Source organism: Microtus oregoni, unplaced genomic scaffold (assembly GCF_018167655.1).
Source record: "Microtus oregoni isolate MIOR12 unplaced genomic scaffold, Mior012 000003F_ref0000135, whole genome shotgun sequence".
Classification (NCBI taxonomy): domain Eukaryota; kingdom Metazoa; phylum Chordata; class Mammalia; order Rodentia; family Cricetidae; genus Microtus; species Microtus oregoni.
In genome coordinates, this window is record NW_024543062.1 from 6,956,799 (window position 1) to 7,025,238 (window position 68,440).

Consider the following 68,440-nt stretch of genomic DNA (forward strand, 5'->3'; position numbering starts at 1 on the left):
AGTTCTTGACTAAACTGTTGGCCTCATTTACAGAAAGAGCAAAATTCTCAGCAAGGATTACAGCCTCTCAGTAACACTCAACTCCAATTCCAACACTTGGGGCGTGGAGACAAAAGGAGCAGGGATTCAAGGCCCACCTCTGCTATAGGATACATTCAAAGCCAGCTTGAGCCACAGGAGACTCGGTCTCAAAAAAGGGGTGGTGGTAGTCACGGCTTTAATCTCAGCACTTGAGAGACCTGCTTGTCTTCACAGTGAGTTCCAGGTCAGCCAGGGACTCTGGCTCCAAATTGGGAGGTGGGGTGGAGCTTGATGCTTGCTAGGGTGGGGGTGAGACATTCTCTGCCACAGCAGAGCCACTGGAGAGGTGCTCACACGCCTGTAAACAACACCAATGAAACTCACTGGGTCCCCAAACCCTGCAAACAAACAAAAAAAGACATGGAAGCAGAAGACAGACCAGTTGGAAAGAGGAAAGTAGGGGAACAAGAGAGGGTCTTGGGTATAAGTAAGGTCAAATCAATTATATACATGTATGAAAATGTCATACTCAAACCTGATAGATGCTGGATGTGGTGGCACATGCCTTTAATCCCAGCACCCAGGAAGCAGAGGCAGGCGGATCTCTTATATCAGCTTGGTCTATGGAGAGCAAGTTCCAGGACAGTCATGGCTACACAGAGAAACCCTGTCTCAAAAAATAAAAATGAAACAGAACAAACAAACAAAAACCGCAATAGTTAAGAGTTTTAGATTTACTTATTTTATTTCATGTGAATGACTATTTGCCTACATGAACGTGTGTGTACCATGCGCTTGCCTGGTGCCTGTGGCATTCAGAAGGCTCCCTTGGAACTAGAGTTGTGGGTGGTTGTGAGCCTCCAACCTGGATCCTCTGCAAGAGCAACAAGTGCTCTTAGCTATTGCGCCATCGCTCCAGGCCCACGAGATCCCTATTATGTTAATAAAAACTTAAGCAGCTAGAGTAATGACGTATCCAAGATCAAAAAACAGCCAGAACTCACTGGGAAAAGATTCGGGTTCGGGAGGGACCCAGAACGGGGGCAGGACACACTCTGTAGCCTCTCGGGATGGGGGTGACCATGTCTGGACATGCTCACCTGCAGAATTAGCAGTTATGAAGGAGCTTCGGAGTCGGGCACGGTGGACCTCTCCAGGAACAGGGTTCAGAGTGTCAGGTCTAAAGGAAGGTGAGGTGCGTGGAAGCAAGGACACCACAGGCCTCCTTGTGGTCTGCAAACAATCGCTTCAGAGCCTTCATGTAGAGCCGGTGATAAGGATCCACTTGGTCTTCGGTGGGCTTGAGGGACTGGGGCACAGGGATGGGGCGGCCCACTGCAGGGAGGGGAGATGTGGGTGGCAGGGCTCTCTTGCTGCAAATGAAACTGACAGCATCTCCCCTCCCCAGGGATTCCCCACTCACCCACAGTAGTGATGGGCTGGGCAAATGGTACCAGACCCCAGAGGTTGGCCGAGAAGAGACTACGGCCCCAGAAGATGCAGGGGGAAAATCCCATGAGTCTCTTGAAGGCAATTTGGCATCGATGCTGCCAGGAGTTTTGGTCAAAAGACTTGATTCTGTAGATATCATTCTCCCCAAAGGAATACACAGGCACGAGGGAGGCCCTGGGAGGGTGGCGAAAGGGAAGAAGGGCTTCCTGCGGTTAGTATGTGTGTCTCCTCGTGCCTAAGTCTCCCAGGGTGCTGGGATTTGAGGCCTATCTCACCACACCTGGCTCCAAGGCATCACCTTGAGATGGGCTGAAGGCCTGGTGATACTGCCCAGACAGTGAAGTGCTGGCCGCAGAATGGTGAAGACCTGAGCTTGACTCCCAGAATCTGGGTTTTAAAATCCAGATGCACAGGATGGGGCTGGAGAGACCTGCATTTGAGTCTCGGCACCCACATGGTATCTTACAACTGTCTCTAACTCCAACTGCAGGGGATCCAATACCCTTTTCTGGCCTCCTTGGGCACTGCACACACATAGCATATAAACATGCATGCAGGCAAACACGCATGCACATAAAAATTAAAGACAAGAATACTTGCTGCTATGACAGAAGACCAGGGTTGGGTTTCCAGTCCCTTTGCTGAGCAGCTCACAGATAGCTGCCTGTAACTCTAGACAGGGGACCTGGTGCGTTCTTATGGCCTTGTGTGCGTGCCTCTGTGTGTGTGTGTGTGTGTGTGTGTGGTGTGTATGCAATATAGATATATCTATATCTTTCAGGTAGAACACTCACCTAGCATGCATGAAGCCCTGGGCTCTAACCCCAGCATTGCATAAACCTGACGTGATGGTGCACACTTATTGTAATCCCAGTACTCAAGAGGTGGAGGCAGGAGGATCCGAAGTTCCAAGTCATTCTTGGCGACACAGGGAGTTCAAGGACAGCCTGGGTTACTTGAGACCTTGGTGTGGGAGATCCTTCTGTATATGTGTTGCTTTTATCAATTAATGAATAAAAAAGCTGCTTTTGGCCAATGGCTTAACGTAATATAGCCAGGCTAGAAGAGATATATATATAGAGAGAGAGTAGGCAGAGTCAAGGAGATGCCATGGAGCCACCAGAGGAGAAAGACGCAAGCTATAGGTTGGAACCTTGCCGGTAGGCCACAAGCCTCGTGGTAAAATATAAAATAATAGAAATGGGTTAATTTAAGAGGTAAGAGTGAACTAGAAATATACATAAGCTAATAGGCCAAGCAGTGTTGCAATTAATACAGTTTCTGTGTGGTTATTTCGGGAGTCTGGGCAGCCGGGAACAAACAAGCAGCTTCCACTCAGCAAGACCCTGTTACAAAGCACACCTAACCTGAGAAGAACCTGTAGCCCTGCTCACCCTTGCCTTAGCCCCAGGTGCACAAAGCCTTTCCGTGTCCTCAGTGTGATGCAGTGCTCCCCTGGAACAGCGTACAGGGCTTCCTGGGCACTCCCAATCAGGATGGTCACTGCCTGGCCAAGCTGGGGCTGTGACAGAATGAAGTCCAGACTCTGTCGACTCACAGGACACAGCCCTGCGGACAGAAGTGGGCCACTGTCACCACCCTCTCCCCAGTTCCCTAGCCCTCCCACCTCCACTCAGCAGTACCTGAGAGTTCTGAGTCCTGCGTCCCCTGCATCCTGTACACCACACTTGGGATTCCCCTCTGAGTAGGACCAAGCCAGTCCTCTTAACCAAGCAAGGATCTTGTTAGAGGAGATACCCTATAATCCATGGGCACTTCCGCCTTTCATCTCTGTTACTGTGTTTTTCTATAATCCAATGCAACTGAGGGGAGGAAAGGGTTTGTTTCAGCTTCTAGGTTACAGCCCATCATTGTGGGAAGTCCGTGCAGGAACCCAAGGAGGAACTTGAAGCAAAACCCGCGGAGGAACGCTCCTCACAGGCTCCCTTGCAGACTCATGGCTTAGCTAACTTTCTTATGCAGGCCCAGGGAATGGTGCTGCCCACTGTGGACTGGGTCTTCCCATCAACTAATAATCAAGACAGTGCCTCACAGACATAGCCACAGACCAAGCTGATCCGGGAAATCCCTCAACTGAAAGTCCTTCTCAAATGGCTGCAGGCTGTGTCAAGCCGACACAAGGCTAGGAAGGCTCACCATTGAACATGAGGTAGTCTACATGAGATAGAAGAGTCCAGCAGTGTGGCCACCCAAGGCCTAAGCCCGAAAAGGAGCTAGGAGAAGGCGTTGCTGTCCGTGGAGAAATTACAGAAGATTCCTGTGCTCATGATCCCATGGGGGTGGGCACCCAGCACGTAATTCCGGTCAGCCGGCAGCTCTGAGTTTTCAGTAGCTTTGAGGTATTTGGGGAGATACACAGAGGAAGAGGCACAGAATGCAAGGTGAGGGCCCGACAACCTGAGCTCAATCCCTGGGACCCACGTGATGGGAAACCTGATTGACTGCTACCGGCACGCGGTGGCCTGCACAAGCCCCTTCCCCACCCTCCAAATAAGCACAATGTAAGCTTTTTTTTTTTTAATTTAAAAAGTAAGTAAAAATAAAAAATAAAAAAGAATACAAAGTAACTGCTGGGAAAAACTGCCCTTTACCCCACTGGAGTTCAAAGTTCAAGGTCCTAAGATGGGACTAAGGGCAGAGGGGTCACTCTCACGTATCACCCCATCCCCCAGCTCAGACGTCCAGCACAGGCTCCAGCAGGCAGGAAGGTGAGTAGGCCTTAGAGAGGAAGGAGACCAACTGTCTTTCGAGGGAAATGATCTCTCTGGTGTTTCCAGATTGTCCACTTTCTCATCCACCTGCTGTTCCTTCCACCTGCACACAGAGAGATGGGGCTGGGATGAAAGAATTTCCCGGGGTGGGGGTGGGGGAACAGTCTCTTCTGGACTGGGGCAGGTGGCATAAGGGTTGCGCACGTGCCAAGCAAGCAACGCGACCAGAGTTCAGATCTCTGGAACTCATGGAACTGCCAGGTGGGCACGGAAGTCACTGCAATTCCAGTCTCAGAAGCAAAAGACAGCCACATATCAGTGTGCTCTGGGTTTGATTGAGAGACCCTGCTTCAGTGAACAAGGCAGAAGGGTGATGGAATCAACCTCTGGTTCCCACCAGCAGAACCTATGCACACTTAAAAAACAAAAACAACATGCACACACACGAACAGTGGAAACACACATCTCATGACCGGAGACCTCTGCCCCAGACTTACCTTGGATGGGTGTGTTCCAGTCCAGGTACAGCCACTCGAAATAGAGAACAGAGAAGGACCAGAGCCGGGTAAAATGGAGAAAGAAGACCAGAAGGGTGCAGGAAAGGCCTGGGTGAAAAGGAAAGAAGACTGGGCTTCTGTCTGTCATGCAGTCAGTCAAAACAACCTGCCCCCCCCCCCCCTCCCGCTGAGCAGCCCTGTGGTCTCCTCTGGCCCTTTCCTGGTGCCTGGAGCCCACAATGGTAACAGCCCAGACATATGGCCACCAATGTCCTTTACCTAGTTCCCTTGTCTCTGGGCCCCCATGTCCCCCCTCCCCCGCCAGTCACACTTACCCATGAAGAGAAAAGTGACCACATATTGGTAGGTGCCTATCACTTCAAGCCTTTGCTTTTGAGGTGTTTTCATGGTGAGAGGAGAAGGGATATGGGGATAGCAGTCCTAGTGACTCTGTGTCACCAGGACTCCAGGACCCAGGAAACAGAGGGTGAAGGTTTGGGGGTGTGATCTCACAGGGAGCAGATCACCTCTGAAGTGATCAGATGTTGGACCTGGAGCCCCAGAACTTTCTAGGCTCCTTCTTGGACTGACTTTTGAACTTCCTTGGTCAATGAGTCTGGGCAGGTTACTTGGAGGAGCTCGGAGTGGGGAAAGAGAGGTAGAAAAGGGACAGCCTTCGCCTCCCTGGTGACTGAGGCATTGAGGTAGGGAGTAGGCAAGAAGCAGGTACCCACTGGCCCGCAGGACCCGGACAATGGGGGGATCGGAGACTCTGATCTCCGACATACAGGCAAGGCAGGGCAGGAGAACCCAGACACACAGGCAGGCAGGCACTGACGATGTAATCTGTTTGCAGGTCTCTGGGAGTGGTCAAGGCTACACCAGTATCAGAGGGGACAATGGTTCCCCCTGCCCCGAGGCTTCTCTTCCCTCCCCTGAACTTGTACAAACACACACATGCTTCTTGTCTATTCTCACATTTAATTTCGTTTCCCACGCATCCTCATCCCCTCTCCCATCCCCTGCAGTCACTCAGGAAGGCCAGGACACTGGGACATGGAGGAGCCTAGGTAAGAACAAGGTGTTGATCAGCAGGGACCCCAAATCGTGTCTTGTGTTCCTCAAACAGCTGTGTGAGACGCTCTACATACTACGTGTGCAGCTGGTCCATCTGTTCCCGGCTGGGCCTCCCGCTTCGCTAGACTGGAATCGGGGCGCCCACTGAGGACGGAACGGGAGAGGAGAAGATTGACTGTTGAGGTGTCTCTAAATCTCCCACTAACTGGGGATCAGGCTAGAAAGCTTGGGGAATACATGCCAGACTCGTGGACCAGAGAGCTAGCACATCAGGCTTTAAGGGAGATGATGGGAAAGATACATGGCTCACCCACAGTGTGGATGGGCTCGCGGAAGGGTAGCAGGAGACCCAGGCGACCATGAAAGAGAGGACACGCTCAGCATCGCCTGAAGAGCTTCCTGTACCCTCCTCACCCAGGAGCCTGGAGGGTTAGGATATTGCTGGAAGAGCTCCTTCTCTCCAAAGGAGAAGACAGGCACAAGCGAAGCCCTGGAGGTGCAGGAAGAGACCCGCCCGCGGGCGGACAGGGGCCTGAAGGTACCGGGCGCCTCATTCCTCCTCTCTAACAGAGCAGCTCCCGTAGATATACCTTGCCGCCGCCCGCCCACTCCTCACCCGTGTTCCAGTGATAATTTAATGAATCTTTTCTGATTCCGGCGCTGCAAACTCACTGTTCCTGGCTTTGCCTCCAGGGGACCTCCCACAGCCAGGAAGGCCATCTGGCCACCCTCGGGGTGGGTCAAGAGATAGGGAGCGCTAGCCTTGTCAGAAGAGACTAAACCTGGGTGGGGAGGACAAAGGCTGGGTCTCGTGGATACCACCAAGATAGAGGTGAACACAGGCGCCCGCACCCCCTCCCCCAGCCCAGGATAAGAAAGGTTAGGTAACATCCAGCGCCCGGGGATCTCGAGAAGGGGCTTCCTTACCGCTGGTCATGATGTAATCTCGGAAGAGAGGCACTTGGAACCAACATGGCAGTATGAGAAGGTGTGGCTTGAGACCCGAAAAGAGGCGAGAGAAGCCTGTGGCCTCTGTACAGAAGTTGCCGAAGGCCCCAACAACCAGGACCCCGTGAGGATGGAAACCAAAAAGGTAGTTTCGGGATGGACCCAACTCGGCCGTTTTGACCAGCTGGAGAACAAAGGGTATGGATGTTTCCCATTTCCCAGTGAGGAACAGCATCGGAAGTGGGGAAAGAGGGGTGGCCACATTTGTCTCTTTTGAAACCCCACCCATCCATCAAGCCAGCACACTTTCTGGGACCCTCACCGTGATGGGGAAGCAGTCTGGGAAATACCTCCAGATTGCCCAGTTCCAGACCCAGGCAGAGCGGCGGACCCCCATCCTGGGTGTGTATCTGTCTCTGTAGAGCCAGGTCAGGTAGAGGACCGCGAGGGTCCAGGCCCGGCCTAGGGAGGCTAGGACCAAAGCCACCGGGCACAGCAGGGCTGCAGGACCAGATAGCAAAGCATGCTAAGAACCCGAGTGTTAGAGCCAGCAAGATGGCTGAGATGGTAAAATTGCTTGCTGTCAAGTCTGGTGACCTAAGTTCGATCCCCGGGTCCCATATAATGAAATCACAGACCCGATTACTTCAAGCTGCCCTCTGCTCTGCACAGATTTGCTATGGCATGAACATGCCTCCCCACAAATAAATACACATAATAACAAAATTTTTTTTATAAAAAAAAGACCCCAGATGTTTAAGCCCTTCTCTCCCCACTGGCCCACCCTCCCAGTCCTACAGTATTCAAGCCCCATACTCCTGCTAGGACCCCAGAAATTCCTACTCTGTCTCCTTGGGATCATAGGGGAAGAAAAGCACCAATAACCAGGTTTGTCTGATTCCGGGGGTTTTGGAGACTCACCAAGTCCCAGGAACGAAAAGACCTACTGAAGCCCAGCAAACACTTGAAGACTCCGATGCAGGGGACTGGACGAGACCTCCATACTTTAGAAGGGAATGGCACAGGGGCAACCCACAGATTAAGTACACCCCCCCTCTTGACTCAATCCTCTGACTTTGACTCCCGAGCCTGGGCCCACTCCCATTCCTACCCCCTTGCTCTGACCCACACATTGAGCCACGTGGCCAGTGAACTGTGAACAGGGGCAAAGCAAAGCTATCTCTCCCCGAGCTTTCAGGAATGACCAATAGTATGAAATGGAAATTACGCAGGAGCCTAGAGCAAGGTGTTTGAACTCCAGAGCGGTTAGGGCCTCTGGTCTCCACTAATAGGCTGAAGTAGAGATCTGACATGTACTGTGTAAGGCCCCATGGGCCGTTACAAGAACAGGTTTGAAAATCCCATAGTCAGTGCCCGGATCTAATTAAGGTCAAATTCCCTAGGCTGTAAGCATCAAGAGGCAGCTGTGGGGCCTGCTGACGGTTCTAGTGCCCCGCTGTTGGGGTACGCTGTCTTCAGGCACAGGAGCTCGACCTTCCTGAAATCATCTGGGACAGCACACACAGGCCCTACACATAATTTGGCTGAATAACTGTCATTCACAGAAAGGGGAGGGTACAGAGAATCTGGAGCAATGGCTGGGCAGTTAAGAGCACTGACTGCACCCGGTCAGGGTGGCACACCTTTAATCCCAGCACTCGGGAGGTAGAAGCAGATGGATTCCCATGCGCTTGAGGCCAGCCTGGTTGACAGAGCGAGTTCCAGGACAGCCAGGGCTACACAGAGAAACCCTGTAGAAAACTTACTGCTCTTGCCAAGGACCTAAGTTCGGTTCCCACACCCTTGTTAGCTGTCTCACAACCACCTGTAACCGAAGCTCCAGGGGACCTGATGCCCTTTCCTGGCCTCCACAGGCACCTGCATGCCCCTGGACACACGTGTACACACACATGAACACAAATCCAAATAAAAAAAATAAATATTTTACAGGAAGATTTTTTTTAATTTGTTTATTTTAAATCATGTGTATGTGTGTTCGGGGTGGGAGGGTGAAAGCAGGAGCCTTGGAGGCCAGAGGCATCAGGTTCTCTGGAGTGGAAGTTACAGGTGGTTGTTGATAAGATTTTCGGATCCCCAGTAGTAGGTTTCTCCATCAATACAGTAAACCAGATCAATCCAAATTCATAAGACCAGGTTTAATCTGAGCAAAGCATTCCCAGGTGACTCTCAGGAAAGGGAGGAGAGAAATCACAGGGCAGGTCTATGGGCGGAGCTTAAATATCCTGTAGGCGTGGTCTTGAGGAAATCCAGGGGAGGAGCCACCGCTTGCCAGGCTTTCTGATGGGTTTGGAGAGGGAAGGGGGCACTGAGGTGGATCTTCCAGCGGAACAGTTGAGCTGTCTGACCTGGGTGCTAGGAACCAAACTCAGGTTCTCTGGGAGAGCAATATGTTATCTTGATGGCTGAGCCATCCCTCCAGTCCCCAAATAAATCTTTTTAAAAGGCGTTGTGGGAGGGCTAGGGAGATAACTCAGTCAGCAAAGAACTTGTCTTCTTGAGTTTGCCCCCCAAGAACTCAACCACGTCAAGAAGCTAGGCATGAGCCCAGCGGTGGTGGAGCACGCCTTTAATCACAGCACCCTGGAGGCAGGCAGATCTCTGTGTGTTCGAGACCAGCCTGGTCTACAGAGCTAGGACAGACAAGGCTACACAAAGAAACCCTGTTTCAAGGGGCTGGAGAGATGGCTCAGAGGTTAAGAGCATTGCCTGCTCTTCCAAAGGTCCTGAGTTCAATTCCCAGCAACCACATGGTGGCTCACAACCATCTGTAATGGGGTCTGGTGCCCTCTTCTGGCCTGCAGGCATACACACAGACAGAATATTGTATACATAAGAAATAAATTTTTTTTTAAAAAAGAAAGAAACCCTGTCTCAAAACACGAAACTGGGCATGGACGCTTACTGTAATCCCAGCACTGGAGAGGTGGGGACAGGTGACTCAGGTAATTACTGAGTTCCAGGCCAATGAGAGACTCTGTCTAAAATCAAGGTGGATGGCAAAACGGATTGACACCTGACGTTGACCTCTGACCTCCACCCCATGCCCACCTCGACACGTGGGGTCGTTATCAGACTTTCACCAGTCTTTCTGGCCTCTCCCCCCTCTGACTCAGTTCCTGTCCCAGCTCACGCAGTCTCGCAGTCTCGAGAGAGGTGCAACAGTAGACTTGGGAGGTGGGAGATTAGCTCAGCAGGCAGTTCACGGAAAGCTTTCGTGGGTCACTGGCTCACCAAACCAGACTTGGATGGGGTAATCTCTTTGGTCTTTTGTTGCCCACTTCCTCCAGCACTGTCCCCTCCCTTTTTAGGATACTATTTCATAAAGCCCAGGCTGGCATGAAACTCATTTATGTAGCCAAGAATGACCTTGATCTCCTGCCGGGATTACAGTGTGCCCCGCCACTTGGGGCTCAGTGCAGCACCGGGCACAGACGCCTGGACTTCAAGCATGCTCTGTGTGGTGGTTTGAAAGAAAATGACCCCCAACGAGAGTGGCATTGGGCTGGAGAGATGGCTCAGAGGTTAAAAGCACTGACTGTTCTTCCAGAGGTCCTGAGTTCAATTCCCAGCAACCACATGGTGGCTCACAACCATCCATAATGAGATCTGGTGCCCTCTTCTGGGGTGCAGGTATGCATACAGGCAGAACACTGTATATAATAAATAAATACATCTTTAAAAAAAAAGAGAGAGAGAGAGCCGGGCGGCGGTGGCGCACGCCTTTAATCCCAGCACTCGGGAGGCAGAGGCAGGCGGATCTCTGTGAGTTCGAGGCCAGCCTGGTCTACAAGAGCTAGTTCCAGGACAGGAACCAAAAAAAAAAGAGAGAGAGAGTGGCATCAGGTGTAGCCTTGTTGGAGTAGGTGTGGTCTTGTTGGAGGAAGCACGTCACTGTGGAGGTGGGCTTTGAGGTCTTATATATTACTTAAGCCACACCCAGTGAGAGGTCACTTCCTGTTGCCTGCAAGCTGTAGGACCCTCATCTCCTTCCCCAGCACCATGTCTGCCTGCATGCTAGCATGTCCCACTGTGATGATAACGAACTGAACCTCTGAAAATGTAAGCTACCCTATTAAATGTTTTCCTTGGCCATATGTGGTGGTGCACACCTTTAATCCCCACACTCAGGAGACATAGGCCAAGGAATCTCTGTGAGTTTGAGGCCAGCATGGTCTAAAAGTGGGTTCCAGGACAGCCAGGGCTGTTACATAGAGAAACCCTGTCTTGAAAAACCAAAACAAAACAAAAGTTTTCCTTTATAAGAGTTGCCGAGGTCATGGTGACCCTTCACAGCAATGGAAACCCTAAATAAGACACCAGGCAAAGTCTACCAATGTAGCTGCGTTCCCAGCTCCTTTTGCCCTCTCTCTCTAATGAACAGAAATCTACCCTCCAGGAAAAGTTACCAAATGCCAGCATGCCGGAGGTGATTGTACAAAATTCTGGGCCCCAGGCAGACAGGCAAAGCCAGTCCTCTTCCCTCTGGCTCATGTAGACTGCTCCTTCCAGGGACCTTGCCAAAGTCCCCCCCCCCCCCCGCCCCTGCCATCTCCCTTGCTCAGATTACTACCATCCATGGGACAGAGCTCTGCCCAAGGCAAGGCATGGAGTTCAGCTGTGGGGCTCCTGCTGAGCCCCCAGTAAGAGGCTGGGGGTGCGGGGTGTGGATCAGTGGGAGAGCATCCGCCTAGCTTGCATAGGCACCACATACACACCCAGCACACACAAACATACACACTCTGGCAAAAGTGTTCAAACCATGTGTGGGTTATCTGCCACCGCCAGGAAGGTTTTCCTAGGAGCCTGGGTGTCAGGTGCAAAGCAAACTCCATTTTCCCAAATTCCAGCAGTTAGGCACCAGCATTCCTTAAGAACATGTGCCGCTGGTTCCCCTCTACCAAAGGAGCCGGTTCCTTTATCACTGGCAGAAAGAACAAATGGTTGTCTGCAGTGCCCATCGGCACAGCAAAGCGTATGCTGGGGGGGGGGGGGGGGGGCGCTCCAGGCTCCCTCAGTATCACAAGGACCTGTCTCAGAGTCCATGCTGGCATCCTGACTTCCTCCTCGGGAGCTTCCCTCCCTCCCCAGAGTGGCTCATTTTCCTCATAACCCTGTTATTTCAGCCATGCTCTCCTCTTCCTTTCTCTCTTTTTGTTTGTTTTTTTTCAAGACAGGGTTTCTCTGTGTGTGTAGCCCTAACTGTCCTGGAACTCGATTTGTAGACCAGGCTGGCCTTGAACTCAGAGATCCGCCTGCCTCTGCCTCCGGAGAGCTGGAGTCTATGGCGTGCGGCACCAGTTTGCCGTCTTCTCTATTGCCGGCACTCCGTTCTCCTCTCCCCCTCTGCTCTGCTTCTCTCCCAGTCAGGTCCAGTCTGTTTTCCCTCTCTGCTCCAGGACTCCTCCACATGCCTCTGACTGTCGTCTCTCGTATCTACAATAAAGGCCTTCCCTCAACCTTGTGTGGATCGGTTATGTCATCAGTTTATACGCTGGGCAGAGAAGGGACTTGCTGTGAGCATGGAAGCATGATGAGGCAGGTATGTACGACTGGTGGTGATCAAGTCTAATTGAGTCTAAACTTTTTTTTAATTTTAGAGAATATTTGTGTGGGTGGGTGGAAAACCTACTCCCATAAGACACACACACACACACACACACACACGCACGCGCGCACACACACGCACGTTGAATAAATGTAATAAAAGGGGGTGAGGGCTGGAGAGATGGCTCAGAGGTTAAGAGTGCTGTTGTTCTTGCAGAGGACCAGCGTTTGGTTCCCACCTGACTCAAGACAGGTGGCTCTCGACCCAACTACCCGTGACTCCAGTTCCAAGGGGGTACGATACTATCTTCTGGCCTCCATGGACACCTTCACTCTCATGTACACACCTACACTTACACACATAATTTATTTAAACAACAAGAATAAAGGAGAGGGATGTAGCTCAGTTGTAGAGTACTTGCCACCACGCAGGACTTCGGGTTTGATCCCAGCACCACGTGAACTGGACATGTGGTGCACAACCGTAATCCCTATAGTGAGTTGGAGGCCTGCCTGGGCTACATGAGACACCGACTTTACATATATGACTCGTGGGCTCGAGAGCTACAAAGACCCTTTTATTCAATGTGAGGCTGAGAAAGCTCAATAATTTATCAGGGAACCCTCAGAAGTCCACTCCCAGGGGCAGCAGTGGTATGTGCCTTTAATCCCAGCACTTGGGAGGGGGAGGCAGGCGGATCTCTGAGTTCAAGGCCAGCCTGGTCCACAGAGTTAGTTCCAGGACAGTCAGGGATACACAGAGAAACCCTGTCTCGAAAAAACCAAAAAATAAAACAACAATGAAAGTCCACTCTCCCTGAGTCCATTGGGTCGGTGGGAAGGTGGCAGACTCCAGGGACCTCCTGAGAGGGACGCTGAGGGCAGAACACTCAGTGCCAGGCACACAGACACACTCAGGAAATGAGAAGAGCTGGGCTCCCTCTCTCCGAGAACGGCACCCCCGGAGCCCAACAAGGCACAATGGCAGAGAAGGTTTGGCAGACTGGTTGAGTGTCAGGGGTCAACAAAGGACACCATGATGTATCGAGTGCCCCGGGTGGTGGGCAGCCCCTCGTGGTAGTGTGTGAGGCGGCCAGGGTGCAGGAGAGCCCAGCCCTTCCTCGGGGATGAGATTCTGCAGTCATAGCGCAGGAAGCGGCAGCCACCTCCCTGGGGAGATGAGAGAGAACATAAAAAGTAAGGTTAGCAGACATGGGGATGTGGGGGGCAGGGGGCAACAGGCACGTGAGAGGTGCCAATCAAATGGGCTGCTGAGACAGGCAAGAGAGGCTATGTGCCGGTTAATCTGCAAGCCAACTTGATGGAATTTAGAGCCATCACAGAAACCCACCTCTGGGAATATCTGAGAGGGAATTCTAGAACAAGTTAGAGAGGGGAGGAGGAAACCCCCCCAAAGAAGGATGGTGCCATCTCATCATCTAGGACTGATCAAAAGGAACAAGTAAGGACTGACTGGAGAGATGGCTCAGCAGTTAAGAGCACTGCTTGCTCTTCCAGAGGACCCAGGTTCAATTCCCAGCATCCACAACAGCTCACAACTGTAACTACAGTTCCAGGGGACCCGACACCCTCACACAGACACACATGCAGGCAAACACACCAATGAATATTAAATTAAATTTAAAAAAAAGAAGAAGAAAAAGTGAGCTGGGCTTCAGGCTTCACCTTTTTGACTGTGGATACAGCGTAGCTAGCAGCTTCCCTCCTGCCAGCATGCCTTCCCCACCATGAGGGACCGTACTCCCAGAATGTGAACCAAAACAGACCTTCTTTCCTTCCTTCCTTCCGTTCCTTCCTCCCTCCCTCTCTCCTTCCTTCCTTCCTCCCTCCCTCCCTCCTTCCCTTCCTTCTTTCCATCTTTCCTCCCTCCCTCCTTCCCTTCCATCTTTCCTCCCTCCCTCCCCTTCATTGCTTTTGTCAGGAAATTTGTGGCCACAACAGAAAAGTAACCAATTCAGACATGGCCAGCCAGAGGACATAGAGAGGCAGCTGCAATGGTTGTGTCAACTTGACACAAGCTGGCATCAGGGAGGAGGGCATCTCAACAGAGGTAAAACCTCCATTGGGCCAGCCTGTGGGGCATTTTCTTGACTGATGATTGATGGGGGAAGACCCAGCCCACCGTGGATGAAGCCATGAAGAACGAGCCAGAAAGCAGCACCCCTCCAAGGTCTGTCTCTGCATCAGCTCCTGCCTCCAGGTTCTCGCCCTGCTGGAGTTCCTGTCCTGTCCCTCCATGACTGTGAGCAGTCCAGCCATGACCTGATACAGCCAGAGACTGGGAAAGGAGCTGAGACATGGCTGCCGGGAGAAGTGTGTGCAGTGTCCTGAGACAGGAAGGACCCAGACTCACCTCATAATCCACGCCCTTGTGGTTGAGGGCGACGTTGAGAGTGAAGGTGGACGAGTCATGGTGCGGCCGAAGTGAGGGCTGTTCATCTGGCCGGTAGCGGACCACAAAGTTCATCACTGCCCGTGTCTGTGGGGACATGCAGTGGAAGCCACAGACGGGCAAGGGAAGCCACGCCTCTTCCTTGTCTCATATTCTTTTGCTTGTTTTTCAAGACAAGGTCTCACTGTGTAGCCCTGGCTGTCCTGAAACTCACTATGTAGAGCAGGCTGGCCTCGAACTCATAGCTCTTCCTGCCTCTGCCTCGTTAGTGCTAGGATAATAGGTGTGTGCTACCACACCTGGGTCTACTTGTCCTCCTCCACCTTAGGTTCCTCCCCAGAACTGGGAGTACAGATGTGTAACGCGATGTCCAGCTTTTCACACGGGAGCTGATGACGTGAACTCTTCCCCATCTTCCCCAGCCCCATTTCTCCTGGTTTTTGAGACAAGGTCATGTAGCCCAGGCTGGCCTTGAACTCACTGTGTGACTACAGATGACCCTGAACTTCTGATCCTCCTGCTTCTCCCTCCTGAGTTCTGGGATAACAGTCCTGTATTACTGTCCTACCCCATTTTACACAGTGCTGGAGACAAAGCACGCTGGGCAAGCATCAAACTGACCCACATCCCCAGCCCTTCCTTTCTGCTTTGAGACAGGGTTTCACTGAGCAGCCCATGGTCTCCTCAAACCCTTGTTCTTCAAGCCTCAGTCTCTCTCTCTCTTTTTTAAGTGTATTTTATTGATGAAACTTTATTATTATTATTATTATTATTATTATTATTATTGAGCCTCAGTTTCTCAAGCGCTGAGGTTACAGGTGGCAGCATGCCCGGCCAGGGACTTCTAATGACAGAGCAGCCCAAGTAGGAGACCTGGCTTCTTCCCAAGCCACCTCAATCCCAAGCCCCAAGTCTATGGAGCCTGAGTTGCTATAGGGACTGAGAGGGGGTACAAGAAGACAGCAGTGGTTGGATATCCTACCTTGGTATGATAGCCAGGGAACAGGTACTCGGTCATGGGCCCCACATATGTCCTCAGCAGCTGAAGCCACTGGTCTTCGTACCCCACCTGCTTCATGTGGATATCCACGGTGGGCACATTCTCGTATCCTCCAGCCAACCTGGAATCCTGCGGACAACAGACACTGAGCCCCTCACATCTGGGCTGGCCCATTCTTCCTCGGAGACAGTATCAGCTTCTTCTTGCTGGTTCCTAGTCTTTTTGTTTGTTTTTCGAGATAGAGTTCTCTGTGTATTCCTGGCTGTCCTGGAACTCGCTCTGTAGACCAGGCTGGCTTCTAACTACTCAGAGATCCGCTTGCCTCTGTCTCCAAGGGCTAGGACTAAAGGCTACAGCACCACTGCCAGCCAGAGTCACGGTGCTGAACCTTTCGGTCTCTGGTGTTGTCCGCTCTCCTATGGATCGCTCTGGCCTTCCCATGTTATCTGGCCATGCTATCTAACACTCATAGCCCATGAAATAAGCACCCTCTGTGTAAGACCTAACCTGGATTGTCAACTTGATAGGCCTCATCCAGACTACGTTAACAGAGACGGGAAGACCTGACCACTGTGGGCAGCCCCATCCCACGGGCCAAGGTCCTGAGAACAGGATCTGAGCACCAGCACCCATCTCTGTGTCTGACTCAGATATCATGTGACCAGCTGTGTCAGGCTCCTGCCGCCTTGCCTCCCGCCGTGATGAGCTGTACTCACAGATTGTGAGCCCTTCCTTCGAGTTGCTTTGGTCAGATACTTTGTCACAGAAAACGAGACAAGTGACTGCCACGCCCTGAATGAGCCCCACCCTTGGGAATCCCTCCTCACCCCAAGCCCACTGTCCCCTTGGGAACCTCCGCCCTCACCTCGTGCCGGCCTCCAGACCACTGGCCGTAGTGCTCCATCTCCTCCACCAGCTCGTCACACATCTGCTCCGTCAGCAGTGGGAACCAGTACACATCTGGGCAGGGCTGGGGACACGGCACGGTGAAACTCAAGGGAGAGGGACAAGGGGCGGGACAGGCGACAGGACAGGGGAGGGGAGACATACAGGAGAGGATCTATGGAAGGGCAACCTGAGCTCTTTAGGCAGCTGCTGGGGTGTAGTCAGCGAAGAGGCCTCCATCCTCCTGCATCAGCTTCCAGTGGTCAGAGAAGGGCAGAAATAGGGTGCCTAGAGCCCCAGTATCTAGGACAATGATCCTGTTCTGTCCCCTCCCCTACCCATTTTTTTGGAGACAGGGTCTTATATCGCCCAGGCTAGCTTCAAATTCACTGTGTAGCCAAGGCTGGCCTTGAACTTCTGGTCCTCCTAAGTGCTGAGCTCATAGGCTGCAACACCGTGCTCGGTTTATACGGTACTGAGGACAGAACCTAGGGCTCTGTGAATGCCAGGCAAGTCCTCTACCGAGTGAGCTACATCCCCAGCCCCTTTATTTCTCTTAGTTTTAGACAAGGTCTTACTACGTAATCCAGATGGTCTTGAACTTGCTATGTGTCTGAGGCTGGCCTTCAACTCCTAACCCTCCTAGCTTCTTCCTTCCACTGCCTGAATTTCTGGGATTACAGGCAAGCGCCACACCTCTGTCTTCATGTGAGCATGGGCACACCTGTGTAGGGGCGTGCATGCTCAAATGTGTGTATGTGAGGATCTGAGTTCGCCACGAGGAACTGCTCAACTTTTCCTGTGCCTTCTCCACCGAGGCAGGATCTCTTAATCAAGCCCAGAGCTTACTGATGCAGCCAGTCTGGCCAGTCAGCTAGGATCCCGAGTCTTTGCCTTTTAATGCTGGAATTAGACAGACTACCACACATGCAGCATTTACTTGGGTTCTGGAGAGCTGAACTAGGTCCTTATGCTCATGTGTTAAGTGCTTAACTACAGAGTGTTCTCCTCTGCCCCATCTGTTTTATTGAGACTTGGTCTAGCCACCTGACGGTATGACACTCACTACACAGTCCAGGCTAGCCTGGAACTCTCCATCCTTCTGCATCAGCTTCCAGACCGCTAGGATTACAGTGTTATACTCAGTGTGGCTATCCGCCTCCCTCCTGTCCAAACAGCAAACCCTCAGTCTTTGGGAGCTCAGCTTGGAACCCACCAGTCTCAGCGGTGGGCGGGTCACATAGGCCGCGGTCCTGGGGCAGCTTACCTGCTCCACCAGCCCCTCCCCATCCAGGGCTCGGCTGTAGTTCTCATGAATGTACTGTTCTTTCCAGTCCTGCAAGAGGGATTGTGGCATTTGAGTGGCACCTTCTATACTCTCCCCATGGGCTACCCACTCCCCGTGGTGGGCAATGGAGGGGGCCCATCTCACCACAGGGTTGTCAAAGATCTGCCAGAGGTCTGGGTGTAAGTGGTCAGTGTCATAGCGAGAAGTGGCCAGCAGCCGGCCAAACTCATGCTGGTTGCTGAGGTGGAGGAAGATGCCCTGGAGTGGGGTAAAGGGTGGGCATGCGTGAGGAGGACCACAGGAAGCTGTCGGCACAGCATCAAGTCCCCAGACTTGGCAACCCATGCCAACCACCCCACTCACCTTATCCCGTAGGCTCTTGCAGAAAGCCATATCTGGGTCAGTGTCACTGCCTGAGAACACCTCCTTCTGGGGCAGCTCTGTCCTCAGGGTCTCCCCGCGGATCACATATGCCTGGGATATGTAGGGCACATTCCACACGCCCCTGCAGACACCGAGTATCGTTAGCCAGGCGGACAACCCCTCAGATTATACTTTATTAACTGTAAAAGCTCTGTCCCTCAGGGTACCCCAGAACCCTGAGCCTGTGGCCATCACATCACTGATGGGAAGTCACCACCCAATCCATTGCCGGTCCCTACCCACAGCTGTGGCCTGTCTAATGACCACATAGGATGCTACAAAGTGGGGATCCAGGGAAGGCTCTGGTCCCTGCATGGTACACATGGGTAGGACTCACACTCGCTTCCGCTGCACCAGTTCCACGTAGTCTTCGGAGCGGGCATAGTACTCATCGGGGCTCAGGGCACCCCAGAAGTTGGACCAGAGCTTGCCATGGCGGGAAAGCATGGGGGCTATTACCTTCCTGGATAAAACAGAGGTGAAGGCTGGGCAAAAGGGAGTGAACAAGAGGGGACAGAACTATGTCCCATCCAAGGGAGGGGTGGAGTTCCTAGGCCCTCCTGGGGCTTTATGGATGCATAGGGTTGGCTGGTCACCTGTTTTGTTCAATCAAGATGCGCAGGGTCTCCGGGTTGGTAAGGACAGCATCAGCATCCAGGCTGAAGTAGAACTCACACTCGGGGTCCTGCCGACAGTTATCCCTGGAGGGGAAGACCCACAAATGGAGAGAGTTCAAATGGGGCATGCGGGCAAGGCAACGGGAACGGTGGGACAAGTGGGGATCTCCCAGCTCTGAGAGGAAGACAAGAGTCAGTGTGTGTCTCCTTCCCCAGGGGCTCCACCGTCTATGGCAGATGAGGGAGATTCACTCACATGGCCATGTCCCTGGCCTCGCCCGGGCTCAGGGCTTCCTCTGGCCCTACTAGCTTTGTAGCTGAGAAGTGGTCCTGGAGCTGCGGCCAGGCGTCTGCAATGTGAGGCTCATGGTACACCTCCTAAAGATGGGACAGGGAGGAGCATGGACTGACAGCTTGGGCAGAGGTGGTACCCAGAGATGCAATCAGGGCAGGACGGATGGGAAAAGGTGTAGGATGTGGGGGTGGGGAGGTTCCATATCTCACGTTGTTATGAAGGAAGAGAGAGATCCTGTCTGGGGGGTAATCCAGGAGCAGTAGGCGCTGCAGGAATCGAGGCAGGAAGGGGGTAGGCTGCTGCACAAACACGGCCAGAAGCACCCGGGGGGGAGGCTGAGAACACCACAGGACAAGGCTCACAGAAGCCCGGGCCTCTCTCTGCCCCGCTGCCAGGTCAGGACGCCCAGGAGCTCGGCAACTGGGGCTGCCCAGCTTGTCCTCCCCTACATCACATCTCTCTCCTCACCTGCCCCCCCGGGAGTGTCCTCTGGTTCTGGTTGCAGAAGCCACAGCCTCCCTGGGGAGTCCAGCCATTGGGGACATAGTTCCCCAGGTAGTTGAGCTGGAGCTGTTGGAACAGAGGGAGGGTAGCTGAGGTGGACATGTCTGGGGACACATGAAAGGCAAGCTGGGCTCAGCACAGGGTGAAGAGAGGTGGCTATCCCAGCACCTCTTCTACTGGGACTGGGGAGGACCAGATGGACCAGGAGGGATGGGGTACCCAGGGCTCGAGACAAGCAGGGGCTGAGGACCCCAGAGGCACCTTGGTGGGACCGTTTCCATGGACCACAACAGGGAGAGTGTCGTACGCCACATTTCGGATGCGCACACGATTCTGGTCGAACTTTAAGACCACTTCATCTGCGGGAGGAAAGGAGGTTTTCAGGAGTTCCTTTATCTGGGAACCACAGAGCAATGGGGTCCCAGCTCCTCTAGTGGACAGGGCAGTGTGGGGGACCAACGGTCTGGACTACAGCTCAGTCAGGGCAGTGCTTTCTTTTGTTGCTCTTGTCGGGCTGGGATTTCCTTATAAAAGCATTATTATTATATTTATTTACTTTGGTTTTTAGAGAGAGGGTTTCTCTGTAGCTTTGGAGCCTGTCCTGGAACTCACTCTATAGACCAGGCTGGCCTCGAACTCACAGAGATCTGCCTCCCGAGTGCTGGGATTAAAGGTGTATACCACCATTACCCAGCTTATTTTATTTTTCTAAATCATCATATAGTGTGTCCAACTGGGACTGGTGGGGTGGCCCAACGGATAAAGGAACTGGGCACCAAGCCTGGCACCCGGAAACCACACGGAAGTAAAGAGCTCTTCTCTGACTCCGCTCTGGGGCACGAGTGCTCCACCCCAAGACAAACACATGAGAAAAACAATATTTTTTGGAGTTTTTCTGTGAGTCCTTTCTTTCCTTTGATCGGGTCTCACTATGTAGCCCAGGATGGACTGCAACTCGAGGTCCTCCTGCCTCTGAGGCCAGGAAACTCACACCATCCTTGCCTTGCCAGTCTGTCCAGGCTGCTGCCGCCTTCGAGAGGTCACTCGACCTGACCTGGGGTGACTCACTAGTCCCTAAGGGAGTCAGTTTCTCACCTGCCAAAGGGTCTTCCAAGGTGGGAAGTCAGGGACTACTCCCTTTGCAGAAGCTCTGTGTTAATGAAATCACAGCGGTAGTAGAGTCCCTGACTGGGGACCTTAGCGTATGTCTGCTAGACAGATATGTGGATGGTGCTGGGGGCTGAACCTAGGGTTTCTGTATGCTAGGCACACCTTCTGTCCCTGAGTTCCTCGCTCCCCAGCCCCTCACTGAGGGATTCTAGGCAGGGGCTCTACCACTGAGCCACACCCCAGCCCCTCACTGGGGGATTCTAGGCAGGGGCTCTACCACTGAGCCACACCCCAGCCCCTCACTGGGGGATTCTAGGCAGGGGCTCTACCACTGAGCCACACCCCAGCCCCTCACTGGGGGATTCTAGGCAGGGGCTCTACCACTGAGCCACACCCCAGCCCCTCCCTGGCAAACCTGCAGCAGCATTCTGCTGCAGGGCCACACTCGCAGTCTCACTATTGCTAACACGCTTAGGTGTTGGATAGGTTAGCACACTGGTCATCCGTAGACCAGCCCAGTTCTGGCAGGAACCCGTCCCTCATCACCTACTTCGAACCATCTTCTTCCTCACCTAAGGCTCCATTGAGGTTCTGGAAGATCCGGGACTTATGGTCCAGATTAAGTTTGAGCTTCTCCTAGATGGCACGAGATGGAGCAGTGAACGAAGAGGGGACAGGTGACACCGCGTCTTTCTGCAACTCCCCTCATGTCAGTCAGGGGATGCCCCCGTCCCGAGTCTCCCTACCCGCAGCCCTGGGTCCAGGTACAGGCGCGTGTAGAACAACTGATCGTCATCGTCATCTTTGTATTTCCACTGACGGACAATTTGATGGATGGTCGGGGCGAAGCCAATGAATCCTGGGGGACAGAAAAGAAGTAGACCCCCAAGGATCCCAGGATCCCACTCTCTCTCCAACCCTCAAGAACCAGAAGCATGCGATGCCTCGCCGCTGAGGGCACTTTGGCACTCACCACCAGAGTTGAGGAAGCGCTTGCCCGTGCCCACCTCAGGGTACTGCTCGGCCAGTCCCCATTCGGGCCAGCAGAAGCTCTCGGCAGAGAACAGCAGATGACTGCCACTCTGGACAAACTTCTTCAGCAGCTCTGTCGGGCTGCTGGCCAGAATCACATCGTAGCTGGACGAGGAAAAGGGTCTCTTTTTCTCTCTGCTCCTCCGTTTTCCCTCTCTCTCCACCCAGACAGACCCTCCTTACCTGTCTACAAACATGATGATCATGTCTTCCCGATCCACGTACTTCTCCATTTCCTTCTTTAGCCACCTGACCTTCTGGCCTCCACCAACTGTTCGAGCAACATCACCCCCTCGCCACTCGTGTCCCAGGCCCAGGGTCTGCAGGAAAGAACCCAGCCCCACAGGTCAAGGTGAGGCAACACGACCAGCTCCCAGCCCACTCCTGACGGCACTTCTCCCATGAGTCCCCCACTCACCCGTACGGTGTAGTTAAAGAACTCCGCAGACTGCAGAAAACGCCGGTATCCCTCTGTCTCTGCCGTAGCCACAGTGATCACCAGCAATTTGTCTGACACAACCAAGGAATTAGCACTTAGGACCCACGTGTTTATCCCTGTGTATCCCCTCCATCTCCCTGTTACTTCACTTAAGTTCTCTCCCGTTCCTTCCTTAATTCCTGCTCAGGGACATTTGGTCTCCAGAAGAGTCAAGAAACAGGAATGGGGGCTGGGGTGTTCCTGTCTGTCTGGGGAGACTGGAAGCCCCTAGTTCAGCGTGGGGAGAGGGTGCTGCGCTGGGTCCCCGGTGAGAAAGGACACTCCCTCCCAGGCTGGCAGACGTGTCGACTCTGCCCCCTCGGCCTCCCGGGTTCTCACCTGGGTTGACAGGGTTCGAGCCCCGGGGTCGATCGGAGGCAGAAGTCACTGAGGGCAGCGGCGGCAGCAGCAACAGCAGCAGGAGCAAAAACCGGGGTTCCGGGCCCGAAGCAGCCATGGTCAGCAGCACCCTCAGGCGACACCCGGGCCCGCCACGGGGCTGAGCTCAGCGCCTGGATTCCGACTCTGGGAGAAGGTTCTGGGAAAAGGGAAGCCGAGCCCGCTGTGAGGAGGAGCTGGGCTTGGGACTCCGCCCTGGAAAAAAGGCGTAACCCGAGGCCACCGAAAACCCGAGATGCAGACGGCGAGACAAGGCAAGGCTTGTCCCGTGGGCGCGGGCTGGGGGTGGGGAGGAGCCGGGGAACCGAGCCCCCGGGGAGGGTCCAGGGGACGCGGGGGCGAGTCTTGGCCGCAGTCCGGATCCGGAGGAGGACTGGACGGCGAGGCCCGCGAGGGCGCGCGGCGGGGACGACGGGCCCGGAGAGGCGGGATCGCGCGGACATCGCTGCGGGCGGGGGTTCCACAAAGCCCCGAACCTGCCCACCACGCCTCCCGCTTCCCGGGGACACGCCCCGGGACCCCGCAAACCTCCCGCACCATGTTTTAAAAGTAACCCTTGGCGGGTGGGGCGGGTCAGGGGCTCCTAGGTTTTTGTTTTTGTTTTTTTAAAACAACCACACCGAGACCGGAAGTAGGTTTGCCCCTATCAAAGATGGCGGAAAAGCTTTCTGGTCTCCAAGGGAACAACACGGCCGACTTCAAATAGGCGGGGCTTGACTGCGCACGCGCCCGAGTGCACGCCACCGGAAGGGATGCGCTTGGGCCGAGGGTGGGTGGTTAATACGCGTGCGCAGTAGACTCTTCCGACAACTGTTGCGCAAATGGTGGAGAAGAAACCCTCGGGTACGTGAGCCTTTAGAGGTTCGCCCTTTTCTGCATCCCAAGTTCGAATCCATCTTAACATTACCCCGCCGCCCGGTTATTCCTGTCAAATCCCCTTGCAGGCCCTCTCGCCCGGCGTTGGGGCAGCGCCGCAACCATTCATTCGTGTTTGGTGAATGTTTTGGTGAATGTTTGCCGTAAGCTAGACACCAGGGATGGAGAGGAGAGCCTTGTCATTCCAAAGCCTGGGTGCAATGAGCATTTGTACCCACCCCAGCTTCTGGATGGAGGGGACGGAGACGCTTAGGAAATCAAAGGCCTTGGCTTTAGGTTCACCACCACCACGCACGCCACTCTTCAAGTTCTTTTTTATTTATCGAGACAAGTTTCACTTTGTACCCTAGGCTGCCTGTGTAGTTAGGCTGGTCCTGCCTCAGCCTCTCGATGTCTTGTAACCAGGTCTGTGGTTTGAGAGGGTTCTGGCTTGAGACTGGCATGTTATGTGGAACACAGCTCTTTCTTTGCGTTAGAAGCACCAGGAATGGGCTGCCCAGGTGACCCAGTAGGTAAGGGTGTTTGCTGCCAAGCTTGAGTCAGTCAGTCCCTAGGACCCACATGATGGGAGAAAAAAAATTCCACAAATTGTCCTCTGTCCTCCACCCGTGTACTGCGGTACCCACATGCGCACAGAAACACATAAAATAAATGAGCTTTTTGAAGTATGAAATGCTAGAGAAAGAGGCCAGGGATTTGGCTCGGCTGGTAGAGGGCTTGTCTGGTAGGCACAAAGCTCTGTTTCATTCCCCAGCACCACAGAAACCACAGGCGTGGTGGTGCATAAGAGGTCATTCAGAGTCGTGCCCAGCTACGTAGTAAGTTCCAGGCCAGTCTGGGCCTCCTGAGACCCTCCTGAAGGTTGGGGGGAGGTGGGGTTATTAATAGAAGAAGGACAAGCAGAGGTGGCCTGAAGAGGGGGGCCAAGATGTGGGACTGGAAAGCACACCAGCTGTGACAGGAGGACAGTTGGAAGTCACGCCAAGGAACAGAGACTCTTAGTTCAAGGAAGGTATTCAGTGCAGTCACAGGGCATAGGAATGCAACTCAGGCTGAAGGAACATTCTAGAAACATACGCTGGATTTGGCCCTGCAGAGTCACAGGTGTGTTGAATAGGGAAGCCAGAGGTCAACATAGTGTCAATCCTCTACATACACTCCCTTATTCTTTAAAATTTATATATGCGTGTGTGTGTATTGCTATGTGCGAATGGAATGTTAGATAAAGGCTAGGGATTTGTGCCCACGGAGGACCTGGAGCTGGAGTTACAGATGGTTGTGAATCACCCTAGTGGTTAATGGTACTGTGTGCTGGGAAACGGAACTGTAACTCTGCAAGAGCAGAAAGTGCTCTCAACCCCTGTGCCATCTCTCTAACTGCAATTTATTGTGTCTCGAGTTACTGCTGGTACTGGGGACGAAGAGCATGAAAGGCTGAAGTCGGCTCCCCCAGCTGAAAGGAAGCAGAGTCAAGAACTGGGAACTTCCCGCAGCATAGTGATGGGGCAAGGCCGGGAGACTGTGGCTTTCTGCCCTACCAGCCCAGCTGCCTTCCTTTCTTGTCTTCCATAACTCTTGTTTGTCCCATCTAGTTCGCTCCCAGGACCCTGGACAGCGGCGGGTGCTGGACCGGGCAGCCCGGCAGCGGCGGATCAATCGACAGCTCGAGGCTTTAGAGAACGACAATTTCCAGGATGACCCCCACGCAGGCCTCCCCCAGCTGGGCAAGAGGCTGCCTCAGTTTGATGACGATGCAGACACAGGTGTGGTGGGGGTTGTGGGAGAGAGGATGAGATGGTGTCGCGAAGTTCCCGGCAACCTGTTACCTCAGATGCCATGGAGCAGAGATGGGAATTGAATCTTTATTGTATTTTTTCATTTCTTTAGTGTGTGTGTGTATTTATGCATGTGTGTGTCTGTGCAGTTTTGCACATGCTTGCATGTGGAGGTCAGACAGAAACTTATTGGTTCTCGCCTTCCACCCTATAGCAGCGTTTGAACTAAGTCACTCAGGTTGCTGGGTTTGGCTGCAGGTGCCAGCCCCTGGTTCTTCAAAACTTCAATTTATTTAGACAGTCGACAATCTGAGAAGAGAATGCATCTTCAGTCAGCAGGTTATACACAGACAAAATGCTGTTGGTCATTCTGGATTGACTGACTTCCAGTCTCTCCCCTCTGTGTCACGTTTCTGAGACTTGTGGTGACTATGTCTCTCATTATCATCCCTTGATCTTGTCCCTCATTCTGTTGATGTCTGAGCTGGTGGGCAAAGGCACTTTGAACCACTGAGTAACTCAGTGTCTGCTGGGGTTACCTTTGTCCTCCAAGGATGCCTGGACTGGGAGGGCAGGATTAACTTGACAAAAAACCATCAACAGCTGTGTTTGCTAAGCTAGTGATAAATGTACATGCCTGTTCTTTCTCTGCTCTTCCTATTGCGGGAGGATTTTGTCTGTCTGTGTGGACTATTATTCTAAGATGTGTTACATTTGTTTATGCTGTGGAGTATATTTTTTGTTTGTTTGTTTGTTTTTTTAAAAAAATATTTATTTATTATGTATACAATATTCCATCTGTGTGTATGTCTGCAGGCCAGAAGAGGGGCACCAGACCTCATTACAAATGGTTGTGAGCCACCATGTGGTTGCTGGGAATCGAACTCAGGACCTTTGGAAGAGCAGACAATGCTCTTAACCACCGAGCCATCTCTCCAGCCCCCTGTGGAGTATATGTTTAATGATGCAAAGATGTGTTGCATTCTTTTATGTTGCATTTGTTTTACTCTGTGAAGCTGGGTTACTTTGCCTGTCTAAAATACCTGATTGGTCTAGTAAAGAGCTGAATGACCAATAGCAAGGCAGGAGAAAGGATGGACAGGGCTGGCAGGCAGAGAGAATAAACAGAAGGGGAAAAGAGGGTTGAGGAAACAAGAGAGATCAGGAGTGCAGAAGGAGAATAGGAAGACTCCAGGGGCCAGCCACCCAGCTACACAGCAAGCAACAAAGTAAGAAGTAAAGAAAGGTATATAGAAATAGAGAAAGATAAAAACCCAGAGGCAAAAGGTAGACATGATAATTTAAGAAAAGCTGGCTAGAAACAAGCCAAGCTAAGACTTGGCATTTATAAGTAAGAATAAGCCTCCGTGTATATGATTGTTTGGGAGCTGTGTGGTGGGCCCCCCAAAGGAGCTAAAGAGCAAAGAAGTAAAACAGCCAACTACAGTCTATATTTTGAGAAAGGGTCTCTATATATAGGCCAGACAGGCCTTGCACTCACAGAGATCCTCCTGCCTCTGCCTCTCAGGTGCTGGGATCAAAGGTGTTCGCCACTACTGCCCAGAGAGATTTTTAAAATTTAAACAATTTCTGTTGCTCTATTTGTGCATATATGTGCACACATGCATGCCGTGGCATGGAATGCGGGTGGATGTCAGGACACCTTTCAGGAGTTGGCTTCCCTCTTTTGTGATGTGAGTCCTGGGGTTTCAACTCGGGCTGTCAGACTCGGCAGCAGCTCTTTACCCACGGAGCCATCTTGCTAGCTCAAGTGTGTCTTTTTTTTTTCTTTTTTTTCTTTTTTTTTCAAGACAGAGTTCTCTGTAGCTTTGGAGCCTGTCCTGGAACTAGGCTCTTGTAGACCAGGCTGGCTTCGAACTCACAGAGATCTGCCTGCCTCTGCCTCCTGAATGCTGGGATTAAAGGCATTCACCACCACCACCTGGCTTCAAGTATGTCTTTTTTTTTAATAAAAGATTTATTTATTTATTTATTTATTTATTATATATACAGCATTCCTTCTATGTATGTTTGCATGCCAGAAGAGGGCACCAGATCTCATTATAGATGGCCGTGAGCCACCATTTGGTTGCTGGGAATTGAACTCAGGACCTCTGAAAGAGCAGTCAGTGCTCTTAACCTCTAAGCCATCTCTCCAGGCCCAAGTATATCTTTTTTAATACAGAATATAAAAGTATCCAAGCCAGCAGTGGTGGTGCATGACTTTAATCCCAGCACTCGGGAGGCAGAGGCAGGTGGATCTCTGTGAGTTCAAGGCCATCTTGGTCTACAAAAGTGAATTCCAGGAGAGGCTCCAAAGCTACAGAGAAATCCTGTCTTGAAATAAATAAATAAATAAATAAATAAATAAATAAATGTATCCCTGTTGGCCGGGTGTTAGTGGTACGCACCTTAAATCTTAAAACTTGAGAGGCAAAAGCAGGCAGAACTCTGAGTTCAAAGCCACCCTGGTCTACAGACTAGTCCAGGACAGCCAGGGCTACATGGAGAAATCCTGTCTCATAAACAAAAAAACTATCCCTGTCATTGGGAAAGAAAAGAAGTCAAGGCTGTGGAGGCCCATGTGGGATGGGTCCAGCAGAGGGTGGCTGGGAACCAGTCCTGTCTTTGCCAATGACTAGTTCCTGTGCTGGGAGCAACTGTCTTCCCCTCTCTGCGCCTGCGTGTCTTCATGTGGAGTAAAAAAGATGGAGCACCAGGTATGATGGTGTGTACACCAACACACAGAAAACTGAGGCAGGAGAATTGCCACAAGTCTAAGGTTAACCTGGTCTATATCGTGAGTTTGACGTCAGCTTGGGGTATGTAATGAGACCTTATGTCAAGTCAGCGAAAACGAAAGGCCTGTGGTTTCAGCACGTGAGAAGTGGAAGCAGGAGGACTAGTCCAGGGTCATCCTTTTCTACATAGTGAGCTCATGGCCAGCCTGGGCTACCAGGATTGGAGATGTCAGGGTACAGGCAGACCCCAAGTGTCACAGCAGCTGTCCTTGGTTCCCCTAGGAAAGAAAAAGAAGAAAACTCGAGGTGACCATTTCAAGCTTCGCTTCCGGAAAAACTTCCAGGCTTTGCTGGAGGAGCAGGTGAGAGAGTCCTTGGCCTGGTGGTGGTGGTGGTTCCCTCGAAAGTAAAGGGTCCTTGGTGGACATCAGCTGCATGGCAGATCAGAGCACTTAAGATGCCTGTCCCTTCATGTCTCTGCAGAACCTGAGTGCGTCTGAGGGTCCCAACTACTTGACAGCCTGTGCGGGTCCCCCATCCCGACCCCAGCGCCCCTTCTGTGCTGTATGTGGCTTCCCATCCCCGTATACCTGTGTAAGCTGTGGTGCCCGGTACTGCACAGTGCGCTGCCTGGGCACCCACCAGGAGACCAGGTGAGCCTGACTCTAACCATGCCCTAGTGCCATTCCACACAGCATCCAGGACCTCTCTCCGCCTCCAACGGGCTTCTTTTCTCTCTGCAGGTGTCTGAAGTGGACCGTGTAAACCTGCATCAGGAGAAGAAGTACCCCCAACCCTTCCCCCAGCTCATCCTCAAAGGGTAGAGAGAAGAACCATCCATTCACGCAGCGAAGCTGTGTCCTGCCAACCAACGGAGACCACACGGACCCCGGGGACTGTGTGGGATTGGTCTAACCCACAGAGTTATAATAGATGTAAATATAAAAAGTGATCAAAAATGGCCCAGTGAAAAGAACCTGCCGGCTTTTTCTGAGGTGTTTGGAGGTGACTGTCGCTCCTGCATGTGTCCTGTCTTCCCTCGTCTGGCCTTCCGTTGTTTGCCCTCTGTGTTGTGGGGTTTATATCCCATCTCCAGCTACGCTTAAGTCATCTCTGCCTTTAGTAGCAACTGCTTTAGTTTGAGGGACTCAGTTCTCTTTCTCCCTTGTTGAGACAAGATTTTTACTGTGTCTCCCCTCAGTGGGCTTCAGGCTAGCTCTTCCGCGAGCTTCCAAGTGAGCGTCCTACATGCCATCTCACTGTAGAGGTGCTAGGATTGCAGATAGGAGCCAGGGCACGTGTAGGGGCTAAGAACCAACCGTGAGTCATCAGGCTTTCAAGGGTCCCACTGCCTTACCCGCCCGGCCATCTCCCCTGCCCTGCCTGTTAGAGCCACGGAACAACAGCCACTTGAGTACCTTTGGGAAAAAATTTCCTGCTGGGCTAGAGATGGCTCAGTGGTTAAGCACACTGGTTGCTCCTCTAGAGAACCCAGTTTCGATTTCCAGCACCCACACTACGATCTGTAACTCCAGTTTGAGGGGATCTGACACCCTCTTCTGAGGGTGCTTTATGCTCATGCTTGGAGTGCAAAGATATATGTGAAGACAAAACACACATACATAAAACAATAAACACATACATAAAAACAATAAGCAAGCAATAACACATACATAAAACAAACACATAAAACAATAAACATAAACAATAAAGACACAAAACAATAAACATACATAAAACAATGACACATGCATAGAACAATAAACGCATATACATAAAAACAATAAAAGTTAAAAAAATTCCTCCTCTTGGGGGCAGGCATCTCTTCACCAGAGGTCATAGCTTCTGGAAGCTTGTAGAGGGGCTAAGGAGGGAGGGATCCCAGCCAGCCAGTGAGGCCAGCTGCATCAACCCTGGTGGTTAGTGTCCTGTTACAATCCCTCTTCTTCACCTCCTGTCGGTTGCCTCGAGTTTTTCCCTTGTTTTTGAAGATTTAACAGCGTGTGTATGTGTGTTCCCACCGCGCTGGTTCCACGAGTTGGACTCAAGTTGTCAGTCTTGGCAGTGTGTGTGTGTGTGTGTGTGTGTGTGTTCCCACCGTGCTGGTTCCAGGAGTCGGACTAAAGCTGTCAGCCTTGGCAGTGTGTGTGTGTGTGTGCGCCCACCACGCTGGTTCCAGGAGTCGGACTCAAGTTGCCAGCCTTGGCAGCACACATCTTTGCCCGCTGAACCATCTTCACCGGCTCTATTTCTTAGTTATTCTTAGGAATTTAGTTTGGAAGGAAGTAGGGTTTTTGGATTTGTTTTGTTTTGAAACAGGGTTTCTTGTGTAGCCCTGGCTGTCCTAGGACTCCCTCTGTAGACCAGGTTGGCTTCAGACTCAGAGATCCACCTGTCTCTGCCTCCTGAGTGCTAGGATTTAAAGCATGTGCTACCATACCTGACTTGGAAGGAGGTTTTTTTTCTTTTCTTTTCTTTTTTTTTTTTTTTTTTTTTTTTTTTTTGGTTCTTCAAGACAGGGTTTCTCTGTGTAATAGTCCTAGCTGTCCTGGAACTAGCTCTTGTAGATCAGGCTAGCCTCAAACTCAAATAAACCCACCTCCCTCTGTCTTTTGAGTGCTGGGGATTAAAGGCATGTACCACCATTGCCCAGTCCTGGAAGGAGATATTTTTAATCTTTCTGGTTCTGAGTGTATTTTTACTTCTTTCTCCTCCCTCCCCTCTACTCCTGCTCCCTCCTCTTTTGCATCTCTCTCTGTTTCTCTCTCTCTCTCTTACTCTTCTTTATTTTTTTTTATGGAGTTTAATATATTACCCAAGCTCTTCTACAGAACCTCACCTAACAGGCTTCACCTGGAGGGTTCTGGGTAAACACTCCACCCTTGAGCTACACCCCCTACTCAGCTCACTTTTTATTTTGCAGTTTAAACAGGATGTCACTAGGTGGTCCAGACTGACCTCGCTCTAGCTCCAGCAGGCCTTGAACTCCTGATCTTGCTGCCTCCCCAGCAGCTGTGATTACAGACTGCACTATCACCAGCCCTTCGTGTGTTTGCAGTTATAAGCTAGCTTCAAGGGCTGGGTACCTGGGCAAGTGGAGCGAGGGCTGAGGAGCGTTGAGAAATGATAGGAGAGGGAACCAGTTCTGTCTGACACTTTAAGTGGGATCAGTCAGGCTGGTGCTTGTCCTGTCCCCATGCTCCTTAGGATGTCAGAAGAGGAGTGTGTGTGGAATTACTACAGCGTACAACTGAGCCGTTCCCAGGAAGTCAGAGGTCCCGTTGCTGATGGTGCTGGTGCTGAGACTGACATGGCGTTTACAGATCAGTGCTTCTCTAAGTGGATTGCAAGCTGTAATCATGTAATCCTGGAAATTACCCTGCTAAGTACAGCAGGGTGTCCTAAGTAGTTGTTGAACAAATGACCTTAATAAGCTACTAATGAGATCCAGCAAAGTTTTGTGAGGGTTTTTTTTTTGTTGTTGTTTTGTTTTGCTCTTTGAGACAAGTTCTCCCTAGAATTTTGTTTGGTAAGATGGTATAGTGGGTGAAGGCACTTGTGGCTGAGTCTGGGGACCCGAGTTCGATCCCTGGGACTGACTCCCACAAGTTGTCCTCTGACTTCTGCATGTATGGTTGGCACACGTGTGTGTACTCTTACACACACAAAGTACCTAAATGTTTTCGTTAGTCAGGCAGTGGTGGCGCATGCCTTTAATTCCAGCACTCAGGAGTCAGAGGCAGGAGTGTATCTCTGAGTTTGAGACCAGCTTGGTCTACAGAGTGAGTTCCAGGACAGCCAGGGCTACACAGAGAAACTCTGTCTCCAAAAAGGGGGGGATGTTTTGTTTTGTTTTGTTTTTTTAAAGTTGCCCTTGGTCTTTTATAGCTATGTGACCACACAGTGACTGAAGAAACAAGCCCAGCACAACGGCCATGCTCAATGCAGTTAAGGGTGCAGTTGTGCAACTCAGCTCAGGCTTTCTGAAAGGAAAAGGAAAGAAGAGGCAGGCAGGGGAGCCGATGCAATTGAGTGGGTTTGTTATAGAAAAAGAAAGGGCTGCTTGGCAGAACTCAGAGGCAGACCCTGCCTGCTCACCACTCAGCTGCGGGAGACACCAGTCAGGAGCCCGTCCCTTTCTCCCACTGGACTAGAAGTTTCTGTCTAGTGGCTTCATTTCCTTTCTCCCTCCCCCCTCCTTCCCTCCCTCCCTCCCCCCTCCTTCCCTCCCTCCCTCCCTTTCTCTTGTGTGTGTGTGTGTGTGTGTGTGTGTGTGTAAGTATTTGTGTACATGATAGGTGCAAAACAACCGTGGGTGTTCTGGTTCACTTCTGCTGTTAACTGACACAGCCCAAAATTATCTGAAGGAGTCTCAGTGGGGGACTGGATCAGATTGGCAAGTGGGGAGTTTTCTTATGTTCATTGATGAGGGAGGGTTCAGCCCACTGTGTGTGTTTCCATCCCTAGGCAGGTGGGCTTGGAGTCTTTTTGGAGGGGGTGTATGGTTTCGACACAGGGTTTCTCTCTGAAACAGTCGTGGCTGTCCTGGAAATCACTCTATAGACCAAGCTGGCCTCAAACTCACTGAGATCCCCCTGCCTCTGCCTCGAAGAGCTGAGATAAAGGCACACACAACCACTGCCCAGCAGGTATCACTTTCTTATAAGGTCCTCTCTCGACGCTTGAGCTTCTGTCTATATTAGAATATCTTTATTAAGAGACTGAAGAGATGACTCTGTGGATAAGAGCACTAGCAGCTGACAGAGGATCAAGATTCTGCTCCCAACACCCACAGATGTCAGCTCACCACCACCTGTAATTCCAGTTCCAGGGGATCTGGTGCCCTCTGTTGGTCTCTTCAGGTACCTGCAGGCACATGGTACACAGAAACACACACATACATGTAAATAATGCATCTTTTAAAATATCTTTATTAAACCCCAAATCTAGTTCACACGCACATACACACACACACAGACACCTGTTCTGGATCAACAGCTCCTCCATGCAGCTGGAAGAACACAGGTTAAGAGTCAAGAGAGAGAGACGCCAGGGGGCATCCCAGCTAGCAATAATTCCCTGAGGTGGGTACTGGCAATGCCTTTTGTTGAGAACCTGTGCATGCTGTTTGTGCACAGTCTGTGTGCCTGCACAGGTCGGAGGAGGGCTTCCAGCACTTTATCATTCTCTGCCTTAGACCTCTGAGACAGGGTCTCACATTGAACCTGGAGATAGGCTGGAAGCCAGTAAGCCTCAGAGAGCCTTCCCAACAGTGCTGGGGGTATGGGAGTGTGACCTGGCCTGGCTTTTTACATGGGTTCTGGGGATTTGAACTCAGATCCTCACTGGATGAGACAGCTCAAAAGTGGACAATATTGACAGTCTGTGGTTTGAGAGTGAGCCCCTCACTCGGCTGCAACTTCATGGCCCCTGAAGCCCCTGAACAATCACAATATACATTTATTTATGCATGTATTTATATGGCATCACAAGCTGCAGACACCTCTGTCCCCTTGGGTCCAGCTGTAGGAGGCCATGTGAGTTGCCCCCCGCAGCTTCTGTCCCTGGGGGAGGCTGGAGTGCCAGAGAAGGTATACCCAGAGCAGGTCATGGCTTCCAGGCGCAGGGTGGTGCCTGGAAATGGCCTGTCCTGAGGTTATTAACTGGAGACTGGTCCGAGCATCCTGGGGACACTTTTCCACTGGGGCCGTGTCCACCAGGCCAGAGCTCCTACACGTAGGCGTTTTTGCCATATTTGCCAAAGCTGACATTGCTTTCGTCTGAAGTGGTTTTGGGTATCACGACCGTAGAAGCTTTATAGGGAAGCCTGGCCCTGTGGAATTGAGAGGAAGGCAGGGTCACAGGTGGTCACAGCATGTTGCCATCCTTGCTCCATCCTCCTCCCTCTCCTCACCTGGTGGCTGGTTCCTCTTTAGAGGCGCAGCAGCAGGTGGAAAAGAGACAAATGCCGCCCAGAATGGAGAGCAGGGAGGCACTCCAGCCCAAGTAGAGAGCAGGACCCAGCTCGTACCTGAGGAGCAGAAGAGGTAAGTGCCAGCCCAGAGGGGCTAGCCCAAAACCTACCCATTGTCCTCAAGGGCAGGGTTCCTCACTTACTTGGTTCCAACATACAAGGGGTTGAAGAAGTCAGTAGTGATGTTGACGGCGTACCAGGAGATAGCCACCATTCCGCAGGTACCTGGAGAAAAGGGTGGGAGTGGTCCTCTGGGCCTTTTTCGCAGCCACAACCTCTCAAAGCAAGTGAGCTCTGAGGGGTTTGAGGGACTGGACGTCATGTCCAAGAGAAATAGTCTCTTTCCTCTGTCCCAGACACAGCCTGTGGCCCAGACACATTCAAACACAGCCTTTAGGCCACTTGAGTCCTAGGATATCTTACTTTTTTTTTTGTTTGTTCTCTGTTTGATTTTATTTTTTTTGAGATAGGGTTTCCCTGTGTATCAGTCCTGGCCATCCCAGAACTTGCTCTGTAGACCAGGCTGGCCTCGAAATCACTGAGATCCGCCTGCCTCTGCTTCCCAAGTGCTGGGATTAAAGGTGTGTGCCACCACTACTCAGTGGGATATCTTACATTTTTAAAGATAATCTTATGAAGCCTAGGCTGTGTAAAACCCAGCCTCCATCTTTGGAGGCCCCTCCCCTGTGCCCCTTGAACCTTGACCCCTCTCCAGGAAAGGTCAAGACCATTCCCACGGGCTATTTAAACTCCTCCCCCCAAAAATAAACACGTGGTTTTCCCTTTTCCTCTCCAGTGGTCATGTTGGTGACTTCCTGTTCCCCTCGGGGCCACCCAGGAGTGCAGGTTTCTAATTAAATCTGGATATTTTTTAATCTGGTCTGATTTGGCTTGATTGGGATTATTTTGCGTTGGCAGAGAGCTCACGTTAAAAAATATTCCTAACAGGCTCTCCTTGAACTCACCACATAGCCTGGCATGACCCTGATCCTGCTACCTCTTGAGATTATAATCATGAGCCACCACACAGAGTTAACTCAGTGCAGGGGATGGAACAACTGGGCTTTGAAGATGGGGGTCACAATTGGCTTCATTTTCTCTGCCAGCTAAAGAATTAAGAGGCAGGGAAAATCTCAAGCTGGCCAGGTAGCAGAGAGAAACCTTGAACACAGCAGATGAATCCGCAGGTGATTCCTGCCGACCTCCCTATGGGTTATCGTCCATCGCTGGTCACATGGCTCTATGCCTGCTAGCCCTCAAAATATACTGAGGGGCTAGGATTTAGAAAGAGTCCCCGGGGGACAAGGAGAGTGGCCATGCCTAGGTCATGAAGATGGTGAACTTCTAAGACGGCTGGCTTCCCCCTCCCTTCTGGACTTGGGACAAAAGCCTGGCAGCTTAAAACAAGGGCCTTGTTGGCTTTTATTCCTCCTGCCCATGGGTGAACTGGCTCATGGGTTCAGTGCTGGATCAGGACATGTTATGCAACAGCTGAGGGCCAATCAGTCATCCTGTCTGTCTTCACACTGACCAACCCTAAAGAGGAAAGGCTCTTCAGACTTAAACGTCCCGCCTTCAAAAGATCCTGGACTTTTGGCTTCTCAGTTCCCCCTCTGCCTTGCTGAGTGTTCCTCTGTGTGTCTGCTGCATGCGTGTGTCTCCTCGTGCCCGATAAATGCCTTTTCTCACCTGCTGATTCATCTGCTGTGTTCAAGGTTTCTCTCGGCTACCTGGCCAGCTTGAGATTTTCCCTGCCTCTTAATTCTTTAGCTGTCAGAGAAAATGATCATGACCCCTGTCTTTGAAAGCCTGGTTGTCGAGAAAGTCTTTCCTGCCCCGACAGACATCCCTGTGAGTTATCACCCGTCACTTGTCACGCTGGCTGGGGGACCTTTCCAAACCTTCAAATCTAGAAAATGGGAAATACCTACCCTGTCTGGATTTTTTAAAATGACTATTATCAATATTATTGTTTTACTACTATTGGTGTGCGGGGGTATGTGTGTGAGTACAGGTGCTCACTTTCAGTTGGTTCTTCCCATCCACCCCGGGGATACCTGGACCAATCTTGGGTCACCTCAAAATCCATTTCTTCGCTCACCAGTTCTGCATGGTTTTTTGTGAAGAAACGTGTGCAGAAATGTAACAAGCTGGACAGTAAGGTATAGGCCGTCTATAGCATTGTTACTGTGTGTGTGTGTATACACCATGACTCTGATCCCCCGTAAGTTTCGGAGGAAATAGCCTCTCAGGCCTGGCAGGGATGTGGCACAGCTGTGTGTGGAGCAGCTCTACTCTTGGACACTAAGTTGTGGTCTAGAGATTTGCCGAGTACAGACAGGGTAGGGAACAGGGAGAGATGGCCAAGAGACAGCAGGGGTCAACGAGGAGGAGAAGGTGAGGTACGCTTGAGAGCAGGAGAGGAGGACAAGAGAAGCCGCCGGGGGCTGTGGCGAGGGCCTCCCTAACCCACACACCCCCTACTCCCTCATTACCAGCAAGGATGTGGAAAGTTCCTGCAATGGCCAGCATCTTGACCTTCACGGAGAGATCGATGTTTCCCACGTTGGTGCAGCGCAGCCCCACCATGCCCAGAAAGAGGCCCAGGAAGCCCAGGAGGATGGCAGTGATCATGAGGGCGCGGCAGCCCTGGACATACCCTGGGGAGCGGGCAGGGTGAAGCTGTCAGTGTATCTCTTCCACACATCCCTCGGCCGCCATGCTTTCCCACTGGTCTCTAGCACCTAAAGCTCCTAGCAATTTTCCTCTCTGGGATTCACATCAACCTCCCTGTTGGCTCCCTCGTCCTGCACCCCTCCTTTCCCTGCTGGGGTGCTACTGTTGAAACTTTAAAAAAATGAGGGGAAGGGTGCTGGGGCTGGCCCACACCCTTAATTCCAGCACTTGGGAGGCAGAAGTAGGTGTATCTCTTTGAATTTGAGGCTAGCCTGGTCTACAGAGTGAGTTCCAGGACAGCCAGGGCTACACAGAGAAACCCTGTCTCAAAAAAAAAAAAAAAAAAAAAAAAAAAAAAAAAAAAAAAAAACCAAACCAAAGCACTCAAACAAAAAAACATAACATAAACCCAGGCCTCATATTTGTTAAATAACTGAGCATAACCTTAAGCTTCTGATCCTTTTGTCGTCGTCCCGTGTTCGTCTGTGTTGTGTCCATCAGTCCGTGTCCCATCCCTCCACCCCTGCTAGCATGACAGGCACACACAACCAGACCTGGTTTATCTAGTGCTGGGGATTCAACCCAGGTGTTGCCAAATTCCTTCCCTGGGGGAATATAACAAATGTCTACTCCTTCCTCTTGAGGTCCCAGGAGAACAAACCAAAGTAGGATTCCACCAAATACCACCTTGGGGGAACCAGCGAGTTAACTGGGCTGCCTCACAGAGAGCACAGAGAGTGCTTAACTGGCAGAAGGATGGCTGACCCAAAGTAGCCACAACAGTCTTCACCCGGTGTGGACGATGCTCCCATAGCCACAGAGATGAAGCCCCGTCTCCCAGCTGTCCCCTTGAGGAGAGATATACACACACATATAGATAAACACACACACACATATATATATATATATAAATACACACACACACACATACACACATATTCCAGCCTCTCCCTAAGACACCCATGCGATGAGGGTAGAATTGCAAACAAATGGTTGGGAGGGGTGACTGGGAGGTTGGGGTGAGGGTTCCATGCCTCCCATCCTCTCCTTTTCTTATAAAGAATGTCATCAGTCCACAAGCCTGCCTCTCTGAAGGACTCACTAGATCTCACTAGAACTTCAGCATGTTAGGCAAGCACTCTACCAACAGGAGGCGCTACGTCCCCTGCCTGTGTGTTTGTTTGTTTATTGGTTGATTGATTGAGACAAGGTCAAACTGGCCTTGTCAAGGATGATCTTGAGGTAACTCTTGATTCTCCTGCCTCAGCTCCTGGGTTGCTGGGATTACAGACCTGTGCCGACATTCCAACACCATGGACGCTCTGGGTTGGAGTTGAATTTCTTCTGGAGTGACCAGCAGGGGGCAGTAGTGACTCAGAGCAGATGGTCTAGAGCTGGGGGTGGTGGTGGTGGTGGTTGGGGGCTGGGGAGCTGGGAAACCTGAGCCAAGGAACTCATCCCAGTCACTTCAGCTCATAATCTTTTGGTGCCTCAGTTTCCCTTTTCTCAAAGACGAGGAAAGCTGCTATCTCCTCCTCCTTTTGACGGTTGTCAAGCACTCTCAGGGACCTTGTACCCCTTTCCCGGGTGGGGCCCATAGCACGGTGGAGTTACGAGGTAAGGAGGAGGGACAAAGTTCTCTGAGAGGACATTATGACTCCCAGCCGCACCTTCTAGAATTCCCCACCATTTTTGTTTGTTTGTTTGTTTGTTTGGTTTGGTTTGGTTTGGTTTTTTTCGGAGACTGGGCTTTCTCGGAAACAGTCCTGGTTGTCCTGGAACTCATTCTGCAGACCAGGCTGGCCTTGAACACACAGAGACCTACCTGCCTCTGCCTCCTGAGAGTTGGGATTAAAGGTGTGCACTACCACCTGGCTTCCCACCAGTTCTTTTTTTTTTTTTTTTTTTTTTTTTGGTTTTTCGAGACAGGGTTTCTCTGTAGCTTTGGAGCCTGTCCTGGAACTATCTCTGTAGACCAGGCTGGTCTCGAACTCACAGAGATCCGCCTGCCTCTGCCTCCCGAGTGCTGGGATTAAAGGCGTGTGCCACCATCGCCCGGCTCAGTTCTTTTTTTTTTTAATTTATTTATTCTTATTTTATGTACATTGGTGTTTTGCCTGCATGTATGTCTGTGTGAGGGTGTCAGTTCCTGGGGAGTTATAGACAGTTGTGAGCTGCCATGCGGGTGCTGGGAACTGAACCAGGGTCTTTTGGAAGAGTAGTCAGTGCTCTTAACCGCTGAGCCATCTCTCCAGGACCCACCAATTCTTAATGTGCAGAGAATGCTGATGGAGAAAGGAAAGATGACTGAAGGACCTACAGGTCCGTGGGTCCAGTGTCACAGTGGCTTGGCTTGGTGAGCGATGTGGGAAATCACCCCCGTACCCAAGAGGTTGAGGCAAGGGGGCTGTAAGGTCAAGGCCAGCCTGGGCATCTCAGCAAGATTGTCTCAAAATGAAAAATAAGAAGAAAGCCGGGCGGTGGTGGCGCACACCTTTAATACCAGGACTTGAGAGGCAGAGGCAGGTGGATCTCTGGGAGTTCGAGGCCAGCCTGGTCTACAGAGTGAGTTCCAGGACAGTCAAGGCTACACAGAGAAACCCTGCCTCAAAAACAAAAACAAAACAACCCAATAAAATGAAAATAATAAATAAGAAGAGGGCTGGGGCTCTGCCTCAGAGGTAGAGCATTTGCTTGTGATTCCCCAGGGAGGGGCTGGGGTAGGGTGGCTCTTAGAGCTTGAACACCAGCCTAGAATCCCCCAGTGAGGGATAGAGGGTATTGTCTAGCATGCATATAGTTCTTAGTTTAACCTCTAGTACTGGGTGCAAACAGATAGGATCCCTCTTGGGACTCAGCAGACCACAGAGGAAGAAACTGGTCCTCAGCCCAGACACAGTGGATTAGAATCACAGCTTCCTCTCCACTTCCTTGGCCTCTAGGCGGGGTGCTTAGCTCTGCAGAGTGGTCCAGCTAATGATGCAAATATTTCTGAAAAGCACAGATGTGTGTGGGGGAAGGGCAGTGTCCATATAAAAGGAAGAGCTAGATATGGTGGTGAACACCTGTAATCCCAGCACCTAGGAGGCCGATGCAAGAGGATCTTTCTGAGTTTAGGGTCAGCCTAGGACCACATAGTGAGGTCGGGGAACGAACTACATAGTAACACCATGCCTTAAAATACCACACACACACACATAAACACACACACACACACATAAATACACACACACACACACACACACACACACCCCACAAAACAACCCAAACCCAAAAACACGAAAAGGAAGTGATTACAGCCCTGGAGGCCTGGAGACCTCAAGGCTTTCCATCCTCCATCACCCCCAGCAACCTCCCATGTGATTTTCCTCCAAATTCATGTTCTCTTGCAGGCAAAGAGCAGCAACACGGTGAGAGGCCCCTCTTGAGTGGCCAGGCTCACAACCAAATGCCCTCTGCACACCGGGGATGCAGCAGGCTGGCTGGGCACCGAGTTGCCCATATCTATGGTCCCTTCTGAGCACTACTGCTCTGAGTTTGTGATCCACCCAGACACCATCACTGCTCAGGGCACCTTCCAGACTGATGGGGCCATTTCCCAGCACCTACTTTCCCACCCTGGGGGGGCCTCAGAGCCTCCCACCCGCTCATCATCTACAGTCGGATTCCTCGAAACGCAAGATCGGAACCTACTGGCAGGAGCAACCAGGGAGGGTTCTCGGTCATCAACTCTTGGTTTCTGTAGCACGGGGGAGACTAGGAAGTCCAAATGGACCCCTTGGGGGAAATGACGGCATGGGGGTGACGGAGGGTTATTGTGCAGAGGAGCAAGGGGCAGGCAATGCAGGTAGCAAAGGAACGCCAGGGCCCAAGTTAGAGCTGCATGCGGTAGCATGCTAACATCTTCAAACAAAGCAAAACAATAACAACAAAAGCCACACTCTGAGCCCCAAATATACATGCGTGTCCACATAACCACTCTCCAGCATCCACCCACTTTCAGGAGAGTCTCCTCCACAATAAGGGAGCTGCGTCAAGTTCAGCAGGGTAGGTAGACCAGTCTGTTAGTGTCCAGAGGGTTACTGGGGCTAGCAGTCAATCAACCAAGATGGAGTCTTGGTCTCACCCCTGCCAACTGAGCAAACATTCCCCAGAATAAAACACTAAAATATATATATAGTCAACGTCCCATTCACGCCTGCAAGTTTTGTTGCCTAGAGGCCTCGTGACCACTCGCGCACCGGCACCGTGACTGCTCTTAGTTTGCGGATGGCCAAGACCAAATTCATCATCCAAGACCATCACTCATCTGCGGGCTAGAGCTAGCAAAGGCCTGGATTGCACCTGGAAGCTCGACTTAGCTAAGGAGGGTCACACGTCAGGACAGGGAGCCATGTATAGCTCTGGGTCATGCAGGACTCTTTGCTGCAGCTGCCCGGAACCGAGGGCTTGACCTGAACTTGTCGTTATGGTGCCTAGGCCAGAACAACGGCAACCACCTCCAACCTGTCCTCTAGGATATCTCCAGCCAGCCACCCAATCTCCCTCTGTCCCCTAGAGCCCCCTTCACCCCATACCAGAGAGGGCCAGCATGGAAGGGAACTCCCAGCAGTTGGAGACTCCCATGGAGTCGGTGGCACAGCTGTACCATAGGTTCTCAAAGATGGTGTTGGTGGTGATGACGTTCCCATTGACGGTAGACACTCTCCAGTAGCTGTTGGGTAGGGTCACCCCCAGCATCAGCAGTCCCAGGGCTGCCATGAAGAAGCCGAAGGTCTCCACAGCTATCGACATGCTGGGATGCAGATCCCCCAAGGGGCTGGAGCCCCAGGGATTGGGATAGATGTGGCACCTCCAGGTGAATTCTGGGGGCTTTGGAGACTAAGGAGGGAGAAGGGTGTAGGACGGGCCGTGCAGCTGCGATCCTCGTCTGCCTTCTCCTGGAGCTCAGGTCTGATTGTCTCGGCCCAGTCTCTGGGACTCTCTCCTTCCTGGCAGGTCAGAGGAATGAGCCAAGCCTGCTCCGCTCAGCAGCTGTTGACTGCGATGGAGGGAATAAACGGGCCAAAAGTCCACCCCCTCCCCCGGCCTAGCCCGGGACTCCCCGCCCTAAGAGGGGGGGGGGAGCTTGGACTTACTAGGAGACTCAGGGATACAGCCAAGGAAGAAGCAGCCCCCAGGGATCCATCAGGAATCCAGGGGAAGTGGCCTGTCTCTGACTCAGCTGTCACCAGGGTCGGGGAATGAAATGAGGGACAGAGAGTTTTCGGTAGCTGAGAGATCAGCGTGTCAAGAGAGAAGAGAACCTCCAACGGGCCCACCACAGGCTTCTGCGATGGATTGAGACTCCCCAAGAGCAACCCAAGTCACTGAAGACCCCAAGTTGGGACACTTACATCCCCCGAGGACCAGGAAGGTTGATTCCGGGGCGACAGAAGCTCTGGAACCCAGCCACCTGGTTCCCACTAGACTCCAGCATTATCAAAGGGCTGGAGGTTTTGGCTCTCAGCCTTGTTGACACAACATTATTGGCTTCTTAGGTTGTAATGGGAGTTGGGACCACAGATCACAGCTCCCGGCACACTCCCATCGCCCCAGCAGTTGGTAATTGCCCTGGATCTGAAAGCTGCAGGCTGAGGTGAGGCCACCAATGCTACTTTCCTCCAAACTTCCTGAATTGTCCCTCCCGGAGCTGACCTTTGACGCTTCGGTATTGAGCTTGATCTCATTGCCAAGGGCCCAGGGGCCCAGGGTTGGGGGATGGATCGCGAGCCTAGGAAATGATTCTGGTTGATCTCTCTGCCTATTCACTTACTGAGAACTTATCACCAGCTCTATTAATTCATTCTGATTAACGGAAGCCTCTGGGTCCCCCAACTCCATCCTGGCTGCGCACCTGTCTGAGCATAAAGATTGCCTTCTTGACCACGTCTCGCTTGGTGAGTTGGCACCAGTGTTCCCTTTCTGGAGTATGTGAGACAAAGCCATGCCCTCTGACACCCCCACCCTTTTCCTGCAGCAGACTCCTCCGTGCTCCCCCCAGGTACCTCCCCCCCCCCCCCAGCAAGCCTGGCAGGGGCTGTGGAATGATAAGTATGCCGGGAAGCCAAACAGGCCCACGCAGAGCCTGGCACAGGGGGCGTGGGGTGAGATCTGTGAGCTCTCTGCCTCCCGTCCCACAGGCTGGGATTGGGGTATCCTGTGCCCGACAACCCCCACAGCCCCTGGCATCTTCATACGGCTTCCTCTCTCATACTACGTCATCCATCCATGGCCCCCTAAGAAGGACTGGATAGAGGAAGGGGAGGGGGCGGCAAGACAAAGGGAGGGAAGGGCGGAGGTTTTCGGAGGAAGCCCAGTGGGGGCCCCCTGCAGTGGAAAACTCCAGGCGGCTTAGTGGGTCAGAGGAGACCACGGTCATAAATCCCAGGCTGCTGTTCCCTCTTCTGTTTGCTGTTCTCCCAGGATTCTGGGGCAATGGAAAGGCCATGTACTCCGAGCTGTTCCCTGTTCCTGCCTTGTGCATTCAGGATAGGGGAGGAAGGAAGGGTGTGGGCTGGGATGTAGGCAAAGGAACCTGAAGGGGGGTAGCGGGGGCCACAGTGCACCCAGTGAACCCGCTCCTCCCTCAACAGACTCTCCAGCACAGAGGTTCCCAAGCCGCAGCCCAATTTTATTTACACTCATTGCAAAGCTTGACTCAGGGCTAAACAACAGGTGCTGGGGGATGAGAGGGTGAAGGTCACGGAGACTGCAGAGATGGATGACGAGGGGTGGGGAGGAGAAGGGAAGATGATGGTGAGGACGAACAGGACCCTCTTCCAGTGGCCCCCAGGCTCCCGGGTGCACCAGGGCAGAGAGCGGGTGAGGCTGTCTTCAGGATTTGGACTTGGAGACAGCTAGTCCAATGAGTCCGGCCAGTCCCGCCACACCCAGGGCCATGCCACCAACAATGGCCATGCCCACTAGTCCATCTGAAAAAGACAGAGGGGGCCGTGAGCAGATTGATCCTGTCCCCCACAGAAGAGTCTGGAGGCTGGGGCTCCAGGGACCCTCGAGGGGGGTAGGTTTGATAAAGGACTGTGGGGGGGTGTCACCTTTCTTCATAGCCTTGTCGATGAGGCGCTCCAGCTCCTTGGCCTGGGTGTTCTGCGGCTCAGTCTGCAGTAGTCCTCGCACATACTTTAGGGCCTTTTCATACTCCTGCAGTCAAAGGGAGAGGCCTCACACCACATGCTCGCTCGTCAGAATGCTGCCCGCCAGCCCCCACCCAGAGCCGTCCGTCCTTCCTGGCCTCAGCTCAGGCTCATCTTCCTCCCCCACTCCTGCTACAGCCCCACCCCACAGAGTAGAGTCCACAAACAGCCCAGCTGTGGGGGGGGTGATAAGCTAGTGGAGATAACAGCTACAGGCATGGGGCTGCACCCCAATCCTGACGTCACCATGATCTCCACACCCTGATACTCTCTCATCCTCCCTTAGAGTCTGTCCTGGAATTACTGTATACCCATGCACTTACACCCCAGCCCACTGCCCGCTGCTAGCTTCCTGAGGGCCAGGGCTCTGTCTGGAGGGCTCAAGCGGAATGAGCAATGGGAAGAAGGACTCTGTGCCTTACCTTGAGTCGGTAGTTGCCCGCCGCCAGGTAGAAGACGTAATCCCGCTGTTCCTCTTTGTTCCCTTTGGGCAACAGCTCTGGAGGGAGAAGGGAGAGGAGAAAGATGATTCTCTCTCTCTTGTTTTTTAAATTTATATTTATTTTATTTGATGTGCACTGGTTTTTTGCCTGCATGCATGTCTGTGTGAGGGTACTCGGATCCTCTGGAACCAGAGTTATAGATAGTTGTGAGCTGCCGTGTAGTAGCTGGGAGTTGAACCCAGATCCTTGGGAAAAGCAGCTGGTGCTCTTAACTGCTGAGCCGTCTCTCCAGCCCCTGGATTCTCTTTTTAACAGTGCGCCCCAGAGGTCCTGCCATGCTGACTCACTCTAGGATGCTGGGAAGGTCACTGTCCTAGACCTCCATTATCAGCTTCTATCACCCTCTGCTTTCTAGTTACAGCCCCATGTGGATGCTGGGAACCAGCGACCTGGTCCGCACTGCTGCAGTCTGCATGGAAGGGCGCATCCCCACTGGCCAGCTACTGGTCTCACCGCAAGGTCACTCCTGCCGGACATTTGCATTCCCTCTTTTGTGACAGCTACCCGAAGACGACCAGAACTCTAACCCTCCTGCTGCCACCTCCTGAGTACAGGACCACACCTGGTTTCTACAGTGCCAGGGGTGGAACTGGACCAGTGCTTCAGTCCCGTACACAGGAGACAGGCACTCTGCTGACTGAGCTTTCCCCTTTCCCCGAGACGGGGTGTCTCTGTGTAGCCTTGTCTGTCCTGGAACTCGCTCTGTAGACCAGGCTGGCCTCGAACTCACAGAGACCCACCTGCCTCTGCCTCCTGAGTCCTGGAACTAAAGACACACACCACTACAACGCACCCTTTTCTCTTAGTTTTCCTGAGCGACCCTCACCTGACTTTTTTTTTTTTAATTTTTTTCTCTCCGCGGGGTAGGTAGGGGTTAAGATTAGGACTCAGAGCCGGGCGGTGGTGGCGCACGCCTTTAATCCCAGCACTCGGGAGGCAGAGTCAGGCGGATCTCTGTGAGTTCAAGACCAGCCTGGCCTACAAGAGCTAGTTCTCGGACAGGCTCCAAAACCACACAGAGAAACCCTGTCTCAAAAAAAAAAAAAAAAAAAAAAAAAAAAAAAAAAAGATTAGGACTCAGAGCTAGCAATGGTAGTACACACATTTAACCCCAGCACTGGAGAGACAGAGGCAGGAGGATCTCTGTGAGTTTGAGACTAGTCTGATCTACAGAATGAGTTCCAGGACAGCCTGGACTACAAGAAGAAATCCTGTCTTAAAAGTAGGTAGACAGACAGATAGAATAAGATAGGGCCACTCGCTATGTGGCCCAAGCTGGTTTCAAACTCTCGATCAGGTGCCTGAGGCTCCTGGTGCTGGAGTTACAGGCATATGCAACCATCCTTTGAGGCTAAGTTCTGCAGTGTTGAGATCTTCTCAGTGTCCGCACTGTGCCCCTCATGAGACTCAGACACTCCGAGACCACTTTTCCTGTTGTGCCCTACTACACAAGAAACCTGAAGAATCCAAACCGATCCAAGTAGGGGACAGCATTTGCTTTTACGAGGATCCCTGAGCTCACAGCTTACTTCCCAGCACTAAGGTGGCTGAAGCAGACGTGGAAGCGTCCCAAGCTATACAAAGACCCTGTGTCAAAACCAAAAACTAAATGACGCAGGCATCTTTGTTAGTATTGTTCTTTGATTGCCTCTGGCATTATCCCAAGATGCCCCTCAGATTCCAAAACCTACAGATATAAAGGCCCTTATATAAAATTAAACCGTATTTGCATAGAACCTAGCTGTATTCCCCAAAGATGCCTTTTTAAGACAGGGAGCTCGGGGGTAGCCCAGGCTGACCTCGAGTTTGATCGGTACGGAGCTGACTCTGGTCTTCAACTTCCTGCTTTCATCTCTGCAGTCACGTCCCCATGCCTCCACCTTTGGAGCGCTGGGATCACATGCTCTTAATACAACAGCCCCACAGATATTCTAATCTCTAGAACTTTCTTAATTACAGCTACCCAACACAATGTAAATGCTACATTAACAGCAATTAATAACCGAACAAGAAGTGTTACGTGGATACTGTGTGTGTGTGGTATGTACGGGTAGCTGTGTGCACATGTCCATACAGACCAGAGGCACTCTCTACCCCATCCCCTTGAGAAAGAGTCTTCCTCTGCACCGGGGCTAAGATTGCAGCAAGAAAGCCCCCAGCAATACCTCATTTCTATTCTCTATACAGACATTTGCAGCCACAACTATCAGCTTTTTCCATGGGTGCTGGGGATTCGAACTCAGGTCTTCATACCTGCACAGAAGCACTCTGAGTTGCCTGAGAACATGTATTTTTTTTTCCCCACAGCATTTTCCACATGAATGAATGTTTGGATGTTGAAATTGGGGATACAGAGGAGCAACCTAGTCCTCTGCTGCAGTGAAGTTACTGGTGGCTACTGGGTGGCAAATGAGCCATGGGGTGAGGTCAAGGGACCCAGCGCCTTACCCTCTAGGAGCATGATGCCTTTACGGATGTCATCATTGTATTTGCTTCGCACCAGGCACCAGGCGTACTCAAACTGTGTGCTTTTGGATACTGAGCCAGCCGCCTGCTCAGACTGAAATTTCCTTTCAAAATTCTGTCGTTAGAGAGAGAAGACATCATTTATAAGCAAAGGGCATCCACCGTTCCCCAGCTGAACTCGGTGTCTAGTCCCAGCTAGACCACCTTCCCCTTGCAGATCTTGGTACCCAGGCTCGGTGCCCTCCCCTTTGATGGTCCCTGCACCCAGCCCCTAGTGGTACCAAGTGGAGATGCCACCTGGTGGCAGCTGCGGACACTGCTCCCGGACCAGCTGACCCCAAGAAGCTGAACAGTAAACATACTGCCCCAGCAGCTAAATGACCTCCTACGCGACCTTCGCTTACGGCTGCTGGTCCCTTTCCACCCCCCATTTTTTTCGGCCTGGACCTGCCTCACCTTAGTTCTACAAGAGGAAAGAAAACGCCACTGCAAGGACGAAGGTTAGGCATGCAATGAACCATGCCGGACTCAACACTTGCAAAAGCGTATGCCGGTGACTATGCTACCTCATCGCCTGCATGAGTACTCCAAATTCCCAACTCTGCATTACACTGAGCCCCCTTAGACTCAAGGCCTCAAGGCTGAGGTGCCGAAACCCTGGAAACTACAACTCCCATCAGGCCGAGGAACACAGCGCAGGTACCCACAAGAAGCAGGATACCGCAGAGGCTGCTGGGAGCCGTAGTCCAGCTTCCCCAACAAGTCGAAGCCGGTCGTGCTCGGCCTCGGCTAGCTCTCCTCAGGAGTTGCCCTTGCCCAGTGTGCTTTCCTCCTATGTTCCAGGCCTCACCTTCAGATCCTCCACGGACACCAGCTCGTTCAGCACGGCCTCCATGGCCACTACCCCTGCAAGCCTCACACTAAGGTCTCTACTGGGCCACGGTCTCCATGGTCCAGTGGCAGGGACGGAGAGGCACTTCCGGCAACGACCTGTGGGGGCCCCGCCCCTTCCTCCTGTGCCGGGGCGGGCGGTGGCGCTAGCGCCTACGCTGGGTTCCACTGCCTTTGGCCTCCCTGGTACCCTAGCTAGACCCTACCTCCTTGGAGGATCACGTTATCCTAGCAACCAGTCTAACAGCCCTTCACTGTGCTGGATCCGTAGACCCCTGGAGGCTATTTATCTTCAGTGTTTGCAACAAAATCCTAATGGGAACCAGGGGTCCGAGGGCCTTGGCTTACACACTGCAAGAGGGTTTGGTAACTATTTCCCCACAGACTTGGGACACATGACCACAGTGGACACTAAGAGTAATATGAAGAAAAGCTGATGGGGCAAGAGAGACAGTGCAGGGGTCAAAGGCCCATACTGCTCTTGCAGAGGAGCCAAGTCAGCTCCTAGGGCTCACACTGGCTCACAGCTGCCTCTGACTCCAGCTCCATGGAATCCAGTGCCTTTTTTTGACCTTCCCCTGAAACTGCACTCCTGTGCATGTGTCCTCATGCAGACACATAGGTTTGCACATAATTAAAAATAAAAGTTAGCTCTTGCAGGGTCAGATCTTTCCAAAGTAATTTAGCCAAACTATCTTCTTGGGGTAACTGAGGACCCGAGGCCTTCGGCCTGAGGAGAAGGGACGCGTGCTAACTTCTGGTATTTTAGTATTAGGAGCAGTACGTGGTAAACGGTCCGGGCCTTTCATCTTGCCCTTCAGGCACACAATGGAATTTAATACTCTAAAGATTCAGCACGCTTTTCTGTTGTTATATTTTTGAGACAGAGTCTTCCTATGTTGCACTGGCTTGCCTTAAAAATCTAAGATCTGGCCGGGCAGTGGTGGCGCACGCCTTTAATCCCAGCACTCGGGAGGCAGAGGCAGGCGGATCTCTGTGAGTTCGAGGTCAGCCTGGTCTACAAAAGCTAGTTCCAGGACAGGAACCAAAAGCTATGGAGAAACCCTGTCTCGAAAATCAAAAAAAAAAAAAAAAAAAATCTAGGATCTGTCTGTCGCTGCCTCCCAAGCTGTATACCACCACACCCGCAGCCTAATGCATTTCTGCCGAATATGAAGAAAGTTATTACCAAAACCCTATTTGTGGCTGCACAAATTCCCCCTTCCTTCAGTGTGTGCGCATGCTCCTGAGGCCCAAAGTCAGCCTTAGATATCACGCCTTAGGTGCCAACCACCTGGGTTTGGTTTTTGAGACAGATTTTCTCACTGCCCGAGTCAGGGTTACTAACGATGGCTGTGCTGAAACACCACAACCTGGGCAGGAAAGGGTTTGTTGGGCTGACACACACACATCATCAAAGGAAGTCAGGACAGAACTCAGGCAGGGCAGGAACCTGGGAGTCTGCAGCTGATGCAGAGGGCACGAAGGATGCTGCTCACTGGCTCGCTCAGCCTGCTTTCCTATAGAACCCACGCCCGCCAGTCCAGAAGTCACTCACAACGGGCTGGGCCCTCAGCCATCAATCACTAATAAAGAAAATGCCTTACAGCTGGCTCTTAGGCAGGCATTTTCCCAGCTGAGAATCCCTCCATTCAGATAACTCTAGCTTGTGTGTCGAGTTGATTGACTAGTCAGCACACTCACTGCCCCGCCCTATGATTCTGAAACCTGCAATGACCAGAGGCCCTCTGCACGTGCAGCCCCTGGTATTCCTTCCACCCCTGCCCCTTGCTTACTGACTCCTCACTCCTGATGAGTACTTCCTATATGCTGCTCACTAAGTACCGAGATTGACCCCGATAGAAATCAAACTCCCGTCCCCAAGCACCTACCCTGGGGGCATAAATAAACAGAAGCAGACTTGGGAATGGTGGTGCAGGCCTAGAATCCTGGCACCGGCAGGGGATCAGTAAGTTTAAGACCATCCTTGGCTACACAGCTGGTTCAGATCTAGTCTAAGGTACAGGAGACCCTGTCGGGAGACTGAGACTCCAAGGCTTTCTCGGAGGGGGCCCGGATAAAAAGACAAAGGGGAGCTTAGTTGTGCGTCATTGTCCAGAAGCAGGCTGGGTAGGTTTGAGGCTGGGGCCCATGCTGCGAAGGACTGAAGACTGCAGCTTATTGGGATCCTGTTCTTCCCCTTGAGCTGTGGCTATCAGTCCTTGGGCAGATGTAGGTGTCTGAGTATCATGTATTCTCTTTGCCAGCATCGTCTGATTTAGTTCTCTGCTACTTTGGCCCATTCTCCCCTTACAAATACTGTGTAAGATGCTGTATTTCTTTCTTTCTTTTTTTCTTTCTTTTTTTTTTTTCTATGTCAATGGCTCAGCATAAGCCACCAACTTCAGAGCACCTCCCATTCCCTGCTGTCTGTCTTCTTTATTCTCACTCCCAGTCCTGCCCCGTGACACCTTTACTTCTATGGGTTCAGGTCAAGATCCTGTCTTTAAAAAAAAAAAAAATGAAAAATGAGCTAGAGATAGCTTAGTACTTAAGAAAACAGTCTGGCCAAGTGGGATGATACAGGCCTTTAATCCCAGCACTTGGGAGGCAGGTGGATCTCTGTGAGTCTGAGGCCAGCCTGGTCTACAGAGTGAGTTTCAGGACAGCCAGAATCATGCAGGAAGATCCTGTCTCAAAACACCAAAATACATAAAATAAAGAATGAAGAAAACAGCCTGCCCTTCCAGAAAACCTGAGCTCAGTTCCCAATTCTCATGTCAGATGGTTCACAACCTCCTGCAGTTCTGTGGATCCAATGCCTCTGGCTTCTGGAGGCTTCTCCACACATCACATACACATAATTAAATTTTTTAAAAATGAAAAACAAAACCCCAAACAGGGTGACAAAATGATAGATGTATATAGATCACTCTGACGCAATGTTGGTAAGATCCCTGGGTTTTGTTTTTTTGAGGCAGTATTTTCACTACATAGTCCTGGCTGTCCCGGAATGGCCTACATGGCCCAGGATAATCTTAAACTCATAGAAATCCACCTCCTCTGTCTCTTAAGTGCTGGGATTAAAGGTGTGGGCTACCACACCCACATAAAATCCCTGATGGGGGTCACGGGAACATCCTAGTCCTGAATCCCTTGGGTCTTCCTGAGGAATGAGAACTCTTTCTATTCTCACGAGGTGGATTCTGGTGGGTCCTGGGAAGCTTCAGGATGGAGGCCCCTCCAGACGACCACAGCCCAGATGAAAAGCTTGGAACTCTGTGCCTTATCCACCCCTTGTTCATTAGGGGAGTGAAGCTGCCATAAAAGGCTCTCAACTGCAGTTCAGGGCTTCTGAGCTGGTGATCACGTGGAAGTATCATGAAGGCCATGCATGAATTACCCTCTATGCCCACACACGGCCCACGCACGTCTTCCAGTTGGCCACTCCTGAGTTGTAATTTCCTAAGAAACCAGTGATGGCAGGTGCTTCCTTGAATCTCTCAGCTGTTACAGCTCTCAATCAGAAAACTAGGCACTCGGAGGTGCAGGGGCAACCTGGGGCTTGTGAGAGCCATCTGAAGCAGGCAATGTCTTGACAGACTGAGTGCTGTAACTTGTGGGTTCAGATGTCAGCATAGGGGAGACCCCAAGATAGGGTCCACAAAATGGAGAATCACCTGGGATCTGGAGAATTTTGAACCCAAGTTTGTGTGAGGTTTTGAGAGGAGAGAAATCGTTTTCGTGTTTAAGTGGGGGCTTAGGCTGTAGCTCAGTGTGCAGGGTGTTGCCTAGTAAACATGAGCCCAGGGCTTCATCACTAGCACAAAAACATGGCTCCGTCGGTAAAGGTGCTAACTGCCAAGGCTGATGACTGAGCTTGGTCCCTGGCACCCATCTGGTGGAAAGAGCCGATTTTCACTAAGCTGTCCTGGCGCCTCCACACTCAGCCCCTGACCACGTGACTCCTCCACTATAAATGAACAAATGAGGAGGGAAAGAAGGGAAAGAAAACCAGAACCCACACAGATGCTCAGGGAGATGAAGGCGCAATGAAACATTACAGGAAAGAGACCAAAGAAAGGAAGCTGCTGTAGGATGCAGTGATGCGCTCAGAGGAAGCGGGATTCTGGCGTAACAATGGGAAGGAAAGAGCAACGCAGGGAAATGGGAGCAAATTCCAGGCTGAGAAAGGCAAGGGCACTCTGGGACTGGAGGTTGTGAGCCCAGATTCTAGTTACTGCAGAAGCAGGCAAGGGATCACAAGTTAAGGGCCCACCAGGGTCAAAGAATGAATTCAAGACCAAGCGAACTTTAATGAGACCATGTCTCAAAATAATGAAAGGTGTGTGTGTGTGTGTGTGTTGTTCGGGGGTAGTGGTTAAGAGAACTTGATTCTCTTGCAGAAGACCCATATTTGGTTCTCAGCAACCACAATGGTCCCAGAAGATGTGACACACCTCTGGTCTCCAAGGACACCTGCATCATGTGCACACACTCACACATAGGCACACACAGATACACATAATAAAAATAATTTTAATTAATTTATTTTATATACATGAATGTTTTGTCTGCATGTATATATGTGCACCGTGTGCATGTCTAGTGCCATCGAAAGTTGGAAGAGGGGATCAGATCCCTCAAAACTGGAGTTATGTAAGGTTGTGAGCCACCATGTGGGTGATGGGAACTGAACCCGGGTCTTCTGTAAGAGCAGCAAGTGTCTTAACTGTGGAGCCATTCTCCTGCCCCAAATAAAATAACTATAAAAAATAAACAGCAAACAAACAAACAACTAAGGCTGGGTGCGGTGGCACACATCTTTAATCCCAACACTCAAGAGTCGGAGGCAGGAGGATCTCTATGATCAAGCCCAACCTGGTCTATGCAGTGAGTTCCAGGCCAGCCAGAGCTAAATGGAAAGACCTTATCACAAAAACAAACAAATAAAAAAGAAGGCTGAGGATACAACTTGGTCACAGAGCACTGGCTAATCCCCCAGTGAGGGGCTGGGGTGTGACTCAGTGGTAGAGCCCCTGCCTAGAATCCCCCAGTGAGGGGCTGGGGTGTGGCTCAGTGGTAGAGCATTTGCAGCTGCCTGGATTCTATCCCTAGCACTGAACAGAAACATAAGGACTTCAGGAAACTGTGAGAGGAGACCGGGTTGACAAACGTTTCTGTCTTGGCAGACCTGATGGACACCCATTCAACTCCTCCTTGGGATAGGCCTCTGGAAAGTTACCGTTCTCACGTGGAGTCTGATGTGCATGACAAAGGCCGAAACATAAGTGTGGAGACCCGAGGACAATTCTGTAAAGTTGGTTCTCCCACTTAACATGGTGGAGGGGACCACTTGGGCGTCAGGCCTGTTCAGCAAGTTCTTCACCTACTGAGCATCTCTCCAGCCCCGGACCTGGGATTTTTAACCTCAGTTGTGCCTTAAAGGAGGTTTTCATTCTCTCACTCCATGTTTTCCCTGCTTCTTTTCCTTCCTTCCCAGTCTCTAGTTCAGGCTAGCCTCAAACTCACTAGGTAGCTGAGGCTAACCCTGAACGTCTGCCTGATCTTCCTGCTCCCACCTCTCAAGAGCTGGGATTACTGGTGCGGTACCACCACTTCTGGTTTATGTGGTGCTGGGGAAGGGAATGCAGGAGTTCACACATGCGTAGTGAGCACCCTACTGGCTGAGCAACACCCCCAACAGTCTCCTACTTGCTTTGAACCAAAGCTGCCTTCAATTCTGCACCTGGTTCTTACTGACCCTTCAGATTAGAAAAGACAGAAGGGGCTATGTGCTTAGAGCCCACGCAGGAGGCAAAGTCAGTTACGTACAGTTACTCCTCTCTAACAAAGTGTATGCCTCAGTCTATACTCCGTTTTTTGTGGGTTTTTTTCCTATGTAGCCCTGGTTGATCTAGAAGGTGCTACGTAGCCCAGACTGGCCTCAAACAGACAGAGATCCACCTGCCTTTGCTTTCCTAGGATTAAAAGTGTGCGCCACAAGGCCGGGCGGTGGCGGCACACGCCTTTAATCCCAGCACTCGGGAGGCAGAGACAGGCGGATCTCTGTGAGTTCGAGACCAGCCTGGTCTACAGAGCTAGTTCCAGGACAGGCTCCAAAGCCACAGAGAAACCCTGTCTCGAAAAACCAAAAAAAAAAAAAAAAAAAGTGTGCGCCACCATGGCCGGCAGGTGCGCATGCCATGAAGTCCACGTGGAGGTCGGAGGGAAACCTGCAGGAGGACTCAGTTCTCTCCTCCCACCACGTGGTCTCGGGATCAAATTCAAGTTGTCTGGCTTCGTGGCAAGCACTTTACCCACGCGCCCTAGTTACATTTTATTGCTGCTACAGACCGTGACCAAAAGCAATTTAGGGAGGAAAGGGTTTATCTGGTTTACATCCCAAACATCATCCATTACTGGGGGGAAGAGCAGGGTAGGAACCTGGAGGCAGAGGTCACGGAGCTGTGCTGCCTACTGGCTTGCCCCTCATGGCTCGTTCAGCCTGCTTTCTTATAGAACCAGGACCACCAGCCCAGGGATGGCGCCATCCACATTGGGCTGGGCCCTCCCCCACTGAAATTCAAGAAATTTCAAGAAATCCACAGACTTGCCACATGCCAATCTGATGGAGCCATTTTCTCAACTGCAGTTCCCTGTTCCCAGCACACCGCTGAGCCATCTCGCTGGTCCCTAAGTTTGGAAGTACTGTTCACTGTCCCCAACTAAAGGGGAAGTAGGAAGTCACAGTGCGGTTAATTCAGAACCCAACCCAGGCGAAGCCATCGCGAAGAACCAGTTTTTAAGGGGGCGCAGTTCTAAAATTACTTCCCAGCACCATTGCCCCCCCTCTCCTGAAACTGAAACTCTGATTTCATCCTCATTGCTAGTGGCTCTGTTTGCTCTGTGCTGTTTTTCAGTGTGCCATCGGCCACTTGTGTTGATCATGGGCTGAGTCCTGGCCTCCTGCCTTAGGCTGGGAGGTACCCGAGGGCAGGATCTGTGTCTGTCTGGTCTTCCCGAGCCCAGTTCAGTGCCTAACACCAGTAGACACTCAAGCCGTAATTACTGAGGAAACAGATTCTTGTCATTAGTAACTTTAGAAACAATTGTTTTTCATTTTATGTGTATGGATGTGCATGTGTATATGTGTATCACATATAGGCCTGGTGCCCTCAGAGGTCAGAAGATGGTGTTGGATAACTTGGAACTAGAATCATGGATGGTTGTGAATCACCATGTGGGTGCTGGGAATTGAACTTGGGTCTTCTGCAAGAGCAATAAGCGCTCTTAACCTATGAGCAACTCCACCCCCTCATTATTAACTTTTAAAAATTATTATTAGAGAGAGACTGTGTGTGTGTGTGTGTGTGTGTGTGTATGCGCGTGTGTGTGTGCATGTGGAGGCCAGAAGCTGACATCCAATCTCTTCCACTACTGCCCCCCAACCTTATAGACCGGGTCTCTCTCTCTGAACCCCGAGTGTACCCAACAGACTGGCTACTTTGCCCTGGATCTATCTGTCCCCACCCCCAGTGCTAGGATTATAGATGTGCACAAAAATACGGCTTTTAGCCGGGCGGTGGTGGCGCACGCCTTTAATCCCAGCACTCGGGAGGCAGAGGCAGGCGGATCTCTGGTCTACAAGAGCTAGTTCCAGGACAGGCTCCAAAACCACAGAGAAACCCTGACTCGAAAAACCAAAAAAAAAAAAAAAAAAATACGGCTTTTATGTGGGTGCTGGAGATTAAACATAGGTCATCAGCCTTGACAAGTGCCTTTATGAACAGAGATATTTCACCTGCCTCCCACGTATATTTACAGACACATTCATACATGTTTTTACACACACACACGTACACATATACATGGGAGGCAGGGTCCCAATACCCAGGTCAGCTTTGAAGCCTTGTTTCTATTTATAGGAATGCCCATCATCACTATTAACTTTCTAGAAAGCTAATACACAGGAAGTAACCTAAGAAGCAGTAAGACACAATATAATTTGGTTAAGTAATATACTCTTTGGGAAAACGTTCAGTGAAAGGGAAGAACAGGCAGGCACGAAGATACTCATCCTGCATCGACAGAGAGGGAAACCATAGCGAACGGTCTTATTAAATGATTAAATAATGCTACAGACGGCTTAAACAACACACGCATATTGGCTTTGCACCTGTAGATGGTAATATTCAAAGAAAACAAAATCATTTTCCAACACTGGCATGGGTGTGGGCACAAAGGACAGGGACACTGAAGGTCAGTGAGACTAAATTTAGCTGTGGTCCGATTCTGGGCTCTGGGCCCCTCTCTTGACCTCATCGGAGCCTGTGCCAGGGGTCAGTTCAGGATGCTCAGCAAATCCTCCTGACCAGGACGCTGCTTTTGATATCTTCCAACCTTCAGTTACCTTTCTTCTACTTCTCAGTTGCTCTGGCAAAGCGGTAACTGAAGATGTAGCATCTAGAGTAAAACCACCCACACTATGTACTAAGCAGCTACTATGTGCCAGGCATTCTTCTCAGTGCTAGGTAGGAAAAGAGAACCCTTGTTCTCATGGAAGCTACATCGTAGTGGAAGAGCCGGAATAGCTAATACTTATATAATCAGGTAGTTCCTGCTTCCAGTCAACACAGTCCAACCCAGTCTGGCACGAGCTGCATTTCATGGCCAAAATAGAGGCGCCAATGCCCTTATTGAAATACCGTCTACAGCCGAGAGTGGTGGTGGTGCATGCCTATGGCCCTAACACTTGGGAGGCTGAGGCAAGGGGATTCCTGAATTCCAGGCTGGCCTGGGCTACATGGCAAGACCTTGCTTCAAAAAAATAAAATAAAATAAAATAAAATAAAATAAAATAAAATAAAAGGCTACTCAAGATAGTGTTTGAACGTCTCAGCCCTCAGCATCGACCCCACTTACCCTTGCAGCTTCATCTCTGGGCATCCATGTACCCTGCACCCAAGGATGATCTCATGACAGCTTCCTTTGATTTTATCCGTAGCGATCTATCAACTAGAGCCAGAGCTAGGCCCAGGCTGTTCTCCACAGGCTCTCTGGGGGTTCATCCTTTACCACGCAGCCCTGCGACCCTTCATGCGACAGCCAATGGGCCTCGTTCATCTTTCCTGTCAAAGGACAGCCACCTGAGGCCAGCCTCAGGGTAGAGGGAGGAGGGCGAACTTTACGGAGAGCATGCTTGGGTCCCCTCTGGGAGCCTGAACTTCCGGGTGGCGCCTCTGCAGGGGCTACTCTAGGAAGCCGGCTTGGTGATCTGGAGGACCGGGAGCCCCTCCATTGGGAAGAGGAAGTCATTGCGTCTGCGCGCAGCAGCTGTCCTCCGCAGGGAGGCGGGATCAAGGGCGGAGCGAGAGGACCGCAATGGCCAGTGAGCGCACGCTGTCCTACAAAGGGGCGGGGCGACGCGAGGAGGGCGGGGCGCGACCGGATGCTGGAAAGAGTCTCTCCATCTATCAGATTTTTAGATTATTTTTACAGACCCACAAAATGGCTCAGCGGGTACAGGTGCTTGCCGCCAAGTCTGATAACCTGAGTTCGATACCCGGGAGCCATATGGTCAAAGGCGAGAGCTGACTGCTGTAAGTTATTCCCTGACCTTCATACATGCACCTTGTGGTGTGCACATACACAAAATAAACTGTAATAAAAATGGTTTATTATTATTTTAAATTAGGGTGTATGTGTGTATGTGGTGCATGTGTGTGGAGTGCCTGTGGAATCTAGAGGTCTGACTTGGGTTTCCTCTTCAGTCCCTCTTTTTTGTTTTTGAGATGGTCCCGCTATGAAGTCCTGTTCGACCTGGAATGCCCTGTGTACATGAAGCTGGCTCCCAACTCACAGACCCGCCTGCCTCTGCTTCCCCAGTGCTGGAATTAGGGGCACACATCACCACACCGGGCTCTCCGTCTGCCTTTTTTTTTTTTTTTTTTTTGAGACAAATTCTCTCACTGAACCTGTGTTTGATAGAAGTGATAGGCATCTCCAGAAGCCTATGTGTTCTTCAACCAGAACAGCTGAACACAGTCTCTCCTCGGGAGTGGAACTGTGTGAACGGCATGGATGGGAAGGGAGCCCTTAGCGGATAGAGGGTTCCATCTGCAGTTCAGTTCCCTGTAGTGTCAAAGTGGTAGATACTAGTGGGTTTGCTATGTGGATCAGCTCCTTATCAGGCAAGTCAACTTTGCTCTCCATCTGAGGCTTTGCAGTAATTAATCCTCCAACCTGGAGCTCACCAAATAGTCTGCCTGACCAGTGAGCCCCAGGAGCCTCCCCCCCATCACCTCTCCAGCACTGAGTTACAAATGCCTGACCAGCGAGCCCCAGGACCCCCCTCCCCACCTCTCCAGCACTGGGTTACAAATGCCTGACCAGCGAGCCCCAGGACCCCCCCCCCCCAGCGCTGGGTTACAAATGCCTGCCCCACCATGCACAGCTCTTAACGTGGACTCTGGGCGTCCAGACTCAGGTCTTCATGCTCCCACGACAAGCTTGTTACCAACTAAGCCATTTCCCTGGCCCACAACAAACAGATCTTGTGTGGAGATAAGATTACAGGCCTTAGCCACCAGGCAGTTCCCTACGATAACTAAGAGACCTGAAGCTACCTTTAGAGGGTTTTGGATAAACTACTTTAAGCTGTCATAGCTTTCTGGCTGGGGCTCTTTTGCTCTGCCAGTGGACAGGAATTGTGGGTAAGCAAGGAGAAGTTCTTAAGTGCTGATAGACCCAGAACTTAAGTCGTGAAAACTAGGGGCCTGTAGCTCCAGGCTTTAGGAGCCAGTGGCTGGGTTTACTGCACTGGGCTTTAACCAGCAGAGCCCCTGGTACTTGGCAGCTATGGTCATCTTTGGCTTCTAGCGGCAGAGGGTGGGGCGTCTGAGAATTGGTCTTGAAGGTTTTTTTTCTTTTAGAAAATGCCACTATGAGAGCTGGAGAGATGGGCAGCAGAGAAGAGCACTTGCTGCTCTTCCACAGGACCTGAGTGTGGTTCTTGTAGTTGTTTTGTTTTTTAATACACTGAGATTTCATCTTACTTATGAATGCCTGGCCTTAGCATGGTTTATTTCTTGCCAGATTTTCTAATTTAAATTTTCTTTGGGCTTTTTTTTTTAAACCTTTCTTTATTCTATACTTTCCTTTTTACTCTGTGACTAGCTGTGTATCTGTGTGGGTATGTATCTATGTGTGTGGGGGGGGGTTGTGTCTGTGTGGATGTGTGTCTGTGTGGCTGTGTGGACGTGTGGCTGGCATCCTCCTCCCCTTCTCTCTTTTCTTCTCATTCTTTTTTAGTCTAAATTTCTCCTCCTGTTTATTCTCTCTTCCTGCCGGCTGCACCTATTTCTCTCTCCTGCCTATCTATTGACTGTTCAGGTCTTTAGTAGACCAATCAGGCAATGTAACACAGCTTCACAGAGATAAACAAATGCCACATAAAAGAGTGCAACACATCTTTGCATCATTAAACAAATGTTCCACAGCACAGACAAATGTAACACATCTTAAGCTAATATTCCACAATAGGTTCCTAGTAGCCACACCTGGCCCCTGACAACTGCCTGTAACTCCAGTTCCAGAGGACCCAATGCCCTTTTCTGGCCTCTTCGGGTACTTGCACACATGTGGTACATACACATACACTCAGGCACACATAATACACATTAAATAACAAATCTTAAAAACAAAGCAGAGCACAGGTACAGTCACTAGAGGCACTTCAGGGGTTTGTCATGCCTGAAGAGCCAACATCTGAGATTCTGATTCCCAGGCAGGAGGGTGCGGAGCAGGATGTGTGGCTACCCAAAACCACTCCTGGGGAAGAGATCCTGGCAGCTGAAGTGTGTTATCTAGGGACTCACAATGTCTCCACAGGGTGCCTGTCAGGTGGGGGGCGTGCACTGCTGCTGGTATCCAGCTTCCAGAAGCTGGATTCTAACACATCCCTATAACTAGCTCTTCTAAGAGTTGAGGGCCCCCAAACTTCAAGATGATTCTCAGAGGCCCCACCCCCTGCCGCTAGAAGCCAAAGATGACCATAGCTGCCAAGTACCAGGGGCTCTGCTGGTTAAAGCCCAGTGCAGTAAACCCAGACTGTGCATCTAACAGCCAGCCACTGGATCCTTTCCTTAGCCTCAGCTCTCTGTTCTTCTACTTCCACAGTGAGCACACACACACACACACACACACACAAAAGTCTTTTCCAGCATACATTATTTGCGGCTTCCTCAGACCCTTCACTGCCACCTTTTTGGTTTTTTTGTTTGTTTTATGTTGAGTCAGACTATCTGAGAGTGTCACATGGGGGTCAGTAGGATCTGAACTTGGCCAAAAGGCTTGGTTCCTAGTTGGTGGTGCCATCTTGGAAGGTTCTGGACACTTTGGGAAGTGGGACATAGCTGGAGGAAGCAGGCCACCAAGGATGGGTCTTCCTTGTTCTTTGCTTCCTGTCCTGTGTGATGATTGGTTAGTTGTCAATGCCACAGGTTGCCTGGAAGAAGGGCCTCTGAGCAATCTGTGAAGGGCCATCCTGATTAGGTTAAAAAACCTGTCTTCTTTCCCTTCTTTCCTTCCTTCCTTCCTTCCTTCCTTTCTTTCTTTCTTTTTCTTGGTTTTTTGAGACAGGGTTTCTCTGTGTTGCTTTGGAGCCTGCCCTGGAACTTGCTCTGTAGACCAGGCTGGCCTCGAACTCACAGAGATCCGCCTGCCTCTGCCTCCCAAGTGCTGGAATTAAAGGTGTGTGCCACCACCACCCATCCTCTCTCTCTCTCCTCTCTTCCCCTTCCCTCCCCTCTTCTCCCCTCTTCCCACCCCCTCTCGCCCTGGGTGGTCTGACTGTCACTATGTGAACCAGGCTGACCAGATCTCAGACTCACAGAGCTCTACCTGCCTCTGCAAGTGCTGGGATCAAAGGTGTGCGCTACCACACCTGGCCTTTCTTTTTAAAAAGATATTTACTTAGTATGTGTGTGTGCGTTATATGTACATGAATGCAGATACCCAGAGAGGCCAGAAGAGGGTGTTGGATCCCCCTGGAGCTGGAGTTATAGGTGGTCATGATCTATATAAGAAATTTATTGGGATGACTTCCAGGCTACAGTGCAGCTAATCCAGCAATGGCGAACTATAAATGGAAAGCCCAAGGATCTAGAAGTTGCTCAGTCCCACAGGGCTGGATGTCCCTGTTGACGGAGGTGTGGGTGAGCCAGCCCCGAAGTTGTAAGCTTTGGGAGAACTGTCCCCACTACTCATCCATCATTCTGCCGTGTGGGTGGGAGAGAGATACCCCCATTAACTCCCTCCATCCCCCCAATCCTTACAGCCTGCAACAATTGTTTGAGATGACCTTCCCCCATGCCAGCTGCAGCACTCAGGAAAGCAGGCCCTGCTCCTCTGATGTGGGACGTCCCTCTATATATATGTGTTGTGCTTATTGTTTGATGAATAAAGCTTTTTGGGCCAATGGCTTAGCAGAGTAAAGCCAGGCAGGAAATCAAAGCAGAGATAGAGCAGGCAGAGTCAAAGAGAAGCCACGTAGCTGCTGAAGGAGAAAGATGCCCAGAACTGTTGTAATAAGGAACAGCGGGCCTGCTTCCCGCTGCCCGGCTAGCTTTACCCGAAATAATTACATGGAAACTGTATTCATTTTAACACTGCCTGGCCCATTATATCTAGCCTCTTCTTGGCTAACTCTTACATCTTAATTAACCCATTTCTAATAATCTATGCCACCACGAGGTCGTGGTTTACCAGCATGAGTCTAACCAGCATCCATCTCGGGAAGGGGAATCATGCGTCTGCCTATCTCTGCTTTCTTCCTCCCACAATTCCGTTCTGTCTTCCCCACCTACCTATGTTCTGACCTATCAGGCCAAGCAGTTGTCTTTATTAACCAATGAAAGCAACAGATAGATAGAAGACCCTCCTATATCACAGAACCTTTATTGGTAGCCACAGCCTCATGGCGATGCACAGATGAATAGAAATGGGTTAATTTAAGAAAAGAGCTAACTAGACATGCACCTAAGTCATTGGCCAAACAGTGCTGTAATTAATATAGTCTCTATGTGATTATTAGGGTCTGGATGGCCAGGACACATACTAGCGGTCTCCTGTTGTGGGAGGTGTGGGTGACCCAGCCCCAATGTTAGGAGCAAGAGAGAGCTGTCACCATTATTCATCCGACATGTAGCAGCATGGACAGAGGAAGGATACCCCCCCCCCCCCCGCACCTCTAGCCCATCATTGGCCTGAGACAGGTGGAAGAGCTGACCCTGAGGGCATGAAGCAGGAGAATTGGCCCCACCCCTCCCTCATCGCTGCCAGAGTGAATGGGGGGGGGGGGCAATGCTGGAGAGCTCACCCTGGCGGTGAAGACCAACCTTACAGGTGCCCAGGCCAAGAACCTGGGTTATGGCTTGGCATGCCCTAGTATCTACCTCATCTATGATCTGCTGGGGCATGGGAAGGGGCTTGGCCTGCAGGCCCAAAGCTGCAGGATCTCCACAGCACAGAGCAACAACAGGCTAGCCAAGAAGAGTCCCCGTGAGGGCCCAGCATTGGTAGTGCAGTAGAAACCAGAGGCCTCCAGCTAGACCTTGGACTCAGCCATGAACACTTGCAAGTAAAGATGCACGGACAAAGGGGTTCACTGCGTGACTCTGTGTCACACTGCAGCTGCCACGACGAAACTTCTAATTTGTTCCTTTTCCCCCTTTCTCTTAGATTTTGTTTTATTTGAGAGGAGTGTGATGTGGGAGTGTCATATATCAATCTGTTGATTTCATTGGTTAAGCAATAAAGAAACTGCTTGGCCCTGTGGGTGGAGTAAACAGAACAAAATGCTGGGAGGAAGAGGAAGTGAGCTCAGACTCCACAGCTCTCCTCTCGGGAGCAGACGCCTGAGAGAGACGCCATGCCCCGCTCCCGGGCAGACACACGCCATGAAGCTCTGACCCAGGATGGACTAGGCTAGATTCTTCCCGGTAAGACCGGTTCTCACAGATTATTAGAGATGGGTTGATCGGGATATCAGAATTAGCCAGTAAGGGCTAGAGCTAAAGGGCCAAGCAGTGTTTAAAAGAATACAGTTTCCGTGTAATTATTTTGGGTAAAGCTAGCCGTGGGGGCGGCCGGGTGCCAGGGACTCAGCCCCACCGCTCCTATTACTACAGGAGTGTTGCAGGGGCGGGGGCCGGATGTGAAGGGACAGGGAAATGAATGGCATCAAGATGCATGATGTGGGGGTTGGAGATGTGGCTCAGCGGTTGGGAGTCAGAGGTTGGGAGCACCGACTGCTCTTCCAGAGGACTCAGGTTCAACTCCCAGCACCCACATGGCAGCTCACAACTGTCTGTGACTCCAAGGTCTGACACCTTACATAGACATACATGCAGGCAAAACACCAATGCAAATGACAATAAGAATAAATAAAATAAAAAAATGCATGATGTGAAAGACACACTGAATAAATAAAGAGAAAGTAAAAAGAAAGGTGAGCATGGCCCGACCCTAAGGTCTTCTTCCTCTTTTACCAGATGACCTGTGCCCCCCTCAAATGTCATCTCCCGTGTGTATCAGAGGCCCAGCCTGGACTTTCAGCCTTCCCAGCTTCAAGCTGGATAAACCTCTTTGCTTCATGAGACGTCCAATCTTGTGTATTTCGTCACAGCAACACAAACAAACTCTGGCTGCAAATCCTCACGTTCACGGCTGGAGCCCTGTACACTCGGTCGCTCCCAGGTTCACGATTGGAGCACTGTACACTCGGTCACAACCGGGTTCAGACTGGAGCCCTTGCACTCCCGGGTGACAATTCGACACCAGGTGGGTAATGTTTCCACATGTGTGCTTAGATTCACACTTTAGTGCAATCATTTTTTTTCTTCTTCCAATTTTTTATGTGCGTTTGTGTTTGCAAGTACATGCATGCCACGGGATCATGTGAAGGTCAGAGGAGAGCCCACAGGGGTCAGTCTTTCCCTTTCCTCTATGTGGGATCTGGGGGCTTGAACTAAAGTCAGGCTTGGTGGCAAGCTCCTTCACCCGGTGAGCTATATCCCTGACCCCATCTCATTTTTCTCCCTCTTCCTCTTCTTCCTTTTAAATATTTTCTGTGTATGAGTGCTTTGCCTGCGGGTATGTCTGTGCACCACCTTTATGCCCGTGTTGGGTGGCTCACAGCCAGTCACAGGTGTAGCTGAAGCTCTAGGAGTTTTGCCTCCCTCTTCTGGCCTACTCAGGTATTGCACTCATTTGCACATTTTCCCCCACCCCCAAATAAACCGAAATAAATCTTAGAAAACCAAAAGTCGCTGCAATGCAAGTTCAACTATTTCTGTTTTGGTTTTGTTGCTGTTTGTTTGGTTTGGCTTTTTGGTGTTTTTTTTCTATGAAAACTCGGGGAACTCATCATGAAGAGGAAAGCTAACATAGTCAGGTTACCCCAAATGCCCCAGCCACCCGCAACCGCTGGGAAATGTACAGGTGCTAAGGAAGGATGTTCTAGAAGACCAACTATGACTAAGAGCTAAGTGGAGGCTGCTTCTTCTGGAAAAGCAGATTCCAGCAAGACGAGCGAGTCTGAGAACTCGCTTAGGCACTCAGTGTTCTTCAGTGTCAAAGTTGCCCAAGTATTTTTAAACTGCGGAGACTTTTATTGATTTACCCAGCTGAAGATGGGATGAAGTCAGTACAAAATTGCAAAGAAATCTCTCATTAGATGAGGTTTTTCCTCCTCCACTATATATTTAGAAGGTTTTTGTTCAATATGGAACAAAACCACCCCGAGCTTTCTGTGTGTTACGGGCAGAATGGTGCCCTGACTTCTGTCCCCAAAGTCACAGAGTGAAGTCCTAATTGAGGTTCCTCATAATAGACTATATTTAGGGCTTCCTTTCCACCTCCCCCGTCCCCCTTCCTCCTCTCCTCTACCCTTTATTCTTTGTTTTATTGTGCGTGGGTGGTTGGGGAGACTGTGCGCACGTGCGTCGCATACGTATGGAGGTCAGAGAACCGTTTATAGGAGTCTTCTCTCTCCTTTCACCAAGTGGGAGCCAGGGATCAAACTCAGGTCATCAGGCTTGGGTGGCTGGACCCTCCCCTGCTGAGCTATCTCACAGGCTCTCTTTATTCTCAACGTGGGCTTTTGCTGCATAGCTGAGGCTGTCCCTTCGCTTCAGTTTCCAGGGTTTCCTTCCCTCATCCTGAGACCCCAGCATCTCACACTTCAAGTATCCTACCTCCAGCTAATGGAAGCTTCATGTAAGATCTCTTAAGAAAAATCATTCGTATGTGTGTGCCCATGGATGCAAGTGCTGCCAGAGGCCAGAAAGCCATGTTGTTTACCCTGGAGCTGGAGTTACAGGAGGTTGTGAGCTGCTTGGTGTGGGTGCTGGGCAAGAGCGGAATGTGCTCTTAACCACTGAGCCATCTCTCCAGGCCCCAGTGTGTGTGTGTGTGTGTGTGTGTGTGTGTGTGTGTGTGTGTGTGTGTCTGAGAGAGAGAGAGAGAGAGAGAGAGAGAGAGAGAGAGAGAGAGTACAGAGCCTAGAAAACAACCTTAGGTGTTATCCTTAAGAACACTATCCACAAAAAAAAAAAAAAAAAAAGAACACTATCCACCTCCTTTGAGACAGTGTCTCTCCCTGGCCTGAGGCTCACCAATCAGGATAGACTAGGCACATGCAATACCACTGAGTCATGCCTCCAGCCCCTCACTGGGGGATTCTAGGCAGGGGCTCTACCACCGAGCCACACCCCAGCCCCTCACTGGGGGATTCTAGGCAGGGGCTCTGCCTCCTGAGTGCTGGGATTAAAGGTGTGCGCCATCACCGCCACCACCAAGCTATCTTAGTCATTCAAATACAAGCTTAGTGTTACCTCATTGTGACTTCAATTGTTGTCTTCCTAACAGCCAATCATATTAATGTTATGTATCGATTTCGAGTAAATACCTCATCATGCCCATTGTCTGTTTCACCCTCTTCCCTTCCCCCCCATTTGTCCCCTCCCTGCTCTCTGTTATCCCTATCTTTTCCTTCCCCTTCTCTTCTTGGGATGGGGCCCAAAGCCTTTGCATATGCTGAGTGTGGTACCAATCACTTGTGGGATGGTTGCTTTGCATCATTTCTGTCACTGTGAGAAAACACCCCGACAAGCCTGTGGGGGTGGTGCACACCTTTAATCCCAGCACCAGGGAAGCAGAGGCAGGTGGATCTCTGAGTTTGAAGCAAACCTGATCTACATAGAGAATTCCAGAGGAGCCAGTAGTAAGAGACATAATAAAAGCCTGTCTAAAACAAAACAAAAACAAAAAACCAAAACTTCACCCATTTGTTTGGGCTGGTCTTGAACTTCGGGTCCTCCTGCCTGCCTTTAGAGACCTGGAATCATGGCTTTGCAGCACTGTGTTTATGAGCAGAATCCCTCAGTGAAACTGTCTGGCCTGGAGATTTCCTTTGTAGGAGTGAGGATAGAGTTAACGCAGCAAGTCTGTTTCGCTGCAGTTCCACATATCCCTGTAGCCATGGCAATGACCCTTGGTCACATTCTGAAAACCGAATGAGCATCCTCACAGAGCTATTAGGAAGGAGTTATTCTCTGTGCCCAAAATAGAATCAAGACGAACCCGGCTGTAAACCAGCACAGAGGAGCACACCTGTGATCTTAGCCCTTGGGAGGTGGAGGCAGGAGGAGGAGGAGTTCATTTGGGTTACATAGCAGGAGGCCAGCCTGGGCTACATGCAACCGTGTATCAGAAAAAGACAAACTAAGGGCCGGAGAGATGGTTCCGTGGGCACGAGTACTTGCTATGTAAGCATGGGGACCTGAGTTTGAACCCCCATCACTGTGTAAAATGCTAAGCATGACCGTTTACATGTCTGTAACTCCAGGGCGGGGGGGGGGGGCAGAGACGGGATTCTCAGGGACTTGCTGGCCAACAGTCTAGCTCCAAATGCAATGAGAGACTTTGTGTCAAGGCTATATGGTGGGGTTGCTGATGTTCGCCTCATAGGCATGTGCGGCTGTGCACACATGTGAGCACATGCAACAAACGCATCTGTGGAAAACCTAACGCCACGATGAGCCAGGCCATCCTGGCAGCTCTGGTTCAGGTGCGGGACGTACTCAAAGGCTCACGTGTTGAAGACTGGGTGCCCAGTTGATGGCGAGACTGGGAAGTGATGGGAACTTCCAGAGGTGAGGCCTGGTTGGAGGAATCCATCACTGTCGGACCTGGAAGGACTCATAGCATCCCCACCCCTTCCTCTTCCTCTCTGCTTTCCAGACGCCATTAGGTGAGCAGCCTTGCTGTCCCTCATTTCCTGGCGTTCCTCCCACCTTGTCAGAGATGCACAGCAGCCCGGAGACCGGGCTGAAACCGGAGCTCCAGTAACCTTTTCCTCTTCTGGCTGGCTGCCCCAGAGCCGCAGAGTTACTGTCAGAGTGACAGCCAACACAGCAGGTGTAGTTTTTAAAAACTGTGATTAATGTGGGTGTGTGTGTATGTGTGAGTGTGTGTGCATGTGTGAGTGTGTGTGTGTGTGTGTGTGTGTGTGTGTGTGATTGTGTATGGCTGTATAAGGAGGACAGGGACAACTTGCAGAAGCCAGATCTCTCCTTCTATCATGTGATCCCAGGGAATCAATCTCAGGTCACCAGGCTTGGTGACAGATGCCAGTACTTCCTGCCACTTCTCACTAGCTCTTTGTGTATGCATATGCTATGTGCCCACATTTGCAAACACAGCTGGTCCTGCTCTTCCCCTTTCATCCTCATGCCCCTGAGGCCGGGTCTTTCAGGGAATCTGGAGCTAGGCTGGCAACTGGCAAGACCCCAGTGCCTGTCTCTGCCTCCACAGCACTGGGTTACAATGTGCCCTTGACTGGTTTATGTGGGGCCTGGGGATTTGAACTCAGGTCCTCCTGCTTGTGCAGCAAGCACTCTTACCCACTGAGCCATCTCTCCAGCCTGCCAGCCTGTTTACAGAAGGCATGGGGATTCAACACACTCACTGGGCGCTTTGTATGGGACCGTGGTAGTCACAAAACAGGCATGTGACCAACTCCTATGGAGAATTTTGACGCTAGGACTCAAGTGAGATTTCCAGGACAAGGACATCCCAAACCAGCCTCTGCTTTTTGCTCCTGAAGCAAAAGCGTGTGCCTGACCCCGCCACCTTCCAGCTATTTTTATCTCTTTCCTGCTGGGCCTGCATTGAATGTATCTGCTGAAATAAATCCTAACTGTGAAAATCTTTCCATGTGAGTTATGTGGGGCCAGCTGAAGTAGAACAGAAAGACAGGGAGAATTAAGGGGGAGGGGAGAGGAAAGGAGCAAAGGCACACATGCACAGATGACATTCACGTGTGTTCACGCATGCACACACAGACATACACAGAGACACAGACATGCACACACACACACATATTCAATTGCTTGGTGTACTCAAAACCATTGCCCTGGGGGTAGCCAACAAGAGCACATGTTGCTCTTGCAGAGGACCAAGGCTCAGGTCCCAGTATCTGCGTGGCTACTCACAACCATCCATACCTACAATTCCAGGGGATCCGGTGCTCTCTTTTGGTC

General features: G+C 51.2%; 5 protein-coding genes and 1 pseudogene across 8 annotated transcripts; 1 reads left to right on the forward strand and 5 right to left on the reverse strand.

The window, feature by feature from the left end:
• Positions 1–1,201: 1,201 nt before the first annotated feature.
• Positions 1,202–5,110, reverse strand: Mogat3 (monoacylglycerol O-acyltransferase 3). Its single transcript, XM_041648075.1, is given in 8 exon segments — positions 1,202–1,356; positions 1,445–1,647; positions 2,868–3,062; positions 3,653–3,674; positions 3,677–3,826; positions 4,231–4,308; positions 4,703–4,810; positions 5,038–5,110. Coding segments are annotated over 8 exon segments (984 nt in total).
• A 658-nt stretch (positions 5,111–5,768) lies between these two features.
• On the reverse strand, positions 5,769–7,541 carry LOC121445908 (annotated as a pseudogene).
• A 5,308-nt stretch (positions 7,542–12,849) lies between these two features.
• Plod3 (procollagen-lysine,2-oxoglutarate 5-dioxygenase 3) lies at positions 12,850–22,811 on the reverse strand. Of its 2 annotated transcripts, XM_041648461.1 has the most exons (19): positions 22,677–22,811; positions 22,278–22,369; positions 22,043–22,179; positions 21,801–21,964; positions 21,574–21,686; positions 21,400–21,463; positions 19,979–20,076; positions 19,682–19,783; positions 19,423–19,548; positions 19,175–19,296; positions 18,898–19,002; positions 18,639–18,764; positions 18,242–18,383; positions 18,023–18,136; positions 17,858–17,926; positions 16,571–16,675; positions 15,688–15,834; positions 14,667–14,792; positions 12,850–13,462 (listed from the first exon to the last, which is right to left on the reverse strand). In XM_041648461.1, the coding sequence occupies exons 1-19, from the start codon at positions 22,792–22,794 to the stop codon at positions 13,307–13,309; spliced, it is 2,226 nt and encodes a 741-aa protein (XP_041504395.1). In that variant the 5' UTR covers positions 22,795–22,811; the 3' UTR covers positions 12,850–13,306. The 2 variants fall into 2 exon arrangements, with proteins under 2 accessions (XP_041504395.1, XP_041504394.1); XM_041648460.1 differs by having other exon boundaries at positions 18,023–18,383.
• Positions 22,812–22,855: 44 nt separating this feature from the next.
• Positions 22,856–29,089, forward strand: Znhit1 (zinc finger HIT-type containing 1). Of its 2 annotated transcripts, none has more exons than XM_041648463.1 (5): positions 22,856–22,990; positions 25,205–25,375; positions 28,411–28,490; positions 28,612–28,781; positions 28,872–29,089. In XM_041648463.1, exons 1-5 carry the CDS (start codon positions 22,972–22,974, stop codon positions 28,891–28,893), a joined length of 462 nt encoding a protein of 153 aa, XP_041504397.1. In that variant the 5' UTR covers positions 22,856–22,971; the 3' UTR covers positions 28,894–29,089. The 2 variants fall into 2 exon arrangements, with proteins under 2 accessions (XP_041504397.1, XP_041504396.1); XM_041648462.1 differs by lacking the exon at positions 22,856–22,990 and adding an exon at positions 23,439–23,579.
• A 3,952-nt stretch (positions 29,090–33,041) lies between these two features.
• Positions 33,042–42,292, reverse strand: Cldn15 (claudin 15). The gene is made up of 6 exons (XM_041648861.1): positions 42,175–42,292; positions 41,356–41,819; positions 36,598–36,762; positions 34,246–34,327; positions 34,043–34,159; positions 33,042–33,961 (listed from the first exon to the last, which is right to left on the reverse strand). Exons 2-6 carry the CDS (start codon positions 41,570–41,572, stop codon positions 33,859–33,861), a joined length of 684 nt encoding a protein of 227 aa, XP_041504795.1. The 5' UTR covers positions 41,573–41,819; positions 42,175–42,292; the 3' UTR covers positions 33,042–33,858.
• Positions 42,293–43,430: 1,138 nt separating this feature from the next.
• Positions 43,431–57,067, reverse strand: Fis1 (fission, mitochondrial 1). 2 transcript variants are annotated; one of them, XM_041648863.1, is made up of 5 exons: positions 56,760–57,067; positions 46,926–47,058; positions 44,397–44,473; positions 43,876–43,981; positions 43,431–43,752 (listed from the first exon to the last, which is right to left on the reverse strand). In XM_041648863.1, the coding sequence occupies exons 1-5, from the start codon at positions 56,781–56,783 to the stop codon at positions 43,655–43,657; spliced, it is 438 nt and encodes a 145-aa protein (XP_041504797.1). In that variant the 5' UTR covers positions 56,784–57,067; the 3' UTR covers positions 43,431–43,654. The 2 variants fall into 2 exon arrangements, with proteins under 2 accessions (XP_041504797.1, XP_041504796.1); XM_041648862.1 differs by lacking the exon at positions 56,760–57,067 and adding an exon at positions 47,794–47,950.
• Positions 57,068–68,440: the final 11,373 nt, after the last annotated feature.

Coding starts and splice junctions, on each gene's coding strand:
- Plod3 (XM_041648460.1), bottom strand. CDS start 22,794: ATGGCTGCTTCGGGCCCGGAACCCCGGTTTTTGCTCCTGCTGCTGTTG. Junction 19,784..19,978: donor ATGGAAACGGTCCCACCAAG/GTGCCTCTGGGG, acceptor CTGTTCCAACAG/CTCCAGCTCAACTACCTGGG. Junction 19,297..19,422: donor CTCTCTTCCTTCATAACAAC/GTGAGATATGGA, acceptor TCCCATCTTTAG/GAGGTGTACCATGAGCCTCA.
- Znhit1 (XM_041648462.1), top strand. CDS start 23,558: ATGGTGGAGAAGAAACCCTCGG. Junction 23,580..25,204: donor GGTGGAGAAGAAACCCTCGG/GTACGTGAGCCT, acceptor TGTCCCATCTAG/TTCGCTCCCAGGACCCTGGA. Junction 28,491..28,611: donor AGGCTTTGCTGGAGGAGCAG/GTGAGAGAGTCC, acceptor ATGTCTCTGCAG/AACCTGAGTGCGTCTGAGGG.
- Cldn15 (XM_041648861.1), bottom strand. CDS start 41,572: ATGTCGATAGCTGTGGAGACCTTCGGCTTCTTCATGGCAGCCCTGGGA. Junction 34,328..36,597: donor AACTTTCCACATCCTTGCTG/GTAATGAGGGAG, acceptor CCTTTTCTCCAG/GTACCTGCGGAATGGTGGCT. Junction 33,962..34,042: donor AAAGAGGAACCAGCCACCAG/GTGAGGAGAGGG, acceptor TCAATTCCACAG/GGCCAGGCTTCCCTATAAAG.
- Fis1 (XM_041648862.1), bottom strand. CDS start 47,838: ATGGAGGCCGTGCTGAACGAGCTGGTGTCCGTGGAGGATCTGAAG. Junction 44,474..46,925: donor AGGCATCATGCTCCTAGAGG/GTAAGGCGCTGG, acceptor TTCTCCCTCCAG/AGCTGTTGCCCAAAGGGAAC. Junction 43,753..43,875: donor CGACAAGGCTATGAAGAAAG/GTGACACCCCCC, acceptor TGTCTTTTTCAG/ATGGACTAGTGGGCATGGCC.